General features: G+C 37.2%; 2 protein-coding genes across 2 annotated transcripts; both read right to left on the reverse strand.

Moving 5' to 3' along the window:
* Positions 1-19395: 19395 nt before the first annotated feature.
* On the reverse strand, positions 19396-22178 carry LOC104110339 (putative serine/threonine-protein kinase-like protein CCR3). The gene has a single exon (XM_009619805.4). It carries the CDS (start codon positions 22031-22033, stop codon positions 19619-19621), a length of 2415 nt encoding a protein of 804 aa, XP_009618100.1. The 5' UTR covers positions 22034-22178; the 3' UTR covers positions 19396-19618.
* Positions 22179-43974: 21796 nt separating this feature from the next.
* On the reverse strand, positions 43975-44607 carry LOC138907880 (secreted RxLR effector protein 161-like). Its single transcript, XM_070198501.1, has one exon. It carries the CDS (start codon positions 44605-44607, stop codon positions 43975-43977), a length of 633 nt encoding a protein of 210 aa, XP_070054602.1.
* Between the last annotated feature and the right edge of the window lie 27482 nt (positions 44608-72089).

Here is a 72089-nt window from a genome sequence, read left to right on the forward strand (position 1 = left end):
CATGTGCCAGGGTTTTCCATGCTCGAAAGGGGAAAACATATATATGCCCTTTTTGTGCTTTGATGAACCTGGTGATTCTTTTAATTATACTTTATTTAATTCTATGATTAATAAACTCAATTAACTATGTTAAAAACCATGTTAGGACATATGACATCTAAAAGAGGATTTAATGTGTTATTTTTGGACCATTTATATACTTAATTGATTGTAGCATCATGAACACCCATTTATACCTGATACTGTCTTCCTACCCAAGTTTCTTTATCCGTAATATGTGTGAAGATTGGGGCCTTAGGGTTATGTTTGGCATGAGGGATATTTCTTTGTGGTTGATATGGTGTTGGCACGATGAGTATTTCTGTGCGGTTTGAAATGAGATTGGTTTGTTGGTTATTACCGTGCGAAAGAAAAGGAAGCTGGATTTCTGTTATGATTACTCATTCGCTAAGTACTTACATGCTCCTTTTTTGTTTCTATTAATGTTTGTTTTTTTGTATGATACTTTCCATTTGAGCTCCTTACATAGTTACCTCTATGATTTCCATTTGCCCTATTACAGCTATAGCTATGTCTTTACCTTGTCTTTTACTGTTACACCTATGTTTTAACTTGATTTACTTTTGCTATATGTCCTTTTTGAATTCATGCCCTTACTTGTTATTGGCCCATACATGTTGCATGCCTCTAATTATCCCATGATTTAGTTGTTAGATGCCTTAACCTGCTTTATTTCTTCACTCACCACATGCCTTTACTTACTACATGTCTTTACATACCATATGTTTTTGCCTACCATATGCTTCTACTTGTTAATTTGTAATGATCTGACCGGTCGTTTTGAGAATTAGCATCCCATTTGGTGACTTAAGGTCTCGAGAAGCTTCATATTATGTGTTATGACTTGCGTGTGTGGTCAAGTTCAGTTTTCGGATGATTCAGGATCAATTTGGAAGAAGGACTCTTGTTTTAGAAGCTTAATCGGTAAGAGTTGACCGGAGTTTGACTTTTGTGAAGACGATTCCAAAGCGTTTTGATGATTCCAATAGATTCGTATGGTGATTTTAAACTTAGGCGTGCATCCAGATTTGGATTTGGTGGTCTGTAGGATAATTTGAAGCATTTTGGCAAATATTGGAAAGTTGAAGTTTTGGAAGGTTGAGAGGTTTGACCAAAGTTGACTTGGTTGATATCGGGCCCGGATTACGATTTCGAGAGTTGTATTAGCACTGTTATTTCATTTGGGACTTGCATGCAAAATTCGACGTCATTCCGGGTTGATTTGATATGGTTCGACGCGAGTTTTAGAAGTTGGAAGATTTGAAATTTCATAAGTTTGATTCGTGGTGCGATTCATAGTTTCGACATTCTTTGATGAGATTTGAGGCCTCGAGTAGTTCCGTGTTATGTTATAGGACTTTTTGGTATATTCGGATGGGGTCCTGAAGGCCTCGGGTGTGTTTCGGATGGGCTACGAGCCATTTCTTCAGGCTTTTGAGTTGCTGGTTTCTGATGTTGTTGTTGCTCTTGATGATCACGAAGATGAAGCTGCGATCGCGAAGTGATTCTTGGATACTCAGCATTTTTGCTAATCGCAGATGCGACAGTGGGTATGTGTTCGCGAAGGTTCAGCTGGTTGTTGTTCGTGTTCACGTAAGGTGGTCTGCGTTCGCATAAGGGAATTGTAGACTGGTGGAATGTTACTCATCGCGTTTGCGCGATTTGGTATGCGTTCGCGAAGGTTGGCCAATATGTTCATCGCGTTCGCAAAGTGTTTTCCGTGAACGCGTAGCTTTCTTCCTTGAGTAGTGATTTTTGTGTTCCGCGATCGCGAGGTGTGTTCCACGATCGCGATGTGTGTTCCGCGATCACGTAAGAGGAATTCCTGGGCAGCAGAACATATATTTTGAGGGTTTGAGGATTTTATCATTTTTGGAGTTGTAGATCTAGGGTTTGGGAGATTTTTCATGAGTGTTTCAAGCAATTCATTGGGGTAAGTGTTCTTTACACGAATCTTATTATATTTCATGAATCCATTGTTATTTTCATCTTTAATTAGTGAATTAAGTTGGAAATTTGGGAAAGAATTGTAAAAATCTTTTAAAATGTAAAACGAGGATTTGAAGGGCGATTCGATATCGGAATTTGGGCCGTATACGCGAGGTGACGAGTACGTACTTGAGCTTAATTGTGGAAATTTGACTTTTTAGGGCTCTTAGGTCCTTATGTTTATTAGATATGAAGTTGTTTTGTCATATTAAATTCTTCATATACTAAATTCACCATTATTCACCATTACGTATCTTATTTGGAATTAATTGATTCATGTTCTACCCTTATTGCCAATTAAACTCTTATGTGCCTTAACTGAAGTTGTTGCCTCTTTTATTGTCATAATATCTTTTCCGTAATTACTTAACCTTAATTGAAGTTATTATTATCTCTTCCGTAATTGCTTAACCCTAATTAAAGTTATTATTATCTCTTCCATAATTGATTAACCTTAATTGAAGTTATTAGTATCTCTTTCATAATTGCTTAACCTTAATTGAAGTTACTATTATCTCTTCCGTAATTGCTTAGCCTTAATTAAAGTTTGTTATCCCTTTCATTGTTGACGTAGTCTCATTTGGGGTTATTGATTCATGTTATCTCTCTTATCGTCGAATTGTACTTTTATGGAATCATTGCTACACATTATCTCTCCCTTGTTGAGCTATTCTTGGTGAGACCATTATTCCCTATTGTGTCTTTCTTTGTGAGCTCGTTCTTTCGTTTCTTTGTGTTCTAAAGTTCTTGTGTAGATTTACTTGTCGTATTATCGTGTTATTATTGTTGTTGTTGTTGTACTCAGTGTTTTTTAGCCGAGGGATATGCGTGGTTGAGGTATTGAAATTATTTTGAGGAAATGTTGTGGCATATGGGCACATGTTGTGAAAGTTATTTTATTGTGTTGTTATGTTTTGGCACAAGTGGTATTGTTGTAAGGATTGTGGGGTTTTCGCACATGAATTATATGTGCTGTTGTTATTATTGATATTTGCACATATGGCATGACAAGGCAGGCTATGTATGTGGGTTTGCGCATGTGGCGAGACAAGGTGGGAATATTATTGTGCGTGTGTAGCGAGACAAGGCAGGCATTTACTATATTATTGCGCACGTGGCAAGACAAGGTGGGCTATGTCGGGGAATGATTTGTGATGACTTGCGATGGCCTGGGGCATTATTATTTTTTATTTTATGTGCAGTGGCATGCCTACCTTATGTGAGTTATACCTTGTACAGTTTGTGGTGGTCGTTTCTTATGTGCCATTCATTGTCTCTACTCTTACTTGTTAACCTGAATTGTCATAGAACACTGGCACAAGAATACACATAATTAATCACCCATGTCGGTTTAAGAAGATGAATCCTGATGTTATTGACCAATTACATGTACTCTCGTCTACTTGCCTTCTGTGGGAGAGTTGTTCTATTGGCACGTGAGTGGTCCGTGTGGTCATGAATTATTGTTATTGTTAGCGCGTGAGATGTTCGTGCAAATATTAGGTATTGTCATTCTCTTGGAACGTGATTCGTCCGTGCGTTATGAATTGTAATGTGGGCACAAGATACTAAGTGAATAGGGTTCATGAATTGGGACTCGCAATTTGTGATTATGAGGTTTGGTATCTCGTGGAAATTCTTGAATAAATCTGGTGTGAAAGCGGTTGTTCTTATTGATTTGTTACAGGTTTTCCTTTATTTAGTATCACCGGACTTAGACTGTGTTCAGCTTATTCTACAACATTATTACTTGTTTGCTTCCTGTTAAAAATTTTTATTACTAGAGTATCATTGCAAGTATTGTTTTGTCTTCCTTACCATGCTTAGCTTTATATTAACATTGTTTCTCTGTTAGTTCACCTTAATACTTGTTCAGGTTGTTTAGTCCGGTAGGTGCTTGACTGTACCTCGTCACTACTCCAACGAGGTTAGTCTTAATACTTACTGGGTACCGCTGTAGTGTACTCATGCTACGCTTTTGCACAGATCCAGGTACTTCGGAGTTGGTTTTTCACTAGCTAGTTGTTCGGGTTTGCTATGGAGACTCAAGGTAAACATGTCGCCGCGTTCGCACTCGGAGTCACTTTCTGATATTGTACTTGTACTGTCTATTTCTTTTCCGGAACATTTGTACTTAAAAAACTATTCTAGTAAATTCAGTAGAGTTTATGACTTGTACTACTGGTTTGGGATTGTTGGCTTTGTAAAGAAAATCTTTATTTCATATTTAGTAGTTTTTGATTGGGTTGCCATTAATTCAGTAAGTATTAGGCTTACCTAGTCCCAAAGACTAGGTGTCATCACGACATCCTACGGAGGAAAATTTTGATCGTGACATAAATCCCTTCACCTGCTACATGCTTCTACATGCTATGTGATTTCATTTATATTGAATGCCTTCACGCCGCAACGGAGAAAATAATTTTTATATATATAATTATGTATCGGGTTGAGCGCCGCAACGAAAAAGATATTTTCTTTATATATATATTTGTGGATTGGGTTGCACGCTACAACAAAGAAGAAAAATTATGATTATTCTTGCCTATTGTTTTATGTCATCATATTGTGTTGTGAGACTGAGACGTGATGATATTCTAGAGCTCTATGTTATTTGTGTTCTCGTTTTATTTACTACGTGGTTATTTGTATTTCTTCCTTGTATCGCTCTTTCTGCTTATCATCTGCACAGATAAAATATTAAGTGAGTATCTTTTGACCTAAAATCTCGCCAATACTTCACTGAGATTAGTCAAGATACTTACTGAGTTTATGGAGTCGTTTGTACTCATGCTATTTCTGCACCTTGTGTGTAGATCTTGGAGCTACATAGATGTGGAAGACAAAGTCTGGTATTGAAGACGTTCCAGTGTTCTAGACTCAAGCTACCTCTTGTGCGGGGTAGTGTAGGACTTAAATTCTGTTTATGTATATTTCAAACAGATATTGTATTGTTTTCACATCAATTTTATAAATCTAATTCTTAGAGGCTTGTGACTTGTACTACCAAATCCTTAGGTTATTGTTCAGAAACTTAGTTATTTCACTTATTGACTTCATATAAAATTTCAGTCAAAATTGTGTTGATTGTTATTTGGATTACCTAGAGGGTTGGGTTAGGTGTCATCACGACTAGGCGGATTTTAGGTCGTGACATAATTATAATAACTATCTCTTTAAACTTCAAGAGGCTGAAAGTTGCGCCCAAATTTAACTAGTTAAACAGGGCCTTACCGCTCAAAGTAGAAACATGCTCAAAGCATCCACCAAACGCATTTCAAGCTGAAACACGCTCAAAGCAGCCACCAAAACCACTTTAAGTCAGCTCTAAATGACCATAAACTTCTCATTCTAATTCTTGCAAAGCATTTGCAATAAGTTTTAACAACACTTATCCGAATCCAATGTCCAAACAACTATATTAAGCTTTCAATCCCAAACCCAAAGCGTCAAAGCTTCTTCGATGAAGGACTAATATTATCTTTCTTTAATTATTATCCACCAAATCTAGACTATAACTATGATTTTAGTTTTATATAATATTATTCAGATGATTCAACAAATAAAAAAATAGATAAGACTTTTGAACTTGTAGTGTAAAATGAGGCACATATATTTTGTGTAGTTATAAATCATTGCATAAAGAAAAATGGTTTTCAAATAGGAAAAGGGGTAATTCTTTTTTACATGGACTAAAAATAAATAGGTTCACAAAAATTAAAACGGATGGAGTATTATAGTATAATATTGTAAAGTTATATGCTCTTGCAATATACTAATACAGATTTGTATACTGGCGAAGTATACTGCAGCAAGCTATATAATATAGATGTATACTTTTATTGTATATTGTATACTACACCGGTATACTGTTGGGTAACTCTGTTTCTTCTTCAATTTTTAGCTGAAAAATTCGATCACAATCACCTCAAATCAGCTCCAAGTGTGATTAAATTTCAATATGAAATTTCCAAAGGTACTATAAATAATGTATTTTATAATACTCGCTTCGAATCAAACAACAAATCTTCAAAATAAAATCTCAAATTGAAGAGCTTCAAGCTCAACAAAGGTGGGTCTTCAAACTCATAAAAATTCATATATGAAATATTTAAAAAAAACTTTAAAAAGAAAATCTTTAAAAAAATTATTTTACCAAACCGCAAGAAGTACCAAATAGGAGCAAATGTGGGGGTATTGACAGAGCGCTGGAATATGAATGAGTCAAGTGGGCCTGATAGGCGTTTAGCGTTATTTCTTTCTTACTATTTTTAAACCTCCTATTAAGCAAATAGATAACACTTGCGGTCAAACATTATGATTCATACCTTTCCATATTGAAATAAAAATAAATATCTTAAATAAAGAGGTTGGGTCACTAATATCATGATTATAATGACGGCTTATGAGCTCATATTAAAATCTTAATTCAGTAATTGGGATAATAATTTGTAAGAATTGGTCTTTATCCAAGGCTGGCATATACATTGGCTTAAAAAAAGGCAATGGATCCCATTGTTCTTACTTCTTTGTTTGTTATTTATATTTCTCTATTACTATGTTTTACTGGAAGGTGTGCTTGTACTTGGCTTTCAATGTGACAATCAACAAAAAAGTAGAAGCTCAACATGTTTACTTTTCCAGTTTAGACCAACCATGCAATTATTTAACTGCCTTTTTTGCTTCATGTCCAAGTGGTATAACTAATAGTCTACTATCGATTAGTTTGGGATCTAGAAGGAATTGACTGGCTGATGTATATTTAAAGCTGAAAATTGGGTATCTGGTTTTGGTTTTGCTAGTAAAGAAGTGAGCTAAACAAGGAAACAAGCCAACTCAGAGATGTCCGTGTACGTTTATTGTTATTAAACCTTCCTCTAACTAAAGAAGGCCGTAATAATTTTGTGGTTTATAGAATGATATTTTATTTTTACAATATTTGACATTGTTTTATCACTAGTTCACTACATTAATACTTTCTCTTTTTGTTTTTCTGGTTACGTATGTGCTTTCATCATTCAAAAGTAAACTATAGAATAATTGGCACGCATTAACTATAACAATTGAAGTTTGAGTTTCTCCGGTGAATGTTCTAGCCTTGTACATAAATTTGGTTGAATAAAATAAGAGTTTTTGAAGTTGTATTGAAAAGTAATTTTTAGAAGTTAAAATTATATTTGGACATTTTATTCGGAAAAAAAAAGTTATAAAAATAGAAAGAAAAAAAAAAGAAGGGGAAGAGACAGTGTTGTTTGCCTCAATTGTGTCACATCGGATTCTCATAAGTGTGTACAAAGGCAAACGGTATAATATTTTAAATCTATATCAAGAATGACTTAAGCTTGTGTCACCGACCACAAATAAATTCCACATTTACTACGCATATATATATATATATATATATATAGATATATATATTATTATTACAAAAATATGAATGCAATATCAGTTTACAAAAATAACCTTATAATATTAAGCATAATAACTAGGGGTGGGCATTGGTCGGTTCGCTTCGGTTTTGTAGAATTTCGGTTCGGTTAATTCAATTTTCGGTGTGTGATTTTAATAATCAAAATCAAACCATAATAATTTCGGTTCGGTTTATTCATGTTCGGTTCGGTTTATTCGGTTCGGTTTTCGGTTTCAAGCCATAGCAAAAATAGTAGTAAGAAACAATGAAAATAAATTATTCAAATAGTTCACACGAGAATATTGCTTGTTTTCAATTGCAATAAAAAGTCACAGACTTTCCACTGAAAAAATCAAACAATTAGAGGATGATCTATGCATTAATGTTGGTTCAACGAAGTCCGAGGAGGAGGATTCAAATACAAAACAAGTGGAAAAAGAGATTTTTGCTACATTAGTGGCAAAAGAAATAGAAGTACTGGAGATAGCATATAGTACGGGAGTGGTTCATTTGGTAAGGGAACATGAAGTGATTGTGAGCAAAGGATCTGGTATGGCTAAGAAAGTGATAATAAATTATGCTAACAGAAGCAACATCTCAAGCCTACCTCTACCTCTACCGAAATTCGATTTTTCGGTTTAATCGAAAATCGAACCATTAAAATCGACCACCGAATCGAACACCAAATTTTTTAAACCTATAAACCGCAAACCAACCGAATAAATCGAAAAACCGAAACCGAATAAATAGAAATTTTCGGTTCGGCCGGTTTTTTCGGTTCGGTCGGTATTATGCTCACCCCTAATAATAACTCATAATAAAATGGCATAACCGAAACTCTAGATATTAGCCTTATAATCCTATTAGTTCTAGGACATAATACTACACGTTAAAAATCCTATTAGCATAATTACTTTCGGGCTTTCAAATTCATAAAAGTTTGAATAAGTAAAATATCTTAATTAGTCGTATAATCCTATTACTTTTAGGATATACTTCTTAAAAATTTCTATTACTAATTTAATTTGAAAACGTATTATAATATCATATTACTAATTTAATTTGAAAACGTATTATAATATCCTATTACTAATTTAATTTGAGAATGTATTATATTGTCCAAATCAATTTAGAAAAATGAGAGCATATATTATTATAAAAGCATAAATACAATATTAATATATCAAAATAGCCTTAAAATATTAAACGGAAGAACTCATAGGGAAAGGACATAACTGCAATAACCTATTTTTTGGACTACAATACCTTCTAAGCTAATTTTTAATATTTAAGATTTTAAAATCAATAAAAATATTTATGTTAAATTCTTATTAATAATAAGTAGGAAGGTTTAGTAAAATCAATTTCATTGGAGTCCTCTTAATTGTCAATACATTACCACTCTATTGTGTCCAATACGAAGAAAATATAAAAGTAATATTAAATGAACTGCATAAAGAGTTGAAATTGAGAAAGAAATATCCCCACGATAATATATTTTTATGTTATATTTGAACTATTTTTCTACTCAAATAATATTTTTTTATCACTTTTTCATATAATATTAAAAAATACTCCATTATTAAACAACAACTAAGAAAATATTTAAGAATATAAATGTGTGAGAAAGAAAAAAAATGATTGGTAATAGTCAATACCGATAATGTTTCTACAAACATAAAGATCTAAAAGTGAAATGTCATATCAATCTTTTATTCTTTGAAAATAAAATTTATGGTGGATAAAATTATAATTAAGATTAAATGTTCAAAATAAGAGATGAACTAATATTAAGATCTGAATTAACATAGAATAAATTATTTTTAATGTTAAAACCAAATAACTAAATCTTTTAATTAATTATTAACAAGAGAATCCAATTCAATTATTTTTAAAATTCATCATATGAGAGAAATTCTTATTCAAGTTTAAAAAAGAAAATCTTAGAGTACATAAACTTATTCCATAAATAGAGCATTAGAACACAAAGTAAAAAGGATAGTATATTATTAAGAATCAAAATGTTATACAAGAGTCTGAGGAAGCACAATCAAACCTAAATCCTAAACAAGAACAAGCTTCCAAGTATATTATAAATAGTCGACTCTAGTATAACGAGATTATTCTTTGTAGATGCCTCCGACGAAATCGAAATAATATTTCTATGTTATGCATTACTTGCAAATATCATATTAAGAGGTATGAGACTGTTAGCAATAGTAGCAAGTGGTGTACCGACAACGATTTTATTGTGAGGCCACCCACTTTAGATTTGATATACCTCTTCAAACAACTTAAATAATCATCACAGATATATCAAAGCAGCACAATAGTGCTAAATTTATAAGGAAAGCAAAATTGATAATATGAGATGAAGCATTTATAAGTATCAAACGATCGAAATAATTGCCCGGAATTCTAAAGATATATTGGATATTAATGAACCGTTGGGTAAAGAATTAATGGTTTGGGAGGTAATTTCTGTCAAGCACTACCAGTAGTTCCAAAATCGACAAAAACAGAGACTGTAAAGGCTAGCTTGCCAAAGTTATACTTCTGGCCTCAAACGAAAAAGATTCAACTAACAAGAAATATAAAGTAAGAACAGATAAAGTATTAAGTGTCTTCTTGTTTCGTGTCGGAAACGAAAAAGAGTATCCAATAAAAGATGATTTGGTTCTTCCTGAACACTTAGTTATTAATCCCAATGGTAATAGTAGGGCATTTAAATAAGAAAAATATTTCTATCATTAGATTAAAAACGCAATTTGTGCAAATCGCATGATAGAATTAAAAATATATCTTAGCTAGAAGAAATAAATATATTGATCGACTAAATAAAAAGTTGATTGTAAAATTTTATAGTAAAAACAAAATATTTTTTAGTTTTTCACTCAGCAGAAAATGATACCAATAATTACTACCAAGAAGAATACTTAAATATTTTAATACCAAATGACCGTCTACCATACATGTTTGTTGTCAAGTTTCTTATTTATTACGTATGTTAGTGTCACCGTATATATAATAGACTAAGTTAAAATTGATCTTCAATTGTATATAGATTAATTTTGAAGAAAAATATGTCTGCCATGCTACTGAAAATCTTAGATACGCCGAATAACTTATGTAATAGCACACGGATGGTATATAGAAGTTTTGACAATAACGTCATACATGCAAAAATTATGATATTGTTAATGTACTTCTATGTATATTCTTTTCTCTAAATTCAACTTTCGTCTTTCGAAACTAAGGAATATCCTTTTAAATTTGTGTGAAAATAATTTTTAGTATGTGTATGTTTTGCAAATATAATAAATAAATCACAAGGACAAACATCCTAAATATTGGACTATATTTACCGCACATATATTTTCTTGTACGAACAAATATATGTTGCACTTTCAAGAGGGATATCAATAGGGGGTGGGTGTCAGCGGTTCGGTTCGATTTTCATGAAGTTCGGTTTTTTTTTGTTTTTGATTTTCTATTTGGTGCACCAATAACCGAACAAAAATTAGTTCGGTTTCTTCGGTTTTTTGTTAATTCGGTTCGGTCGATTTTTGGTTCAATTCGGTCGGTTTGGTCTTGTCGTATTGAGCTTTTCAATCGGATTTTTTCTACTAAAAATATGTTTAATTTCATATTTTAGTGCAATTAAAACTCAAAAATACGATACTTATAATATGATTAGCCAAATCATTTAGTTGATATAGAAAATATAAATTAAATATGAACCAGGAGAAGACTTAGTCATGCAAACACAACTGTAAAACATGAACATACTAATATGAGTCCAGCTAATTCTAAGGCAGTCGTTGCAAATGAGAGTTTGCTAGAATAGATGGATATTACTTAGCCACAGTCGAGTGGAGAGAAGCAACCATGGGCAGGCGAAACGGAAAATATGAAAGCTCAACCAATAAAGGAAGGGGAAACTGAATCTTGTAAGGAACTAAATTTAAGGCATTAGTATAAGATAATTTCGATATTATAAAAATTTATTTGACAAATATTACTTACAATATAAATATCTCGTAGACAACAATATTGGCGACATGCAAGCAAACAAAGATTAAAGATGCATTGGCAAACAAAAAGGGATAATTTTTAGAATGTGAGACTTTATTTGGGTTTGAGCTTCAAATTTTATAATGTAAATATTTGAAAAGGTTGGGCTAGACAACTTAAGAGGAGCCTAGAGGCTAAGACCCATATAAGAAAACTTCAATTTTTTGGTTTAACTGAAAACCGAAGTTGCAAAACCGAGCACCGAACCGAACACAGAAATTATAGAAAACATAAACTGCAAATTGACCGAATAAGCTGAAAAATCGAAACTGAATGAACCGAAATTTACGGTTTGGTCGGTATTATACCCACCCCTAGATATCAAGATCGACAACAAGAGTTCTGATTAAGACAGAACAACCAACGCATTAGGAGGAAACATACATAAAATAATATTGTCCACAAAGAAGTGTTTGTTAAGATACTATTACATTAAATACTTTTAAACTATAATATATAATTATCTAACTAATATGACAAAATTGATCATTTGTGTAAGTTTTGATGATATTCTTTTATTTTAAATTTATGTATTATGCTAATGTAATAATATTTTTTGGCATTTAGATGATTGTTGTGTTATTATACATAAAATTTCTTTCATTAATTAAATTTTATTGTTCCTTCATATCAATAAATGTTTAAATCATCACGTGCTATTATTAACGTGCAACGCACGTTCATAGATACTAGTACTATATTAAAAATACGAAGGCTCTTAGCAAAATATCGTTCGCCTTTTTTACCCTTTAAAAATATATATCATATCGGACAAAATTATAATTCAATTGTTTTTCTAATATCTAGATCTTTAAAATCAACTAAAATCTTGTTTATTAAGATTTTCCTTATTTGAGTCATATCGATATTCCTAAAATTTAGCAATTTAATATGGAACAATTTAAAGTACGTAACTACTTTCCCCGTTAGAATCGAGTAAGCTACAATAATGTAATCCTTGTTATTTACTTTTCGAATTACAATAAGTATTTTCTTCCACCACCTAAAACCGGGAAAAATAGAAATAACCAGATTTATATTTGATAATTGAGAAAAACCCACAATTTCAAAAATAATCAAAATATAGCTATTTTTTTACGTAAAGATAAAATCTGAACAAAAACACCCTTAAAAATCCAGAAATATTTCAGCATAATATGCTTGAGTTTGAATTTTTTACATATGAAATTCCAACATAATGTGCTGAAAATTTTATAATGTGTTGAACTTACAACATAATATGCTGAAAGTTTATACACAGGAGCTTCAATGTCCAGCATATTATGCTGGAACTTTCCGCATGCTGGAGTACCAATATAATATGCTGGAAGTTTATACACAAAAATTCCATAATCCAACATATTATGCTGGAACTTTCCGTGTTTATTTTTCGTCAAGTTTGTCTAATTATTGTCACGTCCCGAAATTCCCACTTTCGGACCGTGATGGCGCCTAATATTTCACTTGCTAGGCAACCCAACGTTAAAATAATATTAGCCATTTTTAAACAATTTTTAAATTTATTAATAATAAAGAAACAAATGCGGAAGTAAGGTCTGAAATATAGTGAATAATCCATAAAAATAACGGCGTCTAAATACCATCCAAGAATTGGTGTCACAAGTGCACGAGCTTCTAAAATAATAAAAATAAAGGTATGAATAAAATAAAGCTGTCTGGAAATAAATACACAGCTAAGGTACAGTAGACGGGGACTTCAAAACTGCGAACGCCATGCAGTTATACCTCAAGTCTCCTCTGAGTAGCTGAAATCCGAGCAAGTCTATGGTACGCCGCTGGGACCAACTCCGAAATCTGTACAAGAAGTGCAAAAGGTGTAGTATCAGTACAACCGACCCCATGTACTGGTAAGTTCTGAGGCTAACCTCGACGAAGTAGTGACGAGGCTAAGGCGGTTCACTTACATTAACCTGTACGCAGTATTAATAACAACCACAAAGAATAGAAATAAATCAGGTAACTCATTTATAATAATTGAAGCCAACCCAGCAGTCATAATCCATTATTATTTCAACTAATTCTGTTGCAGCGTGCAACCCGCTCTCACAATATTCACATTCAATTCCATTACAGCGTGCAATCCGCTCTCCTAATATTTTTCTTTCAATCAAGTATGTCATATATTTATTTCAATCAAGTATATATATATAGATTTTTTAATAAGTCTGTTGCGGCGTGCAATCCGATCCCCCAATATTGACTTTTCAATATATTGGAGGAGCGAATTGCGCGCCGCAATAGAGTTGATTGAAATGAATATATTGGAGGATCGGGTTGCACGCCGCAACAGAATTGTTTAAGAGTCAATATTGGAGGATCGGGTTGCATGCCGCATCAGACTTATTTAAAAGTCCATATTGGAGGATCGGGTTGCACGCCGCAACAGACTTGTTTAAAAGTCCATATTAGAGGATCGGGTTGCACGCCGCAACAGACTTGTTTAAAAGTCCATATTAGAGGATCGGGTTGCACGCCGCAACAGACTTGTTTAAAAGTCCATATTGGAGGATTGGGTTGCACGCCGCAACAGACTTGTTTAAAAGTTAATATTGGAGGATCGGGTTGCACGCTGCAACAAACTTGTTAAAAAGTTAATATTGGAGGATCGGATTGCTTGCCGCAATAGACTTATTGAAAAGTCAATATTGGGGGGATCGGATTGCACCCCGCAACAGACTTATTTAAAAGTCTATATATATATACTTGATTGAAATAAATATATGACATACTTGATTAAAAGGAAAATATTGGGAGAGCGGGTTGCACGCTGCAACAGAATTTATGGAAATGATAAATGGTTATAATTGCTGAGTTGGCTTCAACCATTATAAATGAGTTACCTCATTTATTTCTATTATTGATGTTGTTACTAATATTGCGTACAGGTTAATGTAAGTGAGCCACCTTAGCCTCGTCACTACTTCGTCGAGGTTAGGCTCAGCACTTACCAGTACATGGGGTCGGTTGTACTGATACTACACTTTGCACTTCTTGTGTAGATTTCGGAGTTGGTCCCAGCGGCGTACCATAGACTTGTTCGGATATCAGCTACTTAGAGGAGACTTGATGTATAACTGCACGACGTTCACAGTTCTGAAGTCCCCGTCTACTGTACCTTAGCTGTGTGTTTATTTTCAGACAACTTTATTTTATTTAGACCTTTATTTTTATTATTTTAGAAGCTCGTGCACTTGTGACACAAATTCTGGGATGGTATTTAGACGCCGTTATTTTTATGGATTATTCACTATATTTCAGACCTTACTTCCGCATTTGTTTCTTTATTATTAATAAATTTAAAAATTATTTTAAAATGACTAATATTATTTTAACGTTGGCTTGCCTAGCAAGTGAAATGTTAGGCGTCATCACGGTCCGAAGGTGGGAATTTCGGGACGTGATAGTTGGTATCAGATCACTAGGTTACATAGGTCTCACGAGTCACGAGCAAGCTTAGTAGAGTCTGAAGGATCAGTACGGAGACGTCTGTACTTATCTCTCATAGGCTATGAAGTTTAGGAACAATATCACCTCTTTCATTCCTTATCGTGCGACATTGATCTTGCTTGAAACCTATATCTCACATTCCTTTGTATCTACTCGTGTATGACATTGTGCTCTCGGCATCAGTTGTGCGTCGACGGTTCGTGATGCCGCAGATGAACTACGAGGGAGCCAGAGATGCTCAAATATTGCCTCAACATGTGATTCCGACTGAAGATGCGAACGTATAAGGATATCACCCTGTGAATAATGTGGGGGGTGCAACGTACCTTGGCATCTGGTTGATTTATGTGAGTTGTGAAGGTTAATATTGTGGACCATCGGACGAGGTGAACTATGACTTCGCACCGAGTGGGGGAGTCCACTATCGATGGATGGATTGCGAGTCGTGTGTTACATCAGTTTTGGCCTGAAATGTATATATGTGGTACTAAAAGGTTCTCCCAAAATTTACATGTGTTTAAGGCCCAAGATCTTGTAGAGAATAAGGTTGGGACTTGCGGTATGTCCGCCTCCAAAATAATCTTATACTTCAGTACTAAAGGAGTTAGAGAAACAATATTAAATTTACAGAAGGCCTACTCGGCATGGACATCACGGTTGAGGATTTTGGGGTGATTCGGAGGAAGTACAGTGGTTGACGAGATTCTGGACTAAGAATTGTCTGTATGGAGCTCTACTTTTGTGATCATTATATATAAATAAGGGTAAAGTCTAGCCCAAAGAAGAATCGAAGAGTATGTTAAGAAATGGGTCAGCTCAACAGTGTTGAGTCAGCATAACAAAAGAAGAAATTGGCCTTGGGAGAGATAATTCTCCACAGGTGTCTGTGGCAAGCCTATGAAGAGGGCAGACCAGCCAATACAACACCTCCCACTTGGCTCGGTTCTCAGGAATACTTTTGAAAGAGTTTGTTTCCCGGACTCTCCATAATGCATGGCGCATAGGGTTTGAATGATTGTGTCAGGTCACCATGACGGTGTCATAATATGCCATCAGGTTCAATAAGTTAGCCTGTCATATTCCTACTTTGCTTCCTACAGTCAGAGAGCGAGTCCACATAATCATTAAAGGACTCAATTATGATTGTAAAATTTTGTATGAATCGGGAGCTACAGGCTGCTATTTCATTTCCACTAGTGGTAGAAATTGCCAAGATATTAGAACGTGTTCGGGGTGAGGAAAAAGAAAACTAAGGAGACCAAGACGTCTCGAGGTTCTGGGGAATTCGGTGGATTCTACTCTGCGAGTATAAATCATTTTGGCGGGGGGCTCGGGCAGTCGGCTAGCCCAGTTCGCACATAGGATTAATCGAGGTGCTCTAGTAAGTTCTTTTAATGCACCACTAACATAAGTGTCCTACAATGGTTATTCCAGTTATTTGGCACAGACTCAGTATGAGCAGCCAAACTCATAAATGGGTTGTTATAAATGCGGTGATATTAGGCGCCATCACGATCCGAAAGTGAGAATTTCGGGTCGTGACAATTATTTTATTACATGTTGTATGTAAAAGTAGGACTTAATTTTAAACTTGAGTTTGAAATGTTTGCTTCAGTTTCTTACAACGTTTTTGTACTATTTTCCTTCTAATGTATTTTATAATATGACATATTTCAGGTATTTAGATTCTTAATATATATCTTCTTGAGTTAAGGGTCTATTAGAAAGATCCTCTTTACCCCGGGGTAGGCGTATGATCTGCGTATACACTATTCTCTCTAGACCCCACTTGTGAGATTCTACTGGGTGGTTGTTGTTGTTGTTATTGTAGATTCTTAATAGTATACATTAGCACAATAAAATCAAGATTTTAAATTTTTATCACACATTAACAATTTTGTGATATTAGTAAATAAATGGAAAGGAATAATCGATTAATTTATCTCATTTCTACGGATTAATATTCAATTTAGGTAAATAAATATGCAACATGAACCGTGTAATATGTTAAAATTCGAGCGTGAGATGAAGGAGATGTAATTCCCGTTTTTATCGTTTTGGAAGTACAAATACTTTTATTTTATACTCATGTAAATAATTTTGTGTTACTAAATTTAGTATTTAATATCTAAGGCCATTGAAGGGCAGTTTGGAACATTAGATTTATTATAAAGAGAATCCGGGGGAAGTTTTCGAAATTATCCCAATTGTAATTATAGCTAAATATTAAAATTTGAAATGAGTTAATATTAAGCCTTTAAATTAATGAAAAAAATATTTCTTTAATATTTAAAATAGATACTTAAATTAGTTAAGTAGCAAAGAATGCAATTCAATTTTTAACAAAATTATTATATAAGTAAAAGTATTTTCAAATGAAAAAAACCCTAGGATACATATATTTATTTCATAAGAAGTGAATTAATTGTGAAAGAATAAAACATAGAGCAAAATCTGTTATTTTATAATATTAAGAATCAGATTGAAAAAATAAAAAATTGAAAAAATAAAGATAAAATAGTAGAACACAATTAATATTATATATGAGTTATTATTATTATTATTTGTAAACATTCGTACAAATTGAACTCCCTATATCTTTTTAATGTATTTAATTATTTTTTATAAAATATTAATTTAATATTAGTCATTCTTAGACTTTAGTCATATGTATCTTTTTTCTAAAAACCATAAGGCAAAACTATCATTCCCAAATCTCAAAAAGACGAAGACATTATATTTTAAATTTGAGTTATTTGCCAAATCTTTGATGAACTGTGGTAAGTATTTTTGTGTTACTATTTTCTTTTGATATTAGATACAAAAATAGTAACAATTTTTATAAGATATTTTACATAATTCTAAGGACTTCTAAGATGCATAATTTCTTCTTGTATTGAACTAGGTAAAGTGGAATTAACATTTCATCAATTTTAGGAACTCACTTTTTTGTATCTCAAACATTTTGTTTAATGCTACATATTTTAATATTTTTAAGACGGTTTATTTATTGAGATAGAAAATACGCGCAAAACGCGTACCCTAATACTAGTTTATTTACCATGGAATGTACAACCGAAGAACAATATTAGTTTTGGACATTTATATCATTTAAGAGGTACCGCTGCCAAATACTATTTAGGGAAATTTGTAATTCTGATCCTTTATTTATTGGCTAATTTCAAGTTTTAGTACAATGATATTTTATTGAACGCCTTTAACCTTCAGTTGATAGAATAATGTACTTTACTCTCATTTTCACAAATTTATCAGGCTTGTCACGTAAAATAAGAGCGAAACCATGATTAAATTCTCTTAACATAAAAATGACTGGTCACATGATTTTATAGGTAAAACAAATTATTAAATTTACAAACATGTATCAGTGAAAGGACTAAAAACGCACAACTGTTTTAAATTGAGGTTAGACATATTTAGTTTGGTAACAGAAAAATAAGAATTTGCTACGTAATAAGTAAGGGATAAGATGCAATTATTCCTAATAATTTATTAGGGGGGTAAAAGATCTATAACATCGGGCCCTACAGGTGTAAACATCTTGGAGAGACTGCCTTAATTGACTGCCTTTAATGTCAAATTTCAAAGTCAATTCTCATCTAATTCTGCCCAACGTGTAGAAATTAATTGTCATTTGTCACACAAAAGCGAAAAACTTCAAATTGTTGGACCACTTTTTTTTGGGTTCGGTATATCTTTAGACTTCCTACATCACTCAATAAGGATGGGCTATCTTTATTCTTTTGTCAAGTACAAGCTGCAACAACCATATTATACCTCATAATGGGTCTACTCAGTGCGATTTCACAGTATATGATCAATGAATTTTGGATTCCGGATGTCAAGAAATAAAAAAACTACTATATAAATGATTCATGAATGGACCAATATGGTTATGAAAAATGTGCTTGAATACTCCAATATTCCCAAAGCATACAACATTGAACCTTCCTTACATTTATTTGTGTCCTCTGAGGAGCCGTATGAGGTGAAAATCTCGCGTACGGTTCTGTAATAGAGATGGGCACATCGACTATGATTATCTAACAGTTCAAGTGCAGTTCATAACAGTGGAAGCAATCAAATATGATTTTTGGGGGTGGAAATTATGGTGTCATTAGGTTTATCGTTTTTCTAATTTTTTCTTTAGCCTTTCTTCAAAATAAAGATACAACAACTAAAAGAAAGCTAAATCAATTCGGAATAGGATCTCTTCTGGATACTACCAAAACTAGTTACAAATGTAATTCCAGAAAAAAAAAATCCGTTCGGAAATCAAATCCTCCTTTAGCAACACCAACTGACTAAGTATCATATCCTTCTCGAGACAAACAGATAATACAAAAAGGGGCGGGTGTTTGAGGTAGAGAACCAGGTCAATAAGTACCGTGCAAAGATTTGTATTATTCTGGGAGGAAAAGAATTTCATGTAAAATTTGTTCAGCAGTCAGCAGCTTACAAAATCACTAGACATCATGTTAGAATGAACAATCTACTCTTTACACCACTAACAAAATAATCACACAAATTAGCCAACACAAAAGTGAACCTAATAAAGGAAAATAAAAAAAGAATCAGAGGTCTTTGGTGAGTGGAATATTAATCAGAAACATAGGAAATTGGACCACTAGAGATGCTGCCATGGCTATCATCAAATGCAACCAAAGCTCTCTCCAAATTAGAAACAATGTCAGACATTGTGGGTCTGTCTTTCCCTTCCAAATGCACACAATGCATTGCAGTATAGGCCACCAATTCCACTGATTCTACTTCATTTGGCTCTGGTGTCCCTACTCTGTTATCCAAAATCTTTGTCAATTCTCCAGCCATAATTGCTGGCACTGCAAAGTCCACCACACTCATTGGCGCACCCCCATTTTCTTCTTCACTCTTGAATATGGCTCTCTTTCCTGTCAAAAGTTCTAATAACACAACTCCAAGTCCATAGACATCGCTCTTTGCTGTCAACACATTTAGACCATAGTACTCGGGATCAATGTACCCGACTGTGCCAGCAGCCTTCATTGGCATACTGTAATTGCGATGAGACTCTGGCCCCATTAACGATAACCCAAAATCAGACACCCTTGCTATCCAATTTGCATCAATCAAGATGTTGGAAGACTTAATGTCCCTGTGAATTATAGGCGGGACTGCATAATTGTGAAGGTATTCGATGCCTCGCGCAGCATCTAATGCAGTCTTGATCCTTATTTTCCAAGAATTCACTATACTATTACTCTTCTCCACATTGTTCTTATTATGTAAATGATCAAAAAGTGCTCCATTCTTCATATACTCGTAAACCAAAAGCCTTTCATCCCTCTCCTCACAATAACCAACAAGTCTAACCAAGTGTTTATGGTGTAACCGAGACAAGAATGCCAATTCTGAATCAAATGCGCTTTCTTTCTCCTGAAATTTCTTCGTCCTTGGACCCGTTTCTCCACGTTTGATCGCAACCTCACGACCATCAGGCAATTTGCCCTTGTAAACAACCCCAAAACTACCAGCACCAATCTTGTTTTCCAAAGAAAAGTTGTTAGTAGCTGCAACAAGGTCAGAAAACAAAAATTCCTCTGCCCTGTCTGTGTGTTTAGATGAAGTTCCACTCCTTTGACGCCTCATCAACCGCGACCCTTGACGCCTAAGAGTCGATGATCTTGAAACCGGACTACTACTGGATACTTGCCCACCATTAGAAGTAGAAGTAGTAGTAGCAGTAATAGTAGGTTGAACTGAATTATGAACTTTCTTCTTTCCAAAACAACCACCAATCCACATAAAATAAATAAAAGCACAAATTCCTGCAAAACCCCCCACTGATCCAACAACAGCAAAAGCCAATAAACCCCTTCTTAGCCTTCTAGAAGGTGGCGAAGGCACCACCGCTGGCGGCAGTGGCTGCCGTTCTTGCGGTGGTGAAGTAGGTGGTGCTAAAATAGAGAAATCACAAGGCCTACAAATATTACCATTTCCAAAACAGAGATTTTGAGATTGAGGATATATACCACAAGTACAATTACTTTGTACACATGGACCTGGCAAAATCATTGGAAAAGGAAGTGCAGCTCCTTGAGGATACAAATTACTACTCCAACCTGGCCCCCAACACACCACTGAAAAATTGCTCGTTGTCAATCCACACGTAAAATTTACACCCGCAACAACTGATTCAAAAGAAATTGCTTCTATAACATCACTTGAAAATTTATCGTTCCCACCCCAACACACTACTGTATGATTCACACTCCGAATTCCACAAGTATGATTCAACCCCAAAGCTAATCCAAAATACTCGTAAGCGAAATTCGACGGAACGTTCAATTGACCGTTATTATTATCACCTTTGCAAATTACAAAACCAGTAGTGTTCATCCCACACGCGTGAAACCCACCCGCGAATATGTTCACCATTGTTTCATTAGCGAAAGCTGACTGGATAGCTGAAGCGATACTACTATTATTTCCCCAACAGACGACTCTGTTTGAACTTTTTAAAACTCCACAAGAAAATCCAAACCCGGATGAGATTGATGTAAATTGGGCCGACCCATTTGGCTGTTGGGCAGAATAGGAATCGCCTCTCCAGCAGGTAGTAGCATTTTGGGTGGTACTGTTTGTTATGGCGCAAATTTGGGTGTCACCCATAGTAACGGTCGTTAATAAAGTGGAGTAACTGAAATACAACCGTTTGGGGATGAAACTGGTGCTATTCCAGTAGAGGAGTGCAGAGCCGCCGCTGCGGACGGCGGCGAAGCCGCTGATGCCGCCGGCGATGAAGTCGAAGGAGACGTCCGGTGAAATGGGTGTGGACCTTAATTGACCTTCTCTCCAGCATTGGACTCTTTGGATTGGTTGGTTTGCAACTATGCCGCAGATTGTGGTGGGGCTGCCGTAGACGACGGCAAGAGTGGTGGCGGAGCCACCCAAGGCTTGGACATAATTAACGATGTTTACTAGGGTGACGACGACGGCAGCGACGGAGATGACGGCTGCTGAGGGCGTCGTCATCTATGTATTTTTGAGAATTCCTCAGTCATCTGTAGATAGAAAAAAATCGGAGAAAAATACACAGTTATGGTGTATGTATGTGAAAAAAAGGAGAAAAGGTTTTTGCAGTTTTAGCTGTTATTGAGAAAGGCTAAAAGCTAGAAACAGTGAACAGAAGCTAAAAGAGGCGTACTTACTGAATTTTATTTTACACGTGTCAATGTGGGTCCCATGTGCTGAATTTCATGGAACACGACAAGTCAGAAAGCACACGTAGGCACATGTTTCTTTTTCCTAATTCTTTTTGGATTAGGGTTGGAGGGGGTTGGCAAATGTTGACCGGAGGCCGAGTAAATTTTGGGGTTTTATTAAAGGTGCCTTTAATGAAATTAATTAATCGAAATTTAAGAGAGTGATTATGGGTAGTCGTTTTACTTTTCTGATTGAGTATATGGTATTAGTTACATCATTGGAATTTCCGAGTTAGAAATACAAAATGTATGACTTGACTTATGACTTGGTCAAATGACATGAATCTGACTGTGGCTGCGGAATGAGCTTTGTGGAAAATATGGAAAGAGATTAGAAGCAGCAAGGCTTGTACTACTACTTGTTTCGTTCCAATTATAGTACACTTAAGTTCTTATCAAACACACCAAAAATAAAAAGAGAACTTTAGAAGAGGCTGAGTTGAGATTTGAGCTTTATATGTTCGAGATTATTATTATTTTAAGTTATTGGATTTTAAATTAATAATTTATATATATTTATCAAATTTTTTAATGCAATATACATGGTTTGTACAAAAATTATTTGGTTCGGTCGAACCCGCAAACAACATTGTGGCTTCGCCCATGAACTTTAAAGTAATTGAAAGTTTATGCTTTCTTTTTTAGTATTAAGAAACGACAACTCCTAAATGCTTAGAGATAGAGTAATTGAAAGCTTATGTAGTATAATCTCTATACATCTAAATTTAGTATCTAATCATGAACTGATTTATAGAGAAAATGAGCAATCTTTTTTTTCCAAAAAAAAAAGGTACAACAAAGTATATAAAAATATTTTACCAAACTAATAATCTCTCCGTTATAATTTATGTGAACTCATTTGACTGAGCATGGAGTTTAAGAAAAGAGAAGACTTTTGAACTTGTAATATAAAATGAGACACATATATTTTGTATGGCTATAAATCATTGCATAAAAGTAAATTATTTTCAAATGGGGAAAAATGTCATTCTTTTTGACACATACTAAAAAGAAAATAAATTCACATAAATTGAGTCAGAGAGAGTATTAAATTACTACCGATTTGTCTTAAGAAAAAGAAGAGGCTGCCTTTATTTATTGGGCAGGACAAATGAAAAAGAGAGATAAATACAAGGGAGAGACAAAATATTAAAGCAAAAAAAAGGTTTGCTATTGCATATTCTTATAGCACGGGTCTGATTCATAATCAAAGTTGATGGAATATCAGGTGAAATCGTAATATTTATTAAGACACAAATAAAGCAAAACTAATGACAAAGAATCCTCAATTATTTGATTTAAAGTCACACTCAAACTATACCTAAAACAAAATCTGTTTGAGTAGCGTTAACTTAAGTTGAAGAAATAAAAAAAAAAAAAAAAAAAAGCAAACTTAAGTTGAATGATCCTAACTCAACACGAATCATTTAGAAGCTGTACATATGGTGGCTAATTATTTGATATCCACGAAATGAAAAAGTTTGGTCCACACACGGCAGAGAAAGACAACTCAAATTACAAGGCAGGCATAGTGTGGAAAATTTCAGACAACTTTTTTTATGGAAAAAGAAAGCATTATTTGTACGATGAATCTGTTTTTCAAGAGAAAAGGCGTTTGCCTTTATCTAAAAAAACCAATCCGAAAGAAGGAATTTCCCTTGGAATGTTTTCTTCCAAACACGATGTTTCAAAAACTTTTTTTATTTCTACAATTCATATCCAGTAAAAAAAAAAAATGGAGTAAAACGGACGATAAGCAAAATAGTCGTGATGAACAGTGCCGTTCAAAATCAAATCGAAACCGTTAACCGAACCCAATCAATAGCTTATTGACTTATTGATATCGAATTATCGGGGTAATAGATGGGGAACGGATTGAGATTTTATAATTAACGGCTTAACGGTTTGGGGGCGGATTACTCAATTTTCTTATCGAGTAAACCGTTAACTCGTTAAGATTTTTTATATTTATACTTTTACCCCTATGTATATAATGTACTATTGAAACCCTAAATGGCTAAATCCCTAATTTTTATTTTCTAATTCTCAATTGTCTGCAACCAACAGAGGCAGAGAAGTCGTCAGTCTCGTCTCGTCTCTCTCATGAACTGAAAACTGAGAAGTCAAAAAATCAAAATCTCAATGATTAATACGTGTATGACTGTATTAGCAGTCTTGATGGTATTAAAAATTTGGTTAATACGTGTATTACAGTATGAGTAGTCTTGAAGACTCTTCAATTAAAAAAATATCGTTTGGTTAGATCTTAGATGGTATTAAAAAAATTGGTATTGATTTGAAACTGTTTGGTATTGATTGAATGATTGTTCAAAAAATTTCTATTTGGTTTAGCCGATAAGCCACCCGATAATTGTTAATCCGATACCAATCCGTCCGTTATCTTATTAGATGGCTAGCGGATTACTATATTTATAATCCGATAACCGTTAAGCCGAACCGTTAAGCGTAATTATCCGCCCGATAAGCACCCATAGTGATGGATGCTATAATAATAAAAAAAAAAAAATACCACTTAAGGCCTCCGACCCCGTGAAACTTGTAAAAATTGCACGGGGCGCTTTATTTGGTCGCCCCCATTTAACCTATACCTACTTTTTAAAAAAGTTTAACTTGTACCTACTTTTTAAATAATTTCAGACCACTTTCTCCTCCTTCGTTTTCTTCTTCTCCTTCTCCTCCCGCTCCTTCTCCTTTTTCTTCTTCTTATTCTTCTTCTTCTTTGGGTGATAATGATTTTATATGGTGGATGTGAATATATTTTAATATAATTTATGATTTTTTACAATGGTGAACTGTTATGATGCTTTATTTTTTATTATTGCTTAGGGTTTCTTCTTCTTCTTTTTCTTAATTACAAAATGGGTTAATTAGATTTATTGTTGTTTTGATAAATTGATAATTGGGGCTTGTTCCTGATGATATTTGAAGGTTATATTTTAAATTTGAGCTCATTTGGAGTAGATTTAAGTATTAAATCGTATATATTTTTACTATAGCTTAAGGTTTCTTCTTCTTCTTTTTCTTAATTGCATAATGGATTCATTAGATTTATTGTTGTTTTAATAAATTGATAATTGAAGTTTATTTCTGATGATATTTGGAGGTTATATTTTAAATTTGAGCTCATTTGGAGTAGATTTAGGTATTAAATCGTATATTGGATTGTTATAATTCGAAGAACAAATTCCTGTTTCTGGGCAATTTGCACTTCAGGTGTGATGACCCAAAATGTCATCTTTAAATTTGATAAGTAATTATGTGTTCAGATACTTTAAAAATTATAATTTATTATTTCTCGACTTGCGTGCGCAGTCCGTACAATTTTCCGGAAAGTTTTTATGTGAAAAATGGATTAAAATGGGAAATAGAGCTTTAAAACTCAACTAAGTTGACTTTGGTCAACATTTTGAGCAAACGGATCTGGATCAGTATTTTGAAAATTTCTGTAGGTCTGTATCGTGATTTGGGACTTGGGCGTATTCCCGAAATCAAATTCCGAGATCCTTAGCTCAAGATATGGAATTTTGATGAAAAATTAAAAGCTTGAAAGCTTAATAATTTTTAAGAAATTACTAATGTTGGATTTATTGACCTCGGGTCCCTATTTTGGTTTCAAAACCCGGTATAAGTCCCCTATAATATTTATGACTTGTCTGCGAAATTTGGTGAGAATCAGAGTTGATTTGACGTGATTCGGACGTCCGGTTGTAAAAATATAAGTTTTAAAGTTATCTTGAAAACTTCCTTTGATTTGGTGTCCGATTCGTAGTTCTAGGTGTTATGTTGGAGATTCGATCGCGCGAGCAAGTTCGTATGATATTTTAGGACTTATGTGCATGTTTGGTTTGGAGCCCCGAGGGCTCGGGTGAGTTTCAGATAGGCTACGGGATGATTTCAGACTTAGAAAATCTGGTTTTCTGTAGACTTCAGGCTTCTGGTGTGTTCTTCTTCGCGTTCGCGAAGGTACTCTCGCGAACGCGAAGAGCAAATTGGGCTGGCACATTTTGTGCTTCGCGTTCGCGAAGGCTTGAGGTTCATAGCTTCGCCTTCGTGATAGAAGCCTCACGTTCGCGAAGGGAAAGAGACTGGCCAGGAAAAATTAGCCTTCGCGTTCACGAAGGCCAAGCCAGGCATTCATCGCGTTCGCGAGGTAGCCCTCGCATTCGCGAAGAGTAAAATTTGAGCACATAATTGTGCTTCGCGAACGCGATGCACTGACCGCGTTCGCGAAGGGTAAAAATCCCAGAAACAGAACTTAAGTTCTAAAAATGGGGTTTCGACCCATTTTCAATTCTTTCCCATTTGTGAGCTCGGGTAAGGCAATTTTTGGGTGATTTTTATCGAAAAATATTGGGGTAAGTGTTCCTTATCCTATATTGATTATATTTCATGATTTCATACTCATTTATATCATGAATCCGCGAATTTATGATAGAAAAATTAAATTTTTATAAAATCTTCCAAAAACGAAAAATTAAGATTTGAAGGTCCATTTGATATCGGAATTGGACAAATTTGGTATGGTTGAACTCGTATCGGAACGGGTGTTCGGATTTCGCGAGTGTTTCCAGAATTTGAGATGTGGGTCCCACTACCGAATATTTTAATAAATTTCGAATTTTTATCCGGTAAATTTATAAATTCATATTAAATTAATTCCTATGATTAGTATTGAATATATTGAATTGTTTGTGAATAAATTTGAAGCTTTCAGAGCCAAATTTAAAAGAAAAAGTTGTGGTTGAATAATTGATTGGAATTTACAAAGCGAGGTAAGTGTCTGGGTTAACCTTGACTTGAGGGAATAGAACCCTTAAATTGTTTGTTATGTGAATTGCATGTAAACAACATATAGGCGAGGTGACGAGTATCTATATGTCGTCAAATTAATTATTTTTCTTCTTACTTGAAAAATCTTAAATTATTTTTAATCATAAATTAATTATTATAATAATTGTTTCTCTCTTATTCTTTGCAAATATAAATTCTTGAATTTCTGCATTAATTGTTACATGCTATTTGAATTATGTGCCTTAATTGTTATTTGACATTTAGCATAATAAATATTAAACTGCCTATTTGCTCCCTGATTCCCATAATAATTTGCTATTTGTCATTGTTTGCTTCATAATTAAACCATAATCATTGTATTTTTGTTGTCTCGTAAATTTATATTAATTGTTACATTTATTAGAAAAATTTCTTCTATAAGAATTGGTAAATGAAAATGTTGGAGGAGTGGGTTGCACGCCGCAACATGATTGATTATAATGAATATATTGGAGGATCGAGTTGCACGCCGCAACAGACTTATTAAAAGTCAATATTGGAGGATCGGGTTGCACGCCGCAACAGACTTATTAAAAGTCAATATTGGAGGATCGGGTTGCACGCAACAACAGACTTATTAAAAGTCAATATTGGAGGATCGGGTTGCACGCCACAACAGACGTATTAAAAGTCAATATTGGAGGATCGGGTTGCACGCCACAACAGACTTAATTGAATGTGAATATATTGTGAGAGCGGGTTGTACGTTGCAACAGAATTGAATGTGAGTATATTTTGAGAGCGGGTTGCACGCTGCAATTGAATTTATGGAAATGATAATTGGTTATGACTGCTGAGTTGGCTTCAATTATTATAAATGAGTTACTTGATTTATTTTTATTATTGTTGTTGTATCTAACATTGCGTACAGGTAATGTAAGTGACCCGTCTTAGCCTCGTCACTACTTCGTCGAGGTTAGGCTCAACACTTACCAGTACATGGGGTCGGTTGTACTGATACTATACTATGCACTTCTTATGCAAATTTTGGAGTTGGTCTCAGCGGCATACCATAGACTTGCTCGAATTTCAGCTATCAGAGGAGACTTGAGGTATAACTGCATGGCGTTCGCAGTTCTGAAGTCCCCGTCTATTGTACTTTAGCTGTGTGTTTATTTTCAGACACATTTATTTTATTCAGACCTTTATTTGTATTTATTCTAGAAACTCGTGTACTTGTGACACCAATTCTGGGATGGTATTTAGATACCGTTATTATTATGGATTATTTTAAAATTGCTTCTGCATTTACTTCCTTGTTATTAATAAATTTAAAAATTATTTTAAAAATGGATAATGTTATTCTAACGTTGGCTTGCCTAGCAAGTGAAATGTTACGCGCCATCACGGTCCGGAGGTAGAAATTTCGGGTCGTGACATCAGGCCTATTTGGCCTTAAGTGCATAAAAACATTGGTTGCACTTTAGACCTTTTGGTTTTAAATGCATCTGAAGTGCAATTTTTCACTTCAAACTTATTGGCTTTAAGTGTAGCAAAACGTTTGTTGCACTTCAGACCTTTTGACCTTAAGGGCGTCTGAAGTGCAATTTTTCACTTCAGACTTATTAGCCTTAAGTGTAGCAAAACGTTTGTTGCACTTTAGACCTTTTGGCCTTAAGTGTATCTGACGTGCAATTTTTTACTTCAGACTTTTTGGCCTTAAGTGTAGCAAAACGTTTGTTGCACTTCAGACCTTTTGTCCTTAAATACATTTGAAGTGCAATTTTTCACTTAAGACTTATTGGCCTTAAGTGCATGAAATTATTGATTACACTTCAGACTTATTTGGCTTTAAATGCATCTGAAGTGCAAATTTTTACTTAAGACTATAGCCTTAAGTGAATGAAAACATTTGTTGCACTTCAGACTTTTTGGCCTTAAGTTCATCTGAAGTGCAATTTTTCACTTCATACTTATTGGCCTTAAGTGCATCTGAAGTGTAATTTTTTACTTCAGACGTATTAGCCTTAAGTGCATGAAACCATTGGTTACACTTCAGACCTATTTGGCCTTAAGTGCATTTGAAGTGCAATTTTTTCACTTCAGATTAATTTTTTTTTAACTTCAGATCCGATAAGTCTGAAGTTGATCGTAAGGTGGGTACGCTTGCAAACTCTTTTGCAAAGTGGGTATAAGTTCAATTGTGACCCCAAAACCGAGTATAGATGCAAAAGACCGGATCAAATCTCATAGTCCCTTATGAATTTAGAGGTTAGTTTTCTTTTCTGTTACAAGCACAGAATACTGATTTCTGCCAGCTGAATATAATACTTAAATAAAATCACATAATTTCTGTTTTTTTTTCTTTCTCACAACCGATCAATAAGAATATATTGACATGTATCCATGTTGAATTACATTTATATGTTTATGACTTTATGCCATATCAGCCCCGCCGACAGGGGTCCTTCCCCTACTAAGAAAGGAGAAAGGTAGATAAGAGTAGGGAGTGTCTTTGTTCGAAAATTAACCGAATATCAAATCGCCTCTCACTCCCTCTTTTTAACTTGGAGGATAGGAACTGAAATTATCAATTATTAAACAATAAATTAAAACAAGAAATATTTGAACTTAGGTATATATAAAATGATGTTGTAAATAGAGACTAGCAGTTGTAGATCAAATAAAAGTAAACAATTCTAGAAATCTCATCACTAAACCACTTCAAAAGATTTCCCAATAATATTTAATCTAAAACCCATTTAAATAGAAGTCTTAAGTTTGAGAAGAAGAAGAAGAATATGCTAGTATTAACTATTTCAGGTAGACATTACAACTCCAGAGGGGCGTTTCATGAGCCTAACAAAGAAAAAGAAAAAGAAAAAGAAAAAGGTATGATGTTTTACGTCCATATTGTAATTCAAAGGTATGGAATGACTATTTTTACACCCTAGAGGTTGGGGCCATAATTAGAAATGGAATTTTTACCTATATATATATATTATAAACTTTTTTTACCCCTTATAGAGAGGTAATTACATTAACATATATAATTTATCATTTATATATAAAATAATATATCAAACTCCAGTCTTTCCTATTTTAGACTTCATTCTTCTCTATTTTTCTTCTTTGTATATATATATTTCTCTCTCAATTCCTCTTCGGTTCGGCTTTTGCAGATCGACACACTTGAAGCTTCGAAGAATGGTGAAAAAAAGAGATTCGACTAGTTCAAAACTATAGAATACATAATTGAAGCACCAAAAAGGGATATCGAAAGTTTTTCTTTTTTATGAATAAACAAGACATTGTCCACAAAAGTGGCGCTTGAAACTAAAGTGAAACTAATTGACGTTATAATTAAAATTAAACTGAATTAGACCGTGTATACATGAGTTTAAACTCCATTGAGAACTATTAGAAAGTTTAGAAGCTTTGAATTCAAAAATCAAATTCTGCAAAATTGTTATTTATTTGGATTGGGAACTAGCGTTGTCGCAAATGATTGGAAATATACTTTGGAGTTTATATCTCATTTTGAGAGAATTTGGTGTAGATTCTAGGTGGTTTTAGTTATAATTTCAGATTGAAATTCGAAAAATAAGACATAAATAAACTGTATATATTTTGTATGTCGGGTTGTAGAAACGGCATACAAAATATGTACGACTAACATAATTGCATACAAATTGTATATAAATTTTATTTAAACTGTAGTTTTTGACCGGATTCTGTACAAAAAAAAATTGTATTTAAGTTGTAGATAAATTGTAGATTTTGACCGGGTTTGTATATATTTTGTGAAAATTTCTAGTTACTTTCTGTAAATAAAAGAACTTAAATAAACCGGATAAATAAGTTTAAAATCTCGTATATATATATATATATATATAGAAAAGTCCCGAAATGTACCATAGTTCTAGAGAAGTTTTTAGAAACGGAAGCTTCTGTTTTACTTAATCTTTTTTAATTAATAACTAGTAAGGAGGTAAATTTAATTTCTTATGGTCTGAACCTGATTGTGCTAAAATTAATTTCTCCCTCGCTAAGCCGTTTCATGGTTCGAAGGCTTAAATATTATTGATAAAATGATAACAAAATACTTAATTTGGCTGTATTTGATATTTTTATTTGAGGTTGATTGTCTTTAAAGAATCAATTTCATAATTTGTTCTTCAATTAAACTAGGGGATATTAATAAAACAGCTGATCCTTTTGCTCGGCTAGCTTTTGCAAGCAACTCATGAAACTTGAAATTTATCTTCATATTTAGCTTTTGATCTTTGTTCTAATGCAACTTATTTAATATCAAAGATATTTTCTGTAACGACACGACCGGTCGTTTTGAGATTTAGCGCGTCGTTCGGCGGTTTGATGCCTTGAGTAGTTTCACTTCAGGTATTATGACTTGTACGTACAGTCGGAATTGAATTTCGGGAAGTTCAGAGTTAGTTTGGGAAAAAAATTCTAATTTCGAAAGCTTTAAGTTGGAAGAATTGACAAAGGTTTGATTTTTGAGTAAACGATCTCGGAATCGGGATTGGAAGGTTCCAATGGGTTTGTATGATAATTTTTGGACTTGGGCGTATGTCCGGATCGGGTTTCGGATGACCCGGGAGCATTTCGGCGCCTATTGTGGAAGGTTGGCATTTTGGAAGAATTTCATAAATTGGGTTGAAGTTCATTTCAATGTTATCGATATTCGTTTGGGATTTCGAGTCTTGGAATAGCTCTGTATGATAATTCTGGCCTTATGAGCGCGTCCGGAAGTGGATTTGGAGGTCCGTAGGTCATTTTGGGGTCATTTGGCGAAAGTTGGAAATTTGGATAATTTTGAAAAGTTTGATCGGGAGTGGATTTTTTGATATCGGGGCCGGATTCCGATTTCGGAAGTGGGAGTAGGTCCGTAATATCAATTATGACTTGTGTGCAAAATTTGAGGTCAATCAGACGTGATTTGATAAGTTTCGCCATCGATTGTAGAAGTTTGAAGTTTCAAAGATTCATTAAGTTTGAATTGGAGGCTGATTCGTGTTTTTAGCGCTGTTTGATATGAGTTGAAGGTTCGAGTAAGTTCATATTGTATTTTAAGACGTGTTGGTATCATTGGTTGAGGTCCCGAGGGCCTCGGGTGGATTTCGGATGGTAAAGAGATCGAGTTTGGGTTTGGAAGAATGCTGGAGTTGTTGTCATCTGGTGTAACCGCACCTGCGAGGGTTTGGCCACAGGTGCGGAGCCGCAAAAGCGGCCAGGGGGTCGCAGAAGTGTTAGCTGGGCTGAGGGGGAAGGTTGCAGAAGCGGCATGTCTATGCCCAAAAGCGCTTGTTGCCCGCATAAGCGGGAGCGCAGGTGCGCTACCTTGGGCGCAGAAGTGAGGGATGTTGGTTTGAGCTGGAGCCGCATCTGCGATGGAATTTTCGCAGATGCGGAGCCGCAGGAGCGGCTAGAAGGCCACAAAAGAGGAAGGTCGTCTGGGCAGAAGGTTTTTATTAAAAAAATGGGATTTGGCCCATTTTTCACTTGGTTGGGTGATTTTTGGAGAGCTTCAAGAGGAGATTTTTATCATCTATGTCAAGGTAAGTGATTCCCACATATTGCGAGTTAAATACTTGGTTTATATTTGGATTAAAGCATGAAAATTTGTAAAAATTTGGGGTTTTGAAGAAAAACCTAAAAATTGGTATTTTTGAATTTTGACCACGAATTTGGACATGGAATTGAAAATAAATTATATATTTGAATTCGTGAGTTTATGGGTCATGGTTATCTTTGAAACTTTTGGAGCGACGTGCATCAGTTTGAGGTGTTAGAGGGCTTTGGAGCCGGTTATGGAATTTCGGAGCGTGGTAAGTCTCTTATCTAACTCTGTGAGGGAAAAATTACCCCTAGGTGTTATATATTGATGTGTGCTAATTGTTGTGGGGGTTACGTACACGCGAGGTGATGAGAGCCCGTATATAGCTACATTCATGTTATTGTTCGGGTAGGCTTAGGTTTACATCATGCTATAGCTGTACTATTTGAACAGTCTCTCGCATATTAAATTCCTCTTTTTTACATTACTACTTGAGACTAGACTTGCTATTCTAGAGACTTCACGAGTTCATGATTAGTCACCGAATAATTTTACTCCTCTTACGACATGTTTCCGTGATACATATGTTTCATTGAAAGATTTTTGTTAAAGAAATTATAACTCACACGTTTATTCGTGAGTGGGGTCAAGGACCCGTCAAAGCACCTTATTGTAATGGGATCGGGCCGATCGCCTCGGCAGGATTATGTACTTCTTATTCTAATGGGATCGGCCCATTCGCCTCGACAGTTTATTAGATGCATCTATAGTTCGTGCCGTTCGACCCTCGGCAGTGCACAGTTTATTATTTATGTTGGATCAACCCGTACGCCTTGACATTTCTATAAAAATATCCTCATGGAATCGTGCATAATATTTGGCAAGAAGCTAGAGTATCTGTGAGTCTTTCCCTGATTCGAATTATAATAACCTATTTGGTAAGGTCTATTATATATGCTCCGGTTGAGGAGAAATTGCTAATTAAGAGCTTGAGTTTATTGTAAGAAGGATAATTGTACCACAGATTTACAGTTGATTATTTTATTTATTTGCTTTGCCTCATATTTGTTTACCTCCTTACTGTACCTGATATTATTGGACCACTAGTGAGTGTCGATGTCGACCCCTCGTCACTACTCCTCCGGGGTTAGGCTAGATACTTACTGGGTACACGTGGATTTACGTACTCATACTACACTTGCTGCACATTTTTGTGCAAGTACTTTTATGTTTGGTGGTCCTTCGGGCACGGAGGCACGGATGATGCGAGAATTTGCCACGAGCTGCATTTCAGGTTACGATCCGGAGCCAGCAGAGTCTCCTCCAGGGTTATTTGTATTTTTTCTGTCTAATTTGTATTTCGGGCAGATACTGTATTTTATTTGACTTCCTAGATGATGCTCATGCACTTGTGACACCAGGTTTTGGGGATACTTATGAGTTGTTCAATATTGTAATTGGGAAAATATTATTATTTACTCTATAAATTTTATTTTTGATTATTTAATTGAAGGAAAATTTTGATTTCAAAATACTAAAATGAATAATCGAGTTAATCAACTATTGTTGGATTGCTTGGCAGTGGTGTTAGGCGCCCTCACGACCATTAATGAATTTTGGGTCGTGACAACATGGTATCAGGGCAGTAGGTTCACTTATGTCTCACGAGTCATGAGCAAGCCTAGTAGAGTCTTGCGGATCGATGCAGAGACGTCTGTACTTATCTTCGAGAGGCTACAGGGCTGTTAGGAGCACTTCCCCTCTTGATTCCTTATCGTGCGATTTGATTCCTTTGAGGCTTATGCCTTCATTTCCTTCCTATTCAATCTCATGCAACGTGAAGCGCTTGTTATAAATTTGGAATCGAGGAATTTTAATGGTGCTGCAGATGTGGTGCTGGATGTTTCTCCCTGCGTATTTAATTGGGCTATTGTCGTCGTCTTGCGGAAGGTCGTTCTGTCATTTTAGCTCAGTATCAGTATTGCCTATGGTTTGAGATTTGGCACTGATTGCTATAATGATTCGTGCGTTGCTATCGCATAGTGTTGGTATAATGGTAGGGTGCTTATCTATGGACCGTGGCAGTAAATGACTTGATAGAAGGACTTCTTAATTTACGTCTTAGAGGTTCAACATTTAGTCCTGACGGAGGAGAGGCAATCGGACTACGAACGTTCAGGTATAGATTGATGGAGTAACGAGACTTGGTATTTCGAGCGCGGTGGAATTTTCATCTGTGATGTGGTGTCTTCGTCCTTGATTGGATGCATTAAGTTCACCGATATTGTGGTCTTCTTCAATTCGCCTTCAGGGCGGGGTATTGTGAAATGGTGCTGGAGAAGTGGTTGTCGGAAATAACGGGGTGTAGCAATTTCGGAATCCAATTGGTGTTTCTAGTGTGAAGGCTCGAGAAATATGATCTTCGGAAAGGTTTAAAGTTGGTAGCGATCAATTGGTTCAAGTGCTACAGAGATAGATTTTGATTTATGGCAACAACTGGGCAGCGAAGGATAAGGAAGGACATGTGGGAGGTGTCTTGCGGTGGTTAAATTTTTAGGAGGCCAAGTGTGAGAAGCAGAAGTCGAGTAGTTGTTTAAAGGAGAGGGTTTAACCAAAGTGGGAGAGTGGCAGAATAACATATGGGTTCCATGGTAGGATAGACACATGCCTTGAGAAAAGTTTGGAGCCATTTGGAAATTCATGGTGGGCAGAGACTAGGTCTACATATTTTATTTGGATGCAACATGACTTCGAGCTTGGAATGCATTGTTGGACTTTTAGATGACGTCAATGGGGAAGAAGGAATCTCGGTGGGTCCCAAGGTTATGTAATTGTAGCTTCAAGCTAAGTGGGAGAGCCCCACCGTCTATGATTGGATTGCGTGGTTGTCTACTTGTGCGGTTTCTGGTCATCAGTGTATTGGTGGGTTATTACGACTAAGGAAAGAAAACATCAGTGGTAATTTGAGCAAAAGGATTTGAGGAATGTATGCTATATTTGGCCTTATTGGTTCATGTTCAGGTTTTGGGAAGACTCAGAGTCTATGCTTCGTGTGGATATGATGTACAAGGGAAGGAATTCAGCCAGTTGCTTCTTTTAGAGGGTGTTCATGTGCTAGTAGGGCCTTGGAGTTTGATTGTATTTGGGAACAAGTCAGAGTGGGTGACTCTCAACAATGGTCCTAGTGGATTCAAAAGTTAAAGTGCGGTGCCTAAGGATTTCGAGTCCGTGGTATGGTTAAGTATCGAGGTTTCGGCAGCGGATTATGAAAGTGGCTTGGAGTGTTCTACGTTATCTTCGGTCTGCGGTGTGGCATTGGAGGAATGGGAAAAAATAACCTCGGATTCATAGAGGGATTTTCAGAATGGGTATACCAGTTGAAGATGCGAATATGCGATAAAAAAGGTATGAAATGGTTCGTGGGTTTTGGAGACAACGTGGTCTCGTGAAATAGGGTCACTCAGGATGAGTGCGTATTTGGGTTCATAATGTTTTGAATGGAGCTATTAGTATTCATAAGGCAAGTCCAGAGTAAATTAGAAGAAGTCAGATCGGTTAATAATGGTTGAATTGGCATTATGGTGGCAATGATCAGTTCCTTCAGCGTGTTAAGTTATACATGTGATTTGTGGCGGTACGTGCGAGGCTTAACGACCGTCGTAATTGATTTTATTTGGAGGCATTCGAGTATTATGGCATGTTATGTGTAGATGTCCCGGAAGAGTTATGGTGGTTTAGACCACTACTTGAGGAATGTATTTTCTGCGGTTATGAGAATTCAGTTGCGTATTGCAATGGTTCTCCTGAAATGAGTTAAGTAAAAGGTTGCTATGTGATGGAGTGTGTAGTCTATTAGTGGATCAGGAGTGATGACGGAATTCTTGTACTCTCACGTACTGGTATGTTAGGTGCAATGAGCGGCATGGGAATTAGAAGTTGAGGATCAAGGTTACAGTTTGATGTCGATAAGAATGTCACGAGTTCGGATGAGCAGGAAAGAATTCAGATGTTTAGAGTAAGCTGGTACTGTCTTCAACATCACCTGAGATCAGTGTCATGTGTAAGAGGCTTTATATACTGAATTACGGATCCTTGATTTGCTTTACGACAATAGTATGACTGGTGGTATGGATGTGCAGACTTGTTACCTGGTGCGGAAGACCGTGGGAGCATATCCCACGGGAGGATTGTATAAGTGTGACATATAGTCACTTGATTGATTAAAGATTGGAACCAAGTATGGAGATTGTGGTACTATCGTTAATGTGAGAATTTATGCATGAAGGGCGCTCTGTTCAATTGGTTGTTAATTGTGGAAGTTTGTTTAGGATTTGACGGCTATTCTTGGGGGTGGGTCCTTGAAAGGTTATTAGCTCAGTACAGTATGATCAGAATCGGCTTGAGGCCCGTGAATGGATCTAAATGTGAGTGTGTACTCTATATCAGGCCGGATGTGTTCATTTCAGCATAGTGTTTCTTACGGAGGAGTCTTCAGGCTTTGGATGTTATTTTTGTCGTCAACTATTCCATGTAATACTTTATTCTGCCATGTGGGTTGTGAGATGACTTGATTATTTGTACAATGTGTTGAGGTCCCGCGTAGCGGTGGTGTTATGTGAGCAGGATGGCTCTCAAGATGCAGATCATATATCGCACCTTAGTTGTGCTTGAATTTTATAGCGTGTGACGCTACCCGTTTCCCCAAGATTTGTATTATTCACTTGGCGTGCTTATGGTTGATAGTCGGGTATTTCTTGAGTATAAGCGTTACGGCTCGTATGTGTTTTATTTAGATTATTATGTGTGGATCGGGTGGCACGATGCCACGGGTATATGGTTAGATCGGGTGGCACGACGCCACGAGTATGTTGTTTGGATTGGGTGACATGCCGCCACGAGTATCATGGTTGGATCGGGTTGCGCGCCGCAACGGTATCATGTGTGGATCGGGTTGCACGCCGCAACAATGTGATGTTGAGTACTGTTCCCCAATATCTATTCTTGTGTGTTTTGTTTCTCATTTTCTGAGGAAGGTTCATAACATCTTTTCGGTTATTTAAAATTAGTTACGTGGGTTGAGTAGTTCATTCCAGAGTTCATTTTCCTTATGTATCACATTCGAGTTTGTAACTTGTTGGCACATGGTGGCATAATATAAGACTTTTGGCAGTGCTTGAGGTGGCTTATTGCCGGAGCAGCTTGTACTGGGTGAGACGAGATTATTGGACCTGGGATCAGTGCGATCAGATTTATATGAGGCACATTAAAGAGTAAATATCGATATTCAGTCCAGAATGAGGTAATGGTTCTTGTCGGAAGGAGAGACTCCATGAGTTGTGATTCGGCAGGTGGCTATGAGTTTTTACACATCTCTTTTGTCGTGGCAGTATTGCGAGAGCTAAAACGAGACTTAACAACTTCATGAGATGTGTTGTGTGCATCAGATTCGTGGGATTTCGGCTATTGTTGTCAGGGGATGTCATTATGGTCATGTGAATAATGCAGTGCATGGTGTGAATTCGGTAAGAGTATACAATCAGGTATTGGTACATCGTGTAGTGATGGATACGGTGTTCGTATGTTGGGAACAGACCTGGTAGAGGACTTCAAACGTTGGAATTTGGCTATAAGGCTAACTTGACTGAATAAAAGGGAGAATCTTCAGATTTGCTCGAGCTAATATGCTTAACTGGGTTGTGGTAGCACGGGTAGGTGCACGAGGTGTTAAATAATGATTACAGACAACTCCAGAGCAGTTCTTAGGACATTCGAGGATGAACGTATGTTTAAGTGGGAAAGAACGTAACGACCCAACCGATCGTTTTGAGCTCTAGTGCATCGTTCGGCTGTTTGGGGCCTTGAGTAGTTTCACTTCAGGTATTATGACTTGCACGTATCGTCGGAATTGAATTTCGGGAAGTTCGAAGTTAGTTTGGAAAGAAAATTATAATTTCGGAAGCTTTAAGTTGGACGAATTGATTAAGGTTTGATTTTTGAGTAACGACCTCAGAATCAGGATTGGAAGATTCTAACAGGTTCGTATGATGATTTTGGACTTGGACGTATGTCCGGATTGGATTTCGGATGACTCGGGACCATTTTGGCGCCTATTGTGGAAGGTTGGTATTTTGGAAGAATTTCATAAATTGGGTTGAAGTGCATTTCAATGTTATCGATGTATGTTTGGGATTCCAAGTCTTGGAATAGTTCCGTATGATGATTCTGACCTTAGGAGCGCGTCCGGAAGTGGATTTGGAGGTCCGTAGGTCATTTTGGGATCATTTGGCGAAAGTTAGAATTTTGGATAATTTTGAGAAGTTTAACAAGGAGTGAACTTTTTGATATCGGCGGTCGGATTCCGATTCCGGAAGTGGGAGTAGGTCCGTAGAAGTTTAAAGTTTCAAAGATTCATTAAGTTTGAATTGGAGGATAATTCGTGTTTTTAGCGCTGTTTGATATGAGTTGAAGGCTCGACTAAGTTCATATTGTATTTTAAGACGTGTTGGTATCATTGGTTGAGGTCCCAAGGGCCTCGGGTTGATTCCGGATGGTAAAGGGATCGAGTTTGGGTTTGGAAGAATGCTGGAGCTGCTGTCATCTGGTGTAACCGCACCTGCGAGGTTTTGGCCTTAAGTGCGGAGCCACAAAAGCGGCCAGAGGGTCGCAGAAGTGGTAGTTGGGCTGAGGGGGAAGGCCGCAGAAGCGACATGTATGTGCGCAGAAGCGCATGCGTAGAAACGCTTGTTGCCCGCATAAGCGAGGGATGTTGGTTTGAGATAGAGCCGCATTTGCGATGGAACTTCCGCAGATGCGGAGCTGCAGGAGCGGCTAGAAGGCCGCAGAAGCGGAAGGTCATCTCGGCAGAAGGTTTTTATAAAAAAAGGGATTTGGCCCATTTTTCTCCTATTTTTCACTTGGTTGGGTGATATTTGGAGAGCTTCAAGGGGAGATTTTCATCATCTATGTCAAGGTAAGTGATTCTCACCTATTGCAAGTTAAATACTTGGTTTCTATTTGGATTTAAACATGAAAATTTATAGAAATTCGGGGTTTTGAAGAAAAACTTAGAAATTGGTATTTTTGGATTTTGACCACAGATTTAGGCATGGAATTGAAAATAAATTATATATTTGAGTTTGTGAGGTTATAGGTAATGACTATCTTCGAATATTTTTGGAATCCGGGCACGTGGGTCCGAGGGTAATTTTTATCGACTTTTCAAGCGGAGTTGAGAATTTGTCTAAATTGATTTGTTATGAGTATTAGAGTATATTTTTATTGGTTTGCACATTGTTTGACTCGTTTTCGAGCAACGGACATCGGTTTGAGGTGTTAGAGGGATTTAGTGCCGGTTATAGAATTTCGGAGCGAGGTAAGTCTCCTGTCTAACTCTGTGAGGGAAAAATTACCCCTAGGTATTGTATATTGGTGTGTGCTAGTTGTTGCGGGGGCTACGTACGCTCGAGGTGACGAGAGCCCGTACGTAGCCACATTCATGTTATTATCCGGGTAGGCTTAGGTTTACATCATGCTAAAGTTGTACTATTTGAGCAATCTCTTGCTTACTAAATTCTTCTGTTTTACATTACTACTTGAGACCAGACTTTCTATTGTAGAGATTTCACAAGTTCATGATTAGTCACCGAATAATTTTACTCCTCTTACGACATGTTTTCGCGATACATATGTTTCATTGAAAGGTTTTTGTTAAAGAAATTACAACTCACACGTTTATTCGTGAGTGGGGTCAAGGACCTGTCAAAGCTCCTTATTGTAATGGGATCGGGCCGATCGCCTCGGCAGGATTATGTGCTTCTTATTCTAATGGGATCGGGTCGTTCGCCTCGGCAGGATTTATGTACCACACTCTCATGGGAGCTGGCCGTTCGCCTCGACAGTTTAATAGATACATCTATGGTTCGTGCCGTTCGACTCTCGGTAGTGTACAATTTATTATTTATGTTGGATCGGGCCATACGCCTCGGCATTTCTATAAAAATAACCTCATGGAATCGTGCGTAATATTTGGCAAGAAACCAGAGTATCTGTGAGTCTTTCCCTGATTCGAATTATAACAACCTATTTAGTTACATATATATACTCCGGTTGAGGAGAAATTGCTAATTAAGAGCTTGAGTTTATTGTAAGGAGGATAATTGTACCAATGGTTTACAGTTGATTATTTCATTTATTTACTTTGTCTCATATTTGTTCACCTCCTTACTGTACCCGATATTATTGGACTACTAGTGAGTGTCGATGTCGACCCCTCGTCACTACTTTTCCGGGGTTAGGCTAGATACTTACTGGGTACACGTGAATTTACGTACTCATACTATACTTGCTGCACAATTTTGTGCAAGTACTTTTATGTCCGGTGGTTTTTCGGGCACGGATGCACGGATGATGCAGGGACTTGCCGCGAGCTGCATTTCAGGTTACGATCCGCAGCCAGCAGAGTCTCCTCCAGGGTTATTTGTATTTTTTCTGTTTAATTTGTATTCCGGACAGATGCTATAAATTTTACTTCCTAGATGATGCTCATGCATTTGTGACGCCGGGTTTTGCGGGTACTTATGAGTTGTTCAGTATTGTAATTGGAAAAATATTATTATTTACTCTGTAAATTTTATTTCTAATTATTTAATTAAAGGAAAATTTTGATTTCAAAATACTAAAATGAATAATCAAGCACTTCTTGTTTTATTGATTGTAATATTTGTGGATAAATCATTGATATTCGTCAGCTCGATCTAATAATTAAATATTTTTCTCTCTCTTCTTCTTTTTCTTCTAAGTTCTAACTACTACCAACATCCCCTCTAGTTCGTTAAATTACGACAAAGAACTGTCATTCATTGCAAATGGATGCTTTTGGTGGGGAATATCAACTTGAAATATCAACTTTATTTTGAAATTTGTATTAGAATGGGGAGATCACGTAGTATTAGAAATTTTGAAATATCAACTTGATTCACTTTATTTAATTTAGTTGCTTTGGAAACGTTGTGTATATTTAATTTCAGTATCAAGAGGTCATGTAATTTCCACAATGTAAAAAGTAGTAAGTGAGTTTTATGTATTCGTAACAAAGAATGGGGTAATTCTATTGTAACCTTACTTAATTGATAGTTGGGCTTGATCATGTACATAAACATGTATGGTTAAACAAATTTCTTAAGTGGTGGCTAATTAAGTTTCATTGAAACAATACAAATTGACCAATAAAAGTTCCTCTTCCTTATTAACCATTTGACTTGCAGTCTAATAGTATTATTCTAATTCCCATCCCTTGATAATGATGTTCAGGTCCATCTTTGGATTTAATCCATTTCAAAGCATTCTTTCTTTATCACATTCATGATAACCCCACTACCCTAAAAAGCCTAGTATACCTAGGTCATAGTACTTAATTAGTTAATTACCATTCATTATAAATAAGCAAAAAAATTGGTATATGTATATTTCTGAATTTATAAAACTTTGGCAAATATTTGCAAGCAAATGCATTTAATTTGTTATTGCGTAATGGTTCACACGTCACAGTGTTGATTTTGATAGAAATTTGCAAGTCACTTATTGAATTTAAATGGTAAAAAATTAAACAGAGAATATATCTTGTTATTAGGAATTTATAGTAGTTATCACAAAAGGTGAGATGAATATTATGTTTTCGCCTTAACGATAAATATCGGTTTCGAGTCTTGCATGTGAATGAGAAAAGATATATCTTGATATATACTGGTATCGAACACCACCCCGCTTCGATTCGTTTGCTTTCCTTTTTTCACTCCGAAAGAAAGAAGAAAATCTTGCTTTGCCTCTTTCCTTCTTTGCTAATTGAAAGCTAGACTCACACGTCTGCTTATGAAAATTATGGCCTCCTCACTTGACCTTCTTTCTAGCCTTTTATTTTGATTTGAAATAGCACGATGCTTAACAAATGTAATTGGAGTTTGTTTTGGGGCTTACAGAAGTTCATGTTGGATTATATATCGCATCGGAAGCAATTTCAGTATCATATTCACTTATAAATTAAACAATTAGCACATACGGAGATTATGCGAGTTACCTCTTGAAGCGTGAACAAATCTGATTAATCTCGATCTCCAGTTCCAGAGTAGCAGGACCGCGATCTCAACAAAACGTTCCGCAGTCTTCTACTATGTTACCCAAATAATATCCGAAAAGAGAGAATTTCAGGTGAGTGAAATTCCAAGGCAAAAACCGAGTCCAAAAATATGGGATATGTATATCCACGTTTTTAAGGTTAAAACCCTTTTCCAAAACCTATTAGGATTTCTTCTTCCACTAAGGAAATATTTTCTTTATTTTCTATTATTTAGGCATAGTAGGGACCACATAATTTAATTAATAAGGCTCCCTATTATGGAATTAATTTCGAAATTCGAAATTAATTTCTACCATAATAAATCACGAATTATTCCACTAAAAATTCGTAATTGCACTCCTTAGTTCAATTTTAAAATTCTTCCATAAAATCTTATTTAACTCCACATGTTAAGATTCAGATACTAATCAATCAAATTAAATTACTGACAATTTAATTTATTGATTACTTCCTTTAGACTTTCGCTTAACTTATTTCGTGTGTCGGATATAAAATCCATCGGCCGGGTTTATACATGAAAACTTATAAGCTTTCATAAAAGAATATCATCAATCTCTAAAATCGAGACATGGATTCTGTCAACTAATTATTACTTCGCCAATATATATCATTATTGTCCAATTTACCAGGCTTATTGACCCACGAAAGAATCTCGCATTTTAATAAATCAAAACAATAAATGACAAACACAACTAATAATAATTATATCAAGATTAATAGTATAAGTACATTGAATGGACTAGAGGAATTATTTTATTAAGTCAGTATAAAATACTTATCTCTACTTGATCCGTTCAATACATACAAAATGTACTAGCACAAGAAGTCGGAATTAAACCATTCCCATAATCAAGATAAATTTTATTTAATCTTGTGCTACAACCATTCCGATAGTTTGTCTAATTCCATCATTAGATTGTGAACATAAACTTTATGACTTATAAAACCGGTGATTTAATCTTCCGTGTATAAGCTAAACTTTATACACTAAATCATCTACTATATAAGCAAAGGACACACAGACAAACACATGATCTATTTAAAATAAAAACTTTATTGAATTGAATAAATAAATAAATAATTATTCCATAAAAAATACTATAACAATACGCATGGTTTATAGTATATCCTAACAATCTCACACTTAGACTCATAACCATGCGTCTACAATTCTAACACTCATTCTGTCTACATGCCTATCAAAAGTCTTCTATGGCAAGCTCTTAGTAAACGGGTCCGCCAAGTTCTTCTCTGACGCAATCTTGGTGACTACTACATCCCCTCTTTGCACTATCTCACGAATTAAATGATATTTACGCTCAATGTGCTTTGCTCTTTTATGGCTATGTGACTCCTTTGAATTTACAATCGCACCACTATTATCACAATAAAGTGTTATTGGTGCTTGAATCGAGGGAACCACTCCCAACTCTCTTAGGAAGTTCCCGAGCCAAACTGCCTCTTTGGCTGCCTCAGAGGCTGAAACATATTCGGCTTCCATGGTGGAATCAGCAACACAAGTTTGCTTGATGCTCCTCCAACTTATGGCTCCACCTCCTAGATTAAACACATTTTCTGAGGTAGTTTTTCTAGAATCTCTATCTAATTGTAAATTCGAATCAGTGTACCCAATAGGCGCAAGGGCATCCAAATGGTAGACTAGCATATAATCCCTAGTCCTTTTCAGGTACTTGATTATATGCTTAACCGCTGTCAAATGCTCTCTCCTAGGATTAGACTGAAATCTTCTAACAACGCCCACGACAAAACAGATATCGGGTCTAGTACATAACATGGCATACATCAGACTCCCCACACCAGATGCATAGGGGACCGCCTTCATCTTCTCTATCTCTTCATCAGTTTTATAAGACTAATCTTTGGATAGAGAAATTCCATGCCTGAAAGGGAGAAATCCTTTCTTGGAATCATGCATGCTAAACCTGGAGAGTATTGTATCAATATAAAGAGGTGGGGATAAGCCTAATATCCTTTTCTTGCGATCTCGCAAGAGCTTGATCCCAAGGATATGAGCCGCTTCTTCCAAATCTTTCATATCGAAGTGCATGGACAACCAATGCTTAACTGAACCCAATATGCCCACATTATTTCCTATGAAAAATATATCATCTACATATAATATTAAAAATTCCACTTTGTTCCCATCCCACTTCTTGTATACACAAGACTCGTTAAGCTACTGATCAAATCCAAAAATTTTAATTGCCTTGTCAAAACAAGTGTTCCATGCCCTAGATGCCTGTTTCAGTCCATAAATGGACCTTTTAAGCTTACACAACATATGTTCCTTGCCAGTTTCCACGAAACTGTCTGGTTGTATCATCACTCATCAAGACTTCCATTAAGGAAAGCTGTCTTGATCATAATGAGCAACAATGGATAAGAGAATCCTAATAGACTTAAGCATGGCTATCGTCGAGAAGGTTTCCTCATAATCGATCCCTTCTTTCTGAGTAAACCCTTTCGCTACAAGTGTTTGCACTTTTCCATTTTCACCTATTTTTTTCTTATAGATCCACTTGCATCCAATGGGTTTAACCCCATCAGGTGGTTCTATGAGATCCCAAACTTAATTATAGTACATAGACCACATCTCTAATTTCATAGCAGCAACCCACTTATCAACATCTTTATCATGTAGTGCTTGGTCGTAATTGACAGGTTCGGAAGTTGGCTCTTCGGGGATCCTATCGTATGATTCTCCCAAGAGTGTATAACGAACTGGCTGTCTTATTTCTCTCCCACTACGACTACGCACTACATCAGTTGTAACTACATCATTATGATCTTGTGGTTGAACCACATCATTATCAGGAACCTGAGTCTTCATGCTATCCACAGGGATATCAACGACTTCATCCTGTTGTGCAGTTTGTTCAACAAAACTGCCACTACTTTGTGGCAGTATGACTTCGGGCACTTGTTCTTACGGGACATCAAGTCTATTGACATTTCTCCCACTACTAAAATGCAATGGCATGTCAAAATCGACTTCCGGGGTTTGCATCTGGTCGTTTTGTTTTTCAGATAACTGAGTTTTCATTCCTTTGCTAAGTTCCTGTAAAATAAGTTTACTTTTAGGAACATGGTTCATCAAATAGTCCTCTTCAAGAAACTTGGTATTTATGCTAACAATTACCTTATTTTCTTTAGGACAATAGAATAAACCGCTTTTCGTCCCTTTTGGATAGCCCACAAACACACATACATCCATTCTCGCCTTCAATTTATCTGTTTTCCCTTTTCGCACATGTACTGGACAACCCCAAACTCGAATATGCCACAGACTAGGCTTGCACCTAGTCTACAATTCTATAGGGGTCAAAGGTACTGACTTTGAAGGAACTAAATTCAGAACGTAGTTTGCTGTTTCTAAGGCATGTCCCCAAAAGGATGAAGGCAAACTAGAATAACCCATCATTGATCTAACCATTTTCATAAGAGTCTATTTCTTCTTTCAGCTACACCATTTTTTTGTGGTGTTCCAGGTACAGATAATTGAGAGGTAAGTCCACATTCTGATAAGTAACTAACAAATTCCGCAGAGAGGTACTCCTCACCACGATCAGATCGTAGTGTCTTGATATATTTATTATGTTGCTTTTCAGTCTCTCTCTTAAATTATTTGAACTTTTAAAAACATTCAGACTTTCGACGCAATAAATAAATATATCCATACTTTGAGTAATCATCTGTGAAAGTCACAAAATACTCAAAACCACCTCTTGCTTGGACATTTATTGGATCACACAAATCAGAATGAATTAACTCTAATTTATCACTTGCTCGATTTCCTTTTGAGGGGAGATTTCGTTTTGTCATTTTTCCTTCTAAACAAGATTCACAAATCTGTAACCACTTTTAATGAACTTAAAGGTCTATCCTTGACCAACCTTGAAATTCTGTTTAGATTTATATGACCCAAACGCAAGTGCCATAAATTTGTTTCACTCAATTCAGAAGAACGCTTTCTCTTATTTGATAAATCAATATAATTCAGTTCTTTAGGTTATAACAGTTTAGGAATAGAATCAACAATAAAAAGACCATTAATCAATGTAGCCGAAGAGAGATAACATTTATTATGACTAATAACACATTTATCAATATCATAAAAATTAATGTCATAACCATCTCTCATAGAGCTAGAAACCGAAATTAAATTCCTTCTAACGGAAGGTACATATAATGTGTCCTTTAAAGCTAATACTATATTACTACCAAATGAAATTCTAATATTTCCTAATGCTAAAGTTAGGGCTGCCGAACCATCTACTTGATAAACATTGATTTCTCCTCTAGTTAGCCGCCACGTTACCTGAAACCCTGCAAATAAGTGCAGACATGATTAGTGGCTCCCGAATCTACACACCATGACATGGTAGAAACAACCGCTAAAAAAGTTTCAACGACAAGTAGTTGTAAATCACCTGATTTATTATTCAGCTTGGCTAGATAAGTCGGACATTGCTTCTTATGATGCCTAGGCTTCTTGCAGTGATAACACTTGCCCTTAGGCTTTTTCACACCAGCAATTGCGCCATAAACAGATGGCTTTTGAGCCTTTTTCTTCTTCTGCCCGCCTCTCAGCTTAGAAGAAGAACGTATCTCAAAATTCAGTGCCACAGGAGAAGCTTTACCGACTGCAGCTCATTCAACAATTTCGTAAGTTACAAATCCATTTTGTTCATATTATAATTCAGGCAAAATTACTGAAAACTGTCAAACAGAGTCTGCAGGATCATCTCAACCTGCATATCCTTATCAATTTTAGCTCCAAGGACCTCCAGCTCATTAGAAGACTCATCATCTTCAGAACATGGTCCCTAACAGATGAACCTTCAACCATTTTGGTGTTTAGGAGAGCTTTCATGGTAGTATGCGTAGCCGCACGATTCTGGTCTCCAAACATCTCTTTGATATTTTCGAGAATGTCATAAGCAGATTCCATAGACTGATGCTGATGTTGCAGAACATTTGACATAGATGCAAGAATGTAACACCGCGATATCTCATCAACCTTAACCCATTTTTGGTAAGCTTTATGTTCATCATTCGTAGCATCATCTCCAGATTTTTTTGGACACACCTCATCGAGCACAAATTTATACTCTTCAGCAATTAGGACAATATCCAAGTTTCGTTTCCAATCAATATAATTCAGACCCTCAAGTTTGTTTTAAGTAAGAATAGCAGTAAAGGGATTGAAAGAGTCATGGTTAATATGAGAGACAATTAAATAAATAGATCAAAATTAGTCATGTTTTATTGAATATTAAAATTCAAAACACACTACATATATATAATCCATGCACCTTGAACAACAAGTTTCGATGGGAAAAGAGCTATTCATGCAATATGCATATGTAATGACAGATTATTCACTCCATGAATTTAAACAGACCTTACTCAGATGGAGAGTAAAATGTTAATTTAAGTCAAGTGAATATCAACATTCAATATACCAGTTCCATTGAACCAACATGCATACTCAGATGGAGAGTAAATATAAGTAAACAAAAACTAGTATTACCTAGTGATTATCTATAATGAGTTTATCCGATAAGGAAAAAGACCTACGTCAACGTGTAAAATTATTATATCACCAGAATTTAACCCCGGAATCCATAGGAAACGATCCCTACTACCACCAGATTAAAACAACATAAAAAAATTGAAATAATTCCAAATATTTTGAAAAACGCCCAAAACACCATCTAAACGACCACGAAAGCCCAAAAAACTGTTTACGTCACGAGAAAAATAGATGAGTATTGATCACTGGGCCATTTCGCATGGACCTGCCAAATTTCAAGTCAATCGGAGTCCGTCAACAGATTGACCTCCGATTTTCTGGCCAATTCGGCCTAATAGTAGCTTTTGCATTTTCCTCGGATTAACGAAATATTTAGATTATTATAATCAAATATCATCAACAATAAGCATGTATTACATGATTTTCAGAATAATCAAAATTCTCGGAACAAATATTCATGCTCAAAACAATGCAGTTTTACATCAAAACAATCTTTGCATGTAATTCAAAACTTGCATATTTACATGATGCTCCTTTTCATGTTCATCCTAATTATCTAATTAGACGTGAGTAGGATTTGATACCAATTGTTGGATTATATATCGCAGCGGAAGTAGTTTCAGTATCATATTCATATGTAAATTAAACAATTAGCACATATGGAGATTATACGAGTTACCTCTTGAAGCGTGAACAAAGCAGATTAATCTCGGTCTCCAGTTCTAGAGTAGCAGGACCGCGATCTCAGCAAAATATTCCACAGACTTCTACTGTATTACCCAAATAATATCCGAAAAGAGAAAACTTTGGGTGGGCGAAATTCCAAGGCAAAAACTGAGTCCAAAAATATGGGATATATATAGCCACATTTTTTTTAGGTTAAAACCCTTTTCCAAAACCTGTTAGGTTTTCTTCTTCCACTAAGTAAAGGTTTTCTTTATTTTCTATTATTTAGGCACAATAGGGACCACATAATTTAATTAACAAGGTTCCCTATTATGGAATTAATTTCAAAATTCAAAATTAATTTCTACCATAATAAATTATAAATTATTCCACTAAAAAATCATAATTGCACTCCTTAGTTCAATTTTAAAATTCTTTCATAAAATCTTATTTAAATCCCCATGTTAAGATTTAGATACTAATCAATCATATTAAATTACTGATAATTTAATTTATTGATTACTGCCTTTAGACTTTCGCTTAATGTATTTCATGTGTCGGATACTGTTACGACCCCAAAATCTAACTAGATGTGATGGCACCTAACCTCACCCGCTAGGTAAGCCAAATAATAACAATCCGTTCAATTAATATTTAACTGACTCTAATGCACTCCCCAAGGACTGGTAGTACAAATCATGAGCTTCTAAGATTAGAATATACAAAGCTGGTGTGAAATAAAATACATCAGCTATTTGAAATATACATGAACAAATTAATAATTTTGGAGCTACCAAGATCGAGAGGCAGCTATGATCAGATCGCAGGTAGATTTTTCCATGTCAGCTCTTGCCATGCACAGCAACATCAACATCAGGAATCTGCACGCAAGGTGCAAAAGTGTTGTATGAGTACAACCGATCTCATGTACTCAATAAGTAACAAATCTAACCTTAGGTTGAAAATAGTGACGAGCTAGAACAAGGGTTAGAATCCAACTCCAATAACCAACAACAGTTCATAACAATATAATTTAAAGCAGCACAAGTAATAACTCAATAATAACATGCTATGCTCGTATGCAGTTTTGGAAAATAAATATTTTCTTTTCAAGTATAACCATAAAACTCAAATGTTTTGCCGAAAGTCACCGAAAATATGAGAAAGTCTGAAATCTATAATTTTTCTCAAAAACTTTAATGACAGATAAGAAATCTCATTATCAGATAACATGAGGAAAAATACTTCTTTTTGCCTACATATCAAGCATGTCTAATGCAATGCAGCATAATGATGAACTCATGTACTCACACTCTCAGAGTACTTAATCTCACAATATTGTATATGGCCAATTCAGCCCAAGGAAGATCCATCCCATATATATATATATATATATATATATATATATATATATATATATATATATATATACATACATAATAACTGACATTCAGTCACTCAGTACTGTACAGGGCCAATCCAGCCCAGGGAACTCCATCCCAAATATAATAAATAATTCGGGCAAGTTCCATGCCTAGGGAAATTATAAATAAATAAGGCAACTCCATGCCATGGGAAGTCCATCCCAAATATAATATCATTTGTGCTCACTGTGAGGAGTGCAGACTCCAGAGGGGCTCTTTCAGCCCAAGCACTATAATTCGCACGGATAACTCACGTGTTGCACGGACAACTCATGTGCTATAGTATAATATCTAGATCTGCACGGATAACTCACGTGATATAGTATCAATATCTGGATCCGTACGGATAACTCACGTGGTGTACGGATAACTCACGTGCTATAATAAGCCAATCTGGCCTGTTGCGACGTGCAACCCAATCCCATAATAATATAGCCTATAAGGCCTGCTGCGGTGTTCAGCCCGATCCATATAATAATAGAGTATATAAATCCAATATGGCCGGTTGCGGCGTGCAACCCAATCACATAATTATCCTCACAATCAGGCCCTCGGCCTCACTCAATCATCAACCTCTCCAGTCTTTCCGGCTCACAATATTATGAAACTACCCCAAAATGATGATATGATATATCAATAAATAACAACATAGATTGAGATATGATATGCAATGAATGAATATGACTGTGTATGAAATTATAGTTTAACATATAATTCGATAGCAAAAATGACCTCAGTGGGTCCCAATAATACCAACATTTGCCTAAGCATGATTTCTAACATGAGTCACAACTCAGTTTCTCTAACACATAAAAATACATGGAAAAATACAAGTTAATTGACTATACAACTCTACAGAATCATCCGAGTCTCAATTTCTACGGTGCACGCCCGCACGCCCGTAACCTAGCATGTGTGTCTCCTCCAAAAAATTCACATAACACGTATAATTAGGGTTCATACCCTCAGCTCTAAGATTAGAAATGTTACTTACCTCGAACAAGCCGAATCCGATGCCGACCAGGCTAATCAGTACTTCGAAAATTCCATTCCGTGCTTATCAATCTCCAAACGCCTTCCTATCTCCTAAATTCAAGCCAAACGATCCGTATCTATTCAAACAACGTGGAAATTAATCACAATGTACTCCAATGCTTACAATTTAATAATTTATAAAAAATTTCAACTCCGCTCGAAAAGTTGACAGTGGGGACCACATCTCAAAATCTGACGAAACTCACAAAATCTGACAACCCATTCAATTACGAGTCTAACCATACTAGTTTCACTCAAATTCGACTCCGAATCGACATTCAAATCCCAAAAATTTGTTTTATGAAATTTCTACAATTTTTCCCAAATTTTCATCTCAAAATACTAATTAAATGATGAAAACAATGATATATTCATGTATGTTAACCAAATCCGAGTTAGAATCACTTACCCCGATGAATTTCTTTAAAATCCCACGAAACGTCGCCACAAATCGAGCTCTCAAAGTTCAAATATGAAATAATGCTCTAACCCTCGTTCATATAGTACAAAATCTGATCTCCCATTGGGCTAACCGTAAATTTTTGTGCGGTCCGCACATTCCAGGTTCTACGGCCGCACTTCAGCAACCACTACACTACCAAGTTTCAGTAAATTGACCATAACTTTCGGTAGAAATGTCCAAATGATAATTAGTTTACTTTATAAAAATTAGACTCAAAGAGTTACAACTTTCGATTTTGGATCATCTCCAATTTCCTTGTAGATTAAAAGATATAAGCTTCCGAAGTCGGACCATCGAACTTGCAGAATTCCTTTTCTGCGGCCGCAAGAGGAATTCTGCAGTCCGTAAGAGGATTTCTGTGTTCCGCAATTCTCCTCTGTGGTCCGCAATTTTCCCCTAAGATCCGCACATGAATCTTTGTCTCAACACTCCAAAATGTGCCCCCGCACTCCTACTGTTTCCAGAACATCATTAGAGTGTCGAAATGCCCAAACTCGCTCAAAACTCGCACCCGAACACACCCGAGCAACTCAAGACCCCATCCGAATATAACAACAAGTCCCGTAACATAACACGGACCTACTCGAGGTCTCAAATCACACCTAAGAAAGATAAAAATACAAACCGCTCATCGATTCAAGCATAAGAACTTATAAACTTCTATATTTCACATTCGATGTCGAAACCTATCAAAACACGTCTGATTGACCTCAAATTTTGCACACAAGTCCTAAATGACTATACGGACATGTTCCAACTTCCAAAATCGAAATCAGACCCCGATATAAAAAATTTCACTCCTAGTCAAACTTATGAACCTTCCAAACCTTCAAATTTCTAACTTTCGCCGATTAGTGTCGAAATATTCTAGAAATATCCAAATGAAATTCCGGGAATACGCCCATATCCAAAATTACCATTCGGACCAAACGGAATCATCAAAACTCAGTTTCGGAGTCGTCTACACATAAGTCAACATCTGATTAACATTTCAAATTAAGCTTTAAACATTGAATTTCATTCTTCCAAACTAACTCCGAAATACCTGAAAACCAAAACCGACAATTCACACAAGTCATAATACATCATATGAAGTTATTCAAGACTTCAAATAGTAGAAATGAGCGTAAATGACCAAAACGACATGTCGGGTTGTTACAGATACAAAATTCACCGGCCGGGTTTACACATGAAAACTTATAAGCTTTCATAAAAGAGTATCATCAATCTCAAAAACCGAGACATGGATTCTATCAACTAATTATTATTTCGCCAATGTATATCATTATTGTCCAATTTACCAGGCTTATTGACCCACGGAAAAATCTCGTCTTTTAATAAATCAAAACAATAAATGACACACATAACTAATAATAATTATATCAAGATTAAGAGTAAACATACATTGAATGGATTAAAGAAATTATTTTATTAAGTATGTATAAAATACTTATCTCTACTTGATCCGTTCAATACATACAAAATGTACTAGCACAAGAAATCGGAATTAAACCATTCCCATAATCAAGATAAATTATATTTAATCTTGTGCTACAACCATTCCGATGGTTTGTCCAATTCCATCATTAGATTGTGAACATAAACTTTATGACTTATAAGAATCGATGATTTAATCTTCCGTGTATAAACTAAACTTTATACACTAAATCATCTATTATATAAGCAAAGGGCACACAGACAAACACATGATCTATTTAAAATAAATTTTTTATTTAATTGAATAAATAAATAAATAATTATTCCATATAAAATACTATAACTATACGCATGATTTATACTATATCCTAACAGGTCGTACAAAGAAGATTTGTAGGAGTGAAGTTCCCATCTCTTAGGCCATATGTCTCTTGACAGGTAAAAAAAAAATGAATTTACTGTAGTTTCTTCTTTCAAATAAGCTACACACCTCACTGGCATGTTGTCTAAAAACAGCCACGCGTTAGTAAAAACTAAGAAATAAATAGATGAAATTACATGTTGAAGAAAAAACAACAATTGACTTCCAAGTGATTGCGAACCTTATGCCCTTGAACTTGAAGGGAAAAAGAGGAGAACAAAATACAAGGAGAAGATGATAGTTTCTTGCAATCTACGTCTTTGCTAATCCTTTTTAATTATTACTCATTTGCTATTCGTTAGTCATGCACCTAATAGGTTTTAATTTGGACGTGAAAAACAAGGAAGCTTTTGAGGAATTTTGATAAAAGTGATTGATCTGAGTTGTTAGACAAATGCCATCTAAGTAAAAGGATAGAGATCATGAAGATAATAATATAACCAAAAGGGATTCCACGCTGTTGACTTGGTCACTTGGTTAAGCATACTGTAGTGTGTACTGAATTTTTCTCTGTCCGTCTTAATGTATGTGATATTATGATTGGGTACGAATTTAGAAAAAATTCTTAAACAATAAATTATAGATATTTGTATGGTAATAAACAATATCATTCAAAATAAAATAAAAAATTTAAAATTAGAGTTATGCAACATCCTTAAGAAGGAGGAGACATACGCTAGAGCTTGCTATTGTGCACCAACTTCCATGCCGCGTAAGAAATGGCAGATAGTCTGACTGCCGACGCATGATCTCTAAGGCACCACCGCTGTAGAAAATCCAGGAAACTACGTCGATAGAGGAAGAGGAAGCTATACTAGTTTTGGAGACGGGAGTGGATACACTTGTAGCTGTTAGAAAGCTGGAATTCTCTACTGATCATTTACCTGCAATATTTCATTCATCTATGGACAACATATCATAGCAAATAGGAAGGGAATGTGGAACCAACTGAGAGCTATACATAGTATTCTGAGTAGTCATTGACTTATACTTGGTGATTTCAACACCTTGCTAACTATGAAAGGTAGAATTAATGGGGCTCCTGTCCATATAATGGAACTATAGACTTTCAATGTTGTGTAGATGGTTTGGGTTTAGGCCAAATTACTAGAATAGGTTGCAGTTGCTCTTGGTGCAACAAAAGAGATGCTGGTAAAATAATATACATCCATATTGATTGGGTCTTTGAAAATGTAGAATGGTTCCTTAAGTTTGGCAGTATTAAAGCTATATATATGAACCCTGAATGCTCAGACCATTCTCCTATTGTACTTGATACTAAAGTGACAACCAAAAGGACTAAGAAACCTTTTAGATTGTTACATGTTCTGGTGAAACAAGAGAGTTACAAATAAAAGGTACACACAATATGGGGGCTTAAAGGCATGACATACTATATTTGTAATATGGAGCAAACTAAAAGAGATTGAGATGCAAACCAGAGGCATGGCCATAGAATTTTCCTCTCTGGAGAACAAATTGAATAATCCGCAGGTGAAACTGAAAGATGTGCAGGATAGTCTTAATGCTTACCTGTTTAATCCCCAACTAATAAATGAAGAAAGGGAATCTATCATAGAACCACCTAAATGGGAAGCAATACAAGAGAAGGAACTGAAACAAAATTCTGGAGCTACTTGGATTGCCTGTGGGGATGTACACTCTAAATTCTTCCATGACCACTTGAAGGCCATACAAGCCAGAAATAGAGTGCCCAACATCTTGACTGAGAAAAACCTGAAAATTACAAACCTGAGCAGATATAGAAGGAATTCATTCAATTACTTCAGACCTTACCGGGGGAAGTTGCACAAGAACTATCTTCTATTGATCCGAATATAATTAGAGATGGACCTTGCCTTACCTTGATCCAACAGCAACAGCTGCTAAAACCTGTTAGTAAGGATAAAATCCTACGGGCTTTTAGGAACATGCACACTGACAAAGACCAGGAATAAGTGGGTTCCCAGTTAAGTTCTTCAAAGAATTTTGGCCATTAATTAGAGAGGATATTATCATAGATATACTCCAGTTCTTTCAGAATGGTAATCTACTTAAGGCTATTAATTTCACAACAATCACCTTAGTGCCAAAGTACCTAATCCTACTTATGTGCTGGATAAACTGGTTGGAGCATCTTAATCAACTTTCATTGAGGGTAGAAATATCCTAGACAATATTATCATAGCTCATAAGTTGATCAAAGATTATACTCAGAAGAATGACCATTCTTGAAAATAGTGCTATTGGAATATGGGTGTAACGACCCGGCCGGTCGTTTTGAGTATTACAGTCTCGTTCCCCCATTTACTGTTCAATTTGTGCTTTAGAGTTATTATGTGACTTGTAGGGGTAATTGGTTCGGGTCATGTGAGGTTTCAAAATGAATTGAGACACTTAGTCTCAAGGATGGAAACTTAAGTTGAAAAGGTTGATCGAATGTTGAATTATGTATAAACCATCCCGTAATAGAGTTTTGATGATTCCAATAGCTCCGTATGGTGATTTTGGATTTAGGAGCGTGTCCGGAAAATTATTTGAAAGTCCGTAGTTAAATTAGGCTTGAAATGGCTAAAATAGAAATTTAAGTTTGGAAGTTTGACTGGGGAGTTGACTTTTTGATATCGGGGTTAGAATCCGATTCTGAAAATTGGAATAAGTCCGCTATGTCATTTATGATTTGTGTACAAAATTTGAGGTCAATCGGACGTGATTTGATAGGTTTCGACATCGAATGTAGAAGTTGGAATTTCTTAGTTTCATTAGCCTTGAATTGGGGTATGATTCATATTTTTAGCATTGTTTGATGTGATTTGAAGTTTCGACTAAGTTCGAATGATGTTTTAGGACTTGTTGGTGTATTTGGTTGAGGTCCCGGGGGCCTCGGGTGAGTTCTAGGATGGTTTCAGATCATTTCTTCATGTCTTGCTACTGTTGTTGCTGGTTCTGGTATTGTTCATCGCGAACGTTTAGGTGTTATCGCGTTCGCGTAGAAGGATGTGGGCTGCAGAGTGTTTGTGCTTCGCGTTCGCGATTGGAGCATCGCATTCGCGAAGGGGAAAAACTTGGCATAGGAGATTTTAGCCTTAGCGTTCGCGAAGGGCTGGGGGTTGCATGCATCGCGATCGTGATCGCGTAGAAGGGCGAGGCAGGCTGGGCACCGGCCCATAAGGCCCATAAGGAATTTGGGCAGAATATTTTTTGTGCTTCGCGAACTCGAGGCAATGGCCGCGTTCGCAAAGAAGAAAAGCCTGGGCAGAGAGCTTAATTTCTGAATCTACGATCGTTTTCAACATTTAATTGGTGATTTAAGTAGGAGAATTTTGAAAACTCTCTTGGTTAAATTTGAAGATTTGAGGGTCGAGTTGATGTCGGAATTTGGTAAAATTGGTATGGTTGGAATTTGGTAAAATTGAGTGCAATTTCAGATTTTATTGGAAAATTAGTATTTTCACATGGAATTAATTTCTATAATTTGTGTTGACTGAGTTGAATTAATTGTAACTAGATTCGATGCGTTCGGAGGCCGATTCGCGAGGCAAAAGCTTAGTAGAATAAAGAATTACTCGGTTTTTTGATACCAACTGTCACGACCCGAAATTCCCACCTTCGGACCGTGATGACGCATAATATTTCACTTGCTAGGCAAGCCAACGTTAGAATAATATTATCTATTTTAAAAATAATTTTAATTTATTTATAACAAGGAAACAAATGCAGAAGCAAGGTTTGAAATATAGTGAAATAATCCATAAAAATAACGGTGTCTAAATACCATCCAAGAATTAGTGTCACAAGTGCACGAGCTTCTAGAATAAATACAAATAAAGGTCGAAATAAAATAAAACTGTCTGGAAATAAACACACAGCTAAAGTAAAATAGACGGGGACTTTAGAACTGCGGACGCCATGTATTTATACCTCAAGTCTCCTCTGCTAGCTGAAATCCGAGCAAGTCTATGGTACGCCGCTGGGACCAACTCCAAAATATGCACAAGAAGTGCAGAGTGTAGTATCAGTACAACCGACCCCATATACTGGTAAGTGCTGAGCCTAACCTCGACGAAGTAGTGACGAGGCTAAGGCGGTTCATTTACATTAACTTGTACGTAATATTAATAACAACAACAAATAATAGAAATAAATCAGGTAACTCATTTATAATAATTGAAGCCAACCCAGTAGTCATAATCCATTATTATTTCAACCAATTATGTTGCAGCGTGCAACCCGCTCTCCCAATATTTTCCTTTTAATCAAGTCTGTCATATATTTATTTCAATCAAGTATATATATAGACTTTTAAATAAGTTTGTTGCGGCGTGCAATTTGTTCCCCCAATATTGACTTTTCAATAAGTCTATTGCGGTGTGCAATTCGATTCCCCAATATTGACTTTTAATAAGTCTGTTGCGGCGTACAACCCGATCCTCCAATATTGACTTTTTAATAAGTCTGTTGCGGCGTGCAACCCGATCCTCCAATATTGACTTTTAATAAGTCTATTGCGGCGTGCAACCCGATCCTCCAATATTGACTTTTAATAAGTCTGTTGCGGCGTGCAACCCGATCCTCCAATATATCCATTTCAATCAATTCTTATAGAAAGAATTTCACCAATAAATGCAACAATTAATATAAAATTATAAGACAACAAGCATATAATAATTATGATTTAATTATGAAACAAATAACGACAAATAGCAAATTATTATAGAAATCAGGGAGAAAATATGCAGTTTAATATTTAATATACTAAATGTCGAATAACAATTAAAACACATAATTCAAATAGCATGTAACAATTAATGCATGAATTCAAGAATTAATATTTGACAAAGAATATGAGAGAAATAATTATTATAATAATTAATTTATGATTTAAAATAATTTATGACTTTTCAAGTAAGCAAGCAAACAATTAATTTGACAACGTATAGACACTCGTCACCTTGCCTATACGTCGTTCACATTCCATTCACATAACAAATAATTTAAGGGTTCTATTCCCTTAAGTCAAGGTTAACCACGACACTTACCCCGCTTTGTAAATTTCAATCAATTATTCAACCATAGATTTTTCTTTTAAATTTGTCTCTGAAAGCTTCAAATCTATTCACAAACAATTCGATATATTCAATACTAATCATAGGAATTAATTCCATATGAATTTATAAATTTTCCGGATAAAAACCATAAATTTATTAAAATATTCGGCAGTGGGACCCGCATCTCAAATCCCGGAAAAAATTTATGAAATCCGAACACACATTCCGAGACGAGTCCAACCATACAAAAGTTATCCAATTCCGATGTCAAATGGACCTTCAAATCTTAAATTTTCGTTTTTGAAAGATTTTATAAAAAAATGATTTTTCTTCCATAATTTCACGGATTCATGAAATAAATAAGTATGAAATCATGAAATATAATCAATATAGGATAAGGAACACTTACCCCAATGTTTTTCCGTAAAAATCGCCCAAAAATCGCCTTACTCGATCTAAAAAATGGAAAAGGGTTGAAAATGGGACGAATCCCATTTTCGAGAACTTAAGTTTTGTTTCTAGGACTTTTACCCTTCCCGAACGCGATCAGTGCCTCGCGTTCGCAAAGCACAAATTTGTGCTGTCCCATTTTACACTTCGCGAACGCGAAGCTTGCCTAGCTTGGCATTCGCGAACGCGAGATGCCCTTTGCAAACGCGAAGGGAATAATCCTGGCCAGCCTCTTTCCCTTCGCGAACGTGAGGCTTCGGTCGAGAGCTCAAAGCTTTGAACCTCAAGCCTTCGTGAACGCGGTCACTCTGTCACGAATGCGAAGTACAAAACATGCCAACCCCAATTTGCTCTTCGCGTTCGCGAGAGTACCTTCGCGAGCACGAAGAAGAATACACCAGAAGCCTGAAGTCTGCAGAAAACCAGATTTTCTAAGTCCGAAAATGATCCGTTAACCACCTGAAACCAACCCCGAGCCCTCGGGACTCCAAACCAAATATGCACCAAAGTCCTAAAACATCATACGAATCGGACACCAAATCAAAGGAAATTTCCAAGAAAACTTTTAAACTTATATTTTTACAATCGGACATCTGAATCACGTCAAATCAACTTTGATTCTCACCAAATTCGGCAGACAAGTCATAAATATTATGGTGGACCTATTCCGGGCTCCGGAACCAAAATACGGACCCGAGGTCAATAAATCCAACATCAGTAATTTCTTAAAACTCGTTAAGCTTTCAAGCTTTTAATTTTTCATCAAAATTCCATATCTCCAGCTAGGGACCTCGGAATTCGATTCCGAGCATACGCCCAAGTCTCAAATCATGATACGGACTTACCAAAATTGTCAAAATACTGACCCGGGTCCGTTTGCTCAAAATTTTGAATAAAGTCAACTCAGTTGAGTTTTTAAAGCTCTATTTCACATTTTAATCTATTTTTTACATAAAAACTTTTCAAAATATTGTACGGACTGTGCACGCAAATCGAGGAATGATAAATGGTGCTTTTCGAGGTCTTAGAACATAGAATTACTTATTAAATTTAAAGATGACATTTTGGTCATCACAGTAACAGTTCTAAATTTGGTCCTGAGGGTATGAAACCTCGGATTTTGTGATATGTGAATGGTTTTGAGGTGATGCACATGCTAGGTGACGAGCGTGTGGGTGTGCACCGTAGGAATTGTGACTTGGTCAATTCCATGGAACTATGTAGTTGAATAATCTGCTGTTATCCGTACATTTTTCACGAATTAGAGAAATCAAACTATAAATCATGTTTAAACCATGTGTTGACACTGTTGGGACCTACAGAGGTCGTGTACATATTGAATTATCTACTAAATTATTATTTTATACTCAGTCATGGTTTCACTTGCATTTTACATCTCTGTCTTTATTGTTTATTATTGATGTCTCATATCATTGCTATTTGGGCTACTTATCACTATTTTTTAGAGCCCGAGAGACTAGAGAGGTTGGTGACTGAGTGAGGCTGAGGGACTGATTGTGAGGATATTTATGGGATCGGGCTACACGCCACAACATGTTTCATTGATTTATGCCATGATTGGATTGTTATAGCTCTTTGGCTGATGGAGCCCCTCCGGAGTCTGTACACACCCCAATGAGCGCAGGTACCTACTGAGTGCGAGTGCCGAGAACTGAGTGATTGAGAGAGATGAGTGACTGTGAGGAAAGAGTGATTGTGAGGTTGAAGTGAATGGGAGGACTAAGTGATTGTTGCTCCGAGAGGATGCATTGATTTCATTATTGTTGCACTTCAGCTGTCATATATCAGTGTTTTGGAAATTTCTGAAAGACATTATCTTCTGTTTCAATTGAACTTGATATGAAATTATTGTTTGGGTCTTAAATGTTGAGCTTGAAAGCATGCCTACCTTCTTATGTTGGGAAATTACTCTAATTGGACTTAGTTGTGAAACTCGTCACTACTTGCAGTTCTTTATTTAGTATTGTTACTTACTAAGTTGGTTGTACTCATATTACACCCTGCACCTCGTATGTAGATCCAGCTACTTCCAGACACGACATTTGCTAGTTTTACGGAGCTTTATCTGTTGGAGACTATCGAGGTAGCTGCTTGACGTCCGCAGACCTTGACTCTTTTTTCTTTCAGTTTTTGTGTTGTTTTATAGTTTCAGACAGTGTTTTGACTTTGTTATCATTTAGATGCTCATATACTCAGTGACACCCAGTTTTGGGAGTGTTTTATGTCCGTATTTTTGAGATTTTTATATTGAATTTAAATATTATGTTTTCAAACTTATAAGAAATTGTGGGTTATTGAGGTTGTCGGCTTTCCTAGTATCACGATAGGCTCCATCACGACAGGTGTGATGTTGGGTCGTGACAAGTTGGTATCAGAGCCTAGGTTACATATGTCTCACGATTCATGAGCAGGTTTAGTAGAGTCTTGCGGATCGGTACAGAGACGTCTGTACTTATCTTCGATAGGCTGCCGAACCCTTAGGAAAAATTTCACTTTCTTGTATTCTGTCATGAATTTTTTGATTACGGAAACTAAATTTCTGTTATTGTATTCTCTCACAGATGGTGAGGACACGCACTATCGGATCGGACAATCAGCCACCAGATATGGCCGCTAGAGGCCGGGGCCGTGGTAGAAGCCGGGGCCAAGGTAGAGGTCAAGGTGTAGCTCGTACATCAATTGATACATCATCTGTAGTATCACTAATTTCTCTAGCTCAGGAGCAGATTCCAGATATAGTTGAGCCGGAGGGACCAGCTCAGGAACCAGCTGTGCCTATTGTGATTCCATACCTTCAGGAGGCTCTAGCGCAGATATTGATTGTTTGCACTGGCCTTGCTCAGGTAGTTTCGGCTCAGGCCGCACCACCCACTTCTCAGCCCGGAGGAGGTACTCATACCCCTATCGCCCGTACTCCAGAGCAGGTAGTACATGGACTTTAGATATCGGGGGCACTACCAGCCTAGCTAGTTACAGCTGCTCAGGCCCAGGTGGTCCCCATTATGGCTGATGATGAGCAGAAGAGATTTGAGAGATTTGGGAGGCTTCATCCTCCATCATTTAGCGGTGTCGAGTTAGAGGATGCTTAGGGGTTCTTGGATAAATTCCAGCAGATACTTCGCATGATGGGTATTCTGGAGACCAGTGGGGTCTCGTTCACTAATTTTCAGTTCACTAGTGTTGCCTTCAGATGGTGGGAGTCTTATGAGAGGCGTAGACCGGTCGGTGCAGTACCACTTACATGGCAGGAATTCTCCGTTCTCTTCTTGTAGAAGTTCATGCTGCACTCTAGCAGAGAGGAGCTACGCAGACAATTTGAGCAGTTACGTCAAGAGGTCATGTCTGTGACGCAGTACGAGATGAGGTTTTTTGAGTTGGATCGTCACACAGTTTGGTTGGTTCCCACTGATAGGGAGAGGATTAGGAGGTTCATTTGTGGCCTCACATATCAGTTACGGCTACTTATGACTTGTGAGAGGGTATCTGGTGCTATTTTTGATGAGGTGGTTGATATTGCTCGGCAGATAGAGATGGTCCGTAGCCAGGAGCATGGAGAGAGGGAGGCCAAGAGGCCTCGTGGATCAGGTGGTTTCAGAGGTGTTCCTTCTAGGGGTCAGTTTTACCACGGCAGGGGTTGTCCTTACAGGCACGCTCAAACGGGTCGTCCAGTTCACCTTGGTGCATCATCCATCCATGGTTCATACAGTTCTCATCAGGGTCAGTCATCTCTCAGTGTCGTTCCAGCCTAGAGTTCATCTCATGCTCCTTTAGTTCAGGGTTAATTTGCACCGAGTGCTTCTAGCGGTTATTCTAGTTCAAGGGGCCCGATTCAGTTCCCACCAGCACCAGCACCGGGGAGTTGATTTCAGTGTGGGGAGTTTGGGCATATATGGAGGTAGTGTCCTCATCGCCCGGGATGTCCAGTACAGTATATGAGTCATACCACGACTTCAGCAACAGTTACTTCATCACCCGCCCAGCCAGCTCGGGATGGGGCTCAGTCAACTAGGGGTCTCCCAAGAGAGGGAGGCCGATCAAGTGGCGGTCAGGCCCGATTCTATGTTTTTCCTTCCAAGATAGATGTCGTTGCTTCATATGCAGTGACCACATGTCTTTTCTCAGTGTGCCACAGGGAAGCTTCTATATTATTTGACCCTGGTTCCACTTATTCGTATGTATGATCGTACTTTACTCATTATCTGGATGTGCCCCGTGAATCCCTAGTTTCACCTGTTTGTGTATCAACGCCGCTAGGTGATACTATTATTGTGGACCGTGTGTATCGGTCGTGTGTGATAACTATTGGGGGACTGGAGACTAGATTTGATCTCTTATTACTTAGTATGGTTGATTTCAATGTGATCTTAGGTATGAATTTGTTATCTCCATATCATACTGTTCTGGACTATCATGAAAAAACCGTGACATTGGCGATGCCGGGGTTACCGAAGGTCGAATGGAGAGGTTCTCTAGATTATATTTCCAGCAGGTTAATTTCTTATTTGAAAGCCCAACGTATGGTTGGGAAGGGGTGTTTTTCATATTTGGACTTTGTGAGAGATGTTGATGCAGACATTCCTACTATTGATTCTATACCAATAGTGCGAGACTTTTTAGATATATTTCCTACAGACTTGCCGGGTATGCCACCCAACAGAGATATTGATTTCGGTATTGACTTGGTGTCGGGCACTCAGCACATTTCTATACCTCCATATCGTATAACACCAGCTGAGCTAAAAATATTGAAAGAGCAACTTGAGGAACTTCTTGATAAGGGGTTTATTAGGCCTAGTGTGTTGCCTTGGGCTGCACCGGTTCTGTTTGTGGAAAATAAAGATGGTACTATACGGATGTACATCGACTACAGGTAGTTGAACAAAGTTACAATCAAGAACAAGTATCCTTTGCCGCGTATAAATGATTTATTTGACCAACTTCATAGAGCGAGGGTATTTTCCAAAATTGATTTGATATCCGGGTATCATCAGTTATAAATTTGGGATTCGGATATTCTAAAAACGGAATTCAGGACTCATTATGGTCACTATGAATTTCTCATGATGTCTTTTGGGTTGACCAATGCCCCAGCAGCATTTATGCACTTGATGAATAGTGTATTCCAGCCATATTTTGATTCATTTGTCGTAGTATTCATTGATGATATCCTGGTGTACTCATGTAGCCAGGAGGAGCATGCACAACACGTGAGGAATGTATTACAGAGGTTGAGAGATGAGAAACTTTATGCCAAATTCTCTAAGTGTGAGTTCTGGCTTAGTTCGGTGACATTCTTGGGACACATAAAGTCCAGTGAGGGAATAAAGGTGGATCCGAAAAGATAGAGGCAGTTCAGAGTTGGACCAAGCCATCTTCAGCTATTGAGATTCAAAGGTTAGTCGGCTTGGCCAGTTATTATCTTCTCTTTGTGGAGGGCTTCTTTTCTATTGCATATCCTTTGACTAAATTGACCCAGAAAGGTGCTCCATTCAGGTGGTCAGATGAGTGTGAAGAGAGCTTTCAGAAGCTCAAGACTACCTTGACCACATCTCTAGTTCTAGTTTTTCCTTCACCTTCTGGTTCTTATACAGTGTATTTTGATGCTTCTCGGGTCGGTATTGGATGTGTTTTGATGTAGGAGGGTAGAGTGATTACTTATGCTTCGCGTAAGTTGAAGCCCCATGAGAAGAACTGCCCTGTCCACGATTTGGAGTTAACTGTCATCCTTTATGCATTGAAGATTTGGAGGCTTTATCTCTACGATTTGTCTTGTGAGGTGTTTACAGATCATCAAAGTCTTCAACACTTATTCAAATGGAAGGATCTAAATTTGAGGCAGCGGAGATGGTTGGAGCTGCTAAAGGACTATGATATCACTATTTTGTATCATCCCGGGAAGGACAATGTGGTGGCCAATGCCTTGAGTTGAAAGGTGGTGAGTATAGGTAGCCTTGCATTCATTCCTGTTGGTGAAAGGCCTCTTGCAATTGATGTTCAGACCTTGGCCAATTAGTTCATAACCTTAGATGTTTTGGAGCCCAGTCGGGTTCTAGCTTGTGTGGTTTCTCGGTCTTCTTTATATGATCGCATCAGAGAGTGCCAATATGATGATCCCCATTTGCTTATACTTAAGGACAAAGTTCAGCACGGTGATGCCAGAGATGTTACTATTATGGATGACGGGGTATTGAGTATGCAAGGTCGGATTTGTGTGCCTAATGTGGATGGGCTGCATGAGTTTATTCTTGAATAAGCCCACAGTTCGCAGTATTCCATTCATCCGGGTTCCTCTAAGATGTACCAGGATTTGAGGCATCACTATTGGTGGAGAAAAATAAAGAAAGATGTAGTTAGGTCTGTCACTCGATGTTTAAATTGTCAATAGGTGAAGTAGGAACATCAGAGTCCAGGCAAATTGTTTCAGAAACTTGAAATTCCGAAGTGGAAGTAGGAGCGTATTACCATGGACTTTGTAGTTGGACTCCCACGGACTTTGAGGAAGTTTGATGCTTTTTGGGTGATTGTAGATCGGTTGACCAAGTCCGCGCATTTTATTCCAATCGGTACTACCAATTCTTCGGAGTGGTTGGCTGAGATCTATATCCGCGAGATTGTTCGCCTACACGGTGTGCCAGTGTCTATCATTTCAGATTGGGGCACGCAGTTCACATCACAGTTTTGGAGAGCAGTGCTGCAAGGTTTGGGCACGCAGGTTCAATTGAGTATAACATTTCACCCTCAGACAGACGGACAGTCCGAGTGCACTATTGAGATATTGGAAGATATGCTACGCGTCTGTGTTATAGATTTTGGGGGTTCTTGGGATCCGTTTCTTCCACTTGCAAAATCTTCTTACAATAACAACTTCCAATCAAGCATTCAGATGGTCCGTATGAGGCTTTATATGGGAGACGGTATCGGTCTATGGTGGGTTGGTTTGAGTCGGATGAGGCTAGACTATTGGGTACTGATTTGGTTTAGGATGCTTTAGAGAAGGTTAAATTGATTTAGGATCGACTTCACACGACGCAGTCTAGATAGAAGAGTTATGTCAATCGGAAGGTTTGCGATGTTACTTACATGGTAGGAGAGAAAGTACTACTCCAATTTTCACCTATGAAGGGTGTTATGAGGTTTGGGAAGAAGGGCAAGTTAAGTCCTAGGTATATTGGGCCTTTTGAATTACTTAAGAAGATTGGAGAGGTGGCTTATGAACTTGCATTGCCGCCTAGTTTATCAGGTGTTCATCTAGTGTTTTATATATCTATGCTACGGAGGTATGTCGGAGATTCGTTTCATGTTTTGGATTTCAGCACAGTGCAGTTGGATGGTAATTTGACTTATGATGTAGAGCCGGTGGCCATTTTAGACTGACAGGTTTGAAAGTTGAGATCAAAGAACATAACTTCAGTGAAAGTGCGGTGGAGAGGCCAGCCAGACGGAGAATCTACCTGGGAGATTGAGCAGGAGATGCGGAGCAAATATCCACACTTATTTGAGGTCCCAGGTATGATTCTAAACGTGTTCGAGGACGAACGTTTGTTTAATAGGGGGAGAATGTAACGACCCAGCCGGTCATTTTGAGTATTACAACCATGTTCCCCCCATTTACTGCTCAATTTGTTCTTTATAGTTGTTATGTGACTTGCCGGGGTAATTGGTTCAGGTCCGGTGAGGTTTCAGAATGAATTGAGATACTTAGTCTCAAGAATGGAAACTTAAGTTGAAAAGGTTGACCAGATGTTGACTTATGTGTAAACGACCGGTTTACATTCTCCAACTCTTAAACAAACGTTTTTCCTCGAACGGGTCTAAAATCATACATGGAGTGATGAATAAGTGTGGATATCGGCTCCGCATGTCCTCCTCGAACTCCCAAGTCACCTCCTCGACTGGTTGGGCCCTCCACTGAACCTTTACCGCGAAAATTCTCTTGGACCTCAAATGGCGAACCTGCCTATCAACAATGGCAATTGGATTCTCCTCATAACCCAAGCTCTCATCTAACTGAATCGTGCTGAAGTCTAATACATGTGACCTATCAGCATGATACCTCCGGAGCATAGACAAGTGGAAAACCGGATGAACTCCTGATAGACTGGGAGGTAATGCAAGCTCATAAGCAACCTCCCCAACTCGTCTCAGTACCTCAAATGGGCCTATAAACCTCGGGCTCAACTTTCCCTTCTTCCCAAACCTCATGATCCCCTTTATCGGCAAGACTTTCAAGAGAACCTTCTCGCCCAACATAAATGATAAATCACGCGCCTTCTGATTCATGTAACTCTTCTGTCTGGACTTTGCTGTGCGAAGTCGCTCCTGAATCAACTTTACCTTTTGCAAGGCATCCTTCACCAAGTCAGTACCATATAACTTAGCCTCGCCGGGCACAAACCATCCGATGGGTAAACGACATCGCCGACCATATAATACCTCAAATGGAACCATCTCGATGCTGGACTGATAACTGTTGTTGTAAGCAAACTCGGTGAAAGGCAAGAACCAATCCCACTGCCATCCAAAGTCAATCACACATGCTCTGAGCTTATCCTCCAAGATCTGAACTGTCCGCTCCGACTGCCCGTCGGTCTGTGGAAGAAAGGCTGTGCTGAGCTCTACACGGGTCCCCAACTCACTTTGTACTGCTCTCCAGAAATGCGAAGTGAACTGAGGGCCTCTATCTGATATGATGGAAACATGCACACCATGCAATCAAACTATCTCCTGAATATATATCTGGGCCAACCTCTCTGAAGTATACGTGGTCGCCACCGGAATGAAGTGTGCCGACTTGGTCAACCTGTCGACAATGACCCAAACTACATCAAACTTCCGCAAGGTCCACAATAACCCTACTACGAAGACCATAGTAATGCGCTCCCATTTCTACTCAGGTATAGTCATCTGCTGGAGTAGGCCACCTGGCCTCTGGTGCTCATACTTAACCTGCTAACAATTTATATTCCTCGCAACATACTCAACTATGTCCTTCTTCATCCGTTGCCACCAGTAATGCTAACCCAGGTCGTGATACATCTTCGTAGCATGTGGATGAATAGAATACTGAGAACTGTGTGCCTCCTCTAGAATTCTCTCCCTCAAGCCATCGATATTTGGAACACATAGGCGACCCTGGAGTCGCAGAACACCATCCTCGCTGATAGTAACCTCCTTGGTACCACCTTGTAGTACCGTCTCTCTGAGAACTAACAAGTACAGATCATCAAACTGTCGAGCCCTGATCTGCTCCAATAGTGAAGACTGGGCAACGACGCATGCAAGAACTCGGCTGGGCTCCAAAATATCCAACCTCACAAGTCTGTTAGCCAAGGACTGAATGTCCAAAGCTAAGGGCCTCTCCTCTGCTGATATGAATGCCAAGCTACCCATACTCTCCACCTTTCTGCTCAAGGCATCCACAACTACATTCACCTTGCCCAGATGATAAAGAATGGTAATATCATAATCCTTCAGTAACTCAAGCTCCCTCTTCTTGAATAAATGCTGCAAGCTACGATGATTGGTGTAAACCTCACAGTACACCCCATAAAGATAATGCCTCCAGATCTTAAGAGCATGAACAATCGCGGCCAACTCCGAATCATGTACAAGGTAATTCTTCTCATGGGGCTTTAGCTGACGTGAAGCATATGCAATAACTCGCCCCTCCTGCATCAATACATAACCCAAACCAACACGTGAAGCGTCGCAATACACAGTATACATCCCTGACGGAGTGTAACACAAGAACCGGTGTCGTAATCAAAGCTGTCTTAAGATTATGAAAGCTCACCTCAGAATCATCGGACCAATGGAATGGAGCACCCTTCTGGTTCAATCTAGTCAAAGGTGATTCAATAGATGAGAAGCCTTCCACAAACCGACATTAATAACCTGCTAACCCTAGGAAGCTCCTAAACTCAGTCGTCGTAGTAGGACGAGGCTAACTCTGAACTGCCTCAATCTTCTTGGGATCCACCTTAATACCCTTAAATGATACAACATGCCCCAAGAATGTTACAAAATATAACCAAAACTCATAGTTGGAGAACTTAGCATATAGCTTATGTTCCCGCAAGGTCTGAAGCACCACTCTCAAATGTCATCAATGAAAACAATGATGAACGAATCAATATATGGCTTGAACACACTGTTTATCAAATCCATAAACGTCGTTGGGGAATTAGTCAAACCGAAGGACATCACTAGAAACTCATAATGGCCATATCTAGTCCGAAAAGCAGTCTTCGGAACATCTGAATCCAAAATCATCAACTGATAGTACCCCGATCTCAAATCGATCTTAGAGAACACCATGGCGCCCTGCAACTGGTCAAACAAATCATCAATCCGCGATAGCCGGTACTTGTTCTTGATGGTAACTTTGTTCAGCTGGCGGTAATCAATGCACATTCGCATAGTCCCATCTTTCTTCTTCACAAATAACACTGGTGTACCCCAAGGTGATATACTTTGTCTAACGAACCCCTTTGCTAGCAACTCCTCAAGTTGTTCCTTCAACTCCTTCGGAACCATGCAGTACGGTGGGATAGATATAGGCTAGGTACCTGGAGCTAAATCAATACAGAAATCGATATTACGATTTGGTGGCATGCTCGGAAGATAAGAAGGGAACACATCGGAGAACTCTCGGACTATGGGTACTGAATTAATCATCGGAGTCTCTATGGTAGTATCCTGAACATATGCTAGATAAGCCAAGAACCCCTTCTCGACCATGCGTCGAGCCTTCAGAAAAGAGATAACCCAACTAGGTGTACTGACAGACGAACCCTTCCACTCCAATCTAGGCAACTCTAGTATCGCCAAGGTAACAGTCTTGGCATGACAATCAAGGATGATATGATATGGAGATAACCAGTCCATGCCCAGGATGACCTCAAAGTCAGTCATATCAAGCAGTAGAAGATCCGCCCTAGTCTCATAACCACAGAATGTAACAATGCAAGACTAATAGACCCGATCCACAACAACAGAATCGCTCACTAGAGTGAACACATAAACAAGAGTACCCAAGGACTCACGAGGAACATCCAGGAAATGAGCAAACAGAGATGACACATATGAATAGGTAGAACATGGATCAAATAATACTGAAGCATCGCTACCGCAGACATAAATAATACATGTGATCACGGCATCTGAGGCCACTGCATTTGGTATGGCCAGGAAAGCATAGAATCTAGCAGGAGCGCCACCTGACTGGCCTCTACCTGCCTGACCTCCACCTCTAGGATGACCCCCACCCACTTGCCCTCTGCCTTTGGGCAGTCGGATGGCTGGTGCGGCTACTGGTGTTGTAATCATAGGTTGAGAACCCTGCTGCACTGCCTTGCCCCGAAGCTTGGGGTAGAACCTCCGCACATGGATGAAGTCCCCATACTCGTAACAACCTCTCGGTACGAAGGACTACTGACCTAAAGGCAGACCCTGATGGCCTGAATACCAACTGGAGGAACCTTGGATAACTGGTGGGCGGTAGGAACTCTCTGGCATGGCGTTGAAATAAGGTTGAACTGGAGCACCCCGAGGAAGCGACGGTGCTGGATATGTGGGCCTGCTAGGCTGACCCCTCCCAAACTAACCTGTGCTACCAGACGGAGCACCACTAAACCCTCCAGAATAACGAAACCGCTTATAATGCAACATCTGCTCTCAGCCCCGCAGACGATAACCCTCAATCCTCCGAGCTATCTCCATAACCAGCTGGTAAAAAGTCACCATCTCAACCTCTCGTGCTATAGTGGCCTAAATACCGAAGTGTAACCCCACAACAAACCTCTGTACTCTCTCCGCCTCAGTAGGAAGTATCATAAGTGCATGGCGAGACAACTCAGAGAATCTCGCCTCATAATCGGTCACTGACATTTGACCCTGCTGGAGCTGCATACTGAAACCACAACTCTTCCCTCTGGGAGGGTGGAAGATACTTATCCAAGAAAAATGTGGGTAAACTGATCCCAAGTCAAGGGAGAATAACCTGCTGGTCTACCAAGAAGATGAGAGTGCCTCCATCTACGGGCCCTGCCCTCCAACTTAAAAGTAGTAAAATCCACCATGTGGGTCTCTAATATCCTCATGTTGTGCAGTATGTCCCTGCACCGATCAATGAAGTCCTGGGGATCCTTATGTCGTTCACCTCCGAATGTAACCTAGTCCATCTATCCAATAGCTTCTACGGCTCACCGGCCGCTGCTAGTCTGGGCTCAAGCATGGCTGCTGCCACTAGCTGGGGTCCGCCCATGATTACTGTGCCCGGGGTCTAATATACAGTAGTTGCATGCCCAGGAGCTTGAGCAGTATGGGTCTGTACTTCCCCTTCAGCCTGAGATATGGCTGGGTCTATTGGAAACAAACCGGTCTGGGTCATAGTATCCATGAATCATAGCATACGGCCCATGACCTCCTAGAAGCCCGGTGCTGACATGAAATCTACTAGGGTTGGCTCTGCTGAAGGCACCTAGCCCTTCTCCTCAATAATGGGATCCTCTACTGGATTTTCTAGTGGCATGGATGGGGCAACTCTGGGACTTCCTCGTTCCCTACCTCGGGCTGGTGCCCTCCCCCGGCCTCTGCCTCGACCTCTAGCAACAAGGGGAGCAGCTCCTCCTGGGTCTGGAACATTCTCCGTGCGCGTTCTTACCATATGTGAGAGAATAAGAGAAAAATACTTAGTATAACATCAACTGTGCGATAGAATATGAAGAAAGAGTAATTTCTGAACACTATATAGCCTATCGAAGATAAGTACAGACGTCTTCGCACCGATCCGCAAACCTCTA

This window comes from Nicotiana tomentosiformis, chromosome 3 (assembly GCF_000390325.3).
Source record: "Nicotiana tomentosiformis chromosome 3, ASM39032v3, whole genome shotgun sequence".
Lineage (NCBI taxonomy): Eukaryota > Viridiplantae > Streptophyta > Magnoliopsida > Solanales > Solanaceae > Nicotiana > Nicotiana tomentosiformis.

What these genes read in the sequence shown, in the direction of transcription:
- LOC104110339 (XM_009619805.4), bottom strand. Translation starts at nt 22,033, where the DNA reads ATGACGACGCCCTCAGCAGCCGTCATCTCCGTCGCTGCCGTCGTCGTC.
- LOC138907880 (XM_070198501.1), bottom strand. Translation starts at nt 44,607, where the DNA reads ATGAAGGCGGTCCCCTATGCATCTGGTGTGGGGAGTCTGATGTATGCC.